The 72,089-nt window shown below is 41.9% G+C and overlaps 1 protein-coding gene and 1 non-coding gene across 3 annotated transcripts; one reads left to right on the forward strand and one right to left on the reverse strand.

Moving 5' to 3' along the window:
• Positions 1 to 14,114: 14,114 nt before the first annotated feature.
• ercc6l2 (excision repair cross-complementation group 6-like 2) lies at positions 14,115 to 30,299 on the forward strand. Of its 2 annotated transcripts, XM_036527859.1 has the most exons (19): positions 14,115 to 14,725; positions 14,901 to 15,316; positions 15,508 to 15,624; positions 16,286 to 16,479; positions 17,293 to 17,454; positions 17,720 to 17,927; positions 18,318 to 18,458; positions 18,917 to 19,033; positions 19,518 to 19,637; positions 20,719 to 20,790; positions 22,182 to 22,327; positions 22,689 to 22,784; positions 23,633 to 23,732; positions 24,054 to 24,206; positions 24,904 to 24,981; positions 25,643 to 26,585; positions 26,830 to 26,984; positions 27,506 to 27,687; positions 29,053 to 30,299. In XM_036527859.1, the coding sequence occupies exons 1-19, from the start codon at positions 14,683 to 14,685 to the stop codon at positions 29,936 to 29,938; spliced, it is 4,329 nt and encodes a 1,442-aa protein (XP_036383752.1). In that variant the 5' UTR covers positions 14,115 to 14,682; the 3' UTR covers positions 29,939 to 30,299. The 2 variants fall into 2 exon arrangements, with proteins under 2 accessions (XP_036383752.1, XP_036383753.1); XM_036527860.1 differs by lacking the exons at positions 26,830 to 26,984; positions 29,053 to 30,299 and having other exon boundaries at positions 27,506 to 27,618.
• Positions 30,300 to 43,808: 13,509 nt separating this feature from the next.
• trnae-uuc lies at positions 43,809 to 43,880 on the reverse strand. The gene has a single exon. It is a non-coding gene; the product is annotated as a tRNA-Glu (tRNA).
• Between the last annotated feature and the right edge of the window lie 28,209 nt (positions 43,881 to 72,089).

Raw genomic sequence — 72,089 nt, forward strand, 5'->3', positions numbered from 1 at the left:
CAGAGCTGTGGTCAGATGTGTGCTCTCGCAACTTTATGATGGACACGCAAAGAATGCGCTCAGTAGGTCAGGGTCAACAAATCCAGGTTTCCAGGACAACAGTGACCACACAGGCTGCCCAACGACCCAGCGCCGCGCACATCTGCTCGCGGGCGTGGCAGTAAAGTTGGGGCCCAACGGCCGTTAAGCGTGCTGGCCGGGGGAGGTGGGGGGGACTGTGTCCAGCAGCGCTCCACCCTCAGGCAGCCCTCCCATGTGTCTGTCCCTCAGCGGGGTCGTACATCACACACCAATTAGGAAGTCGACCAGAGAGGGTTTTATTCTCCCACCTCGTAACGTACGGCATCCACGATCCCGCCGACTTCCTGGCACAGTCGTTCGCCGCGGCCCCATATCGGCCTTAATCAGGGTACGCGCTGATTAGCGGAAACGCACTCTGCTTCCCCCCTTTCCAGCAAGCGTATTCTGGGGGGGCTTTAATGTAGCATAGAGACAGAGGCCTTGAAAGCTCCGCTGTCAGTAATTTCACACTGTATGAGTCGTACGTTTTAACAGTAAGAGGGGTCATTTTGAGCGTGGAGGCTGGGGGAAGCTGGTGACCGTGCTGAAAACAGAGCGGTGTTGTAGTGATCATGCATGAATGTGAGGAGCTGAATGGCCGGATACAACACCATTAAAAGCTCTCAGGTCAAAGGTCGTGCCCCAGAGTTTTCTACTGGTTTTAGTTCATGAATCTACTAAGCACTTTTATAGCTCAGCTGTCCATGCTCATAGAAGCACTAACAATGGCCAGTTTATAACTAAATCTCTATGTCTGTCCGTATCCAATCATATAATAGTACACTGCAGTATGCTGCTTCTATGGATCATTATTTGGCACCACGTAAGCATGATGATTAAATGTTAACTGTTGCTAGACTCTGATTTCAGTTCTGTATAATGTAAGTGTGTTGCCCTTAAGGATAATTGCTTGTGTAGTGGTCAAGTTTTCTGTTTCAGAACTGTTTTCCAGCTTGGAAATAATTATTATTTTCATCATAATTATTAGGGCAGCAGTGTGGAGCAGTGGTAGGGGCACTTGGGTGGCTGTTTACAGAACCACAGTATGGCGTAGTGTTTACAGCACCACCACCACTATGTATGGGGCTTTTCTTTCAAATGTGGCCATATTCCACTAAAATAATAAATAATGGCACATCTTGCGGCATGTGGTTGAGTTGCCTCCCCAAACAGTTGATATTGTCTTTGATGCAATGGATAATTCGGCTTGAACCCCCGCCAGGGCTTATTTGAATAATGAGGTTGGTTATTTCTAACTGTCAAACATGTCATTTTCCTCAGAGCCCGATCAGCATGTGGCCTGGTGGTTAGCGCGCACTCGGCGAGACGTGAACCATGACAAAATAAACACTTTTTACATTCGTATGTGCTCAGCAGAAGCCTATAGTGCATCAGATGTGCTCTACATTATGAACAATTCTCACAGATTTTTACTAGCTGGTCATAGTTAGATTGTTGTCTTTTATGGGAGTATTTAAAGCACAGTAAGTTGTCCAAAGGGTGCTGCTTTGTGCATTGTCTCTCCTGGAATTGAACTTTATTGCCAAGGGAGTTGCGGGTTCAGATCCCAAGCTTGCGATCCTCTTGTCATCCTCTTGAGCGAGGTTACTAAGCGAGGTCCACCTATGTGAATGTGATCACAAAAAACATTTAGCAGCATTTTGTTAACATTACAAATAGAGAAATTAGTGGTTTCACACTTTTTGCTGCAGATTATATGATGCTGAAATAATTTTGCAATCAGTATTTTGTAATGTGGGGTAAAAGGCTGTTTGACTGGCCTCTGCTCTTCTAGTTTGAATTTCTGCCAGTCAGCACCACAGTAATGAAGGTGTTTGTTTTTCCTGTCCTTTGAGGGGTGAAACTAGAAGCAGTGAAATTAACCCAGGGTTGAGTCCGCTGCCAAGCAGGCCAACCATATCATGTGAAAGACTAGAGGCCTTTTTGTGGAGTAGTTTACTAATTACACTGGAGATTGAAAAGAACACCCCCATCTTTTCGGATACTGCTCTTTATTCCTGCACAATATGGGAAAAACATGAATTATTCTCTGAGAACTATGATTATGTCTGCTAATCTGGTGATTAATTTTAAGGGGAGGTTAGTTTTTGGTACTTCTCTGTGTTTTTCAGGCAGACTCCAATAGATTCAAGATGAAGTTCCTCTTTGTTTTGGGCTGACCAGGTTCCGTATCTGGCCTGTTTTAATGTCTGTCATTTTATGGGTGTAAATCACTTTTTGGAAAGGTTTTTCAGATTTCCAGGCCCTCTCGTGTGTTGATTTTAAGTGATTTTGACTTTTTTTTTGCTAAAACATGTAAACGTTTGTTTCCACAGAGGTGTATAACAATTGGCTAAGGCCGTAGGAGCACGTCCGCGGAGGAGCTTGTGCAAACACGGCTCAGGATCGGTGTGTAGCCGCTTCTCCTCACCGGCTCGGCACACAGAGGCGGCTCTATTTAGCATGCATCTCTGCTCAGAGCATTTCGATGGAAACTGCGGACGCCTGACATGTCACGCCCCGAAAACCGACGGGTGCGTGACTGGCCCGTGTGTTTCTCAGAGCGAAAGCTCTGCAAGATCTCTCTGCGGAGCATCAAAGTCAAACTTCTGGAGATCGAACGGTTTTACCGTCTCTGACATATGGCTGAGAGGGCCATGTGTAACAGACGCAAACACTTCGCTTCGTGCACATAGACTCTAAATAAGCCACAAGTGGTAGATATTAAGGCCCGCTATAAAAACTGAAGTGGTCAGGAAGGTGTTTACTTAAAACCTTTGGTTGTTTTGGGGTAAAGTACACAGTGCGGTTTTTCTGAGGTACTGGCACTGGCATTTTTCAGATCTTTGAAGAAGTATGTGAATGCAAATACTGGAATACATATATTTCCCATCAATTTTGAGACAAGTAAAGTCTCCTTCTTACAGCTCCAGATTTCGCTAGTGTTAGACACAGCAGGATCACCAGGACAACATGGTGCCCAGCAGGACTAATGGGGTGGCCATCAGCAAAGGAGGGTGAGCACTGGGCTAATGGAGTGAGTGCTGGGCCAATAGTGTGACCACCAGGGTGACAAGATATGGGGCAGTAGTATGACTACCTCTCCACACGCAAGACACAAGTACACCTTGGCAGCATGTGGGCAGCATGTGGAGTTGTGTTAAAGCATAGAAGCAGAGGGTTCTGAGTTTCAGTCTCGGATGGGACACTGCTGTTGAACCCTTCAGCAAAAGTTAATTAGCAGCGTCACTCACCGGTTGCAGATTACATCCTTCTGCATATTCAAAGCTGTAATCGAAATCAGGTTTTCCACAACAAAGTATTGCTTGTAAAGGCTTATCTGTGAACAAAGTATGTCAAATTACCAGAAGACGTTACCAGAGTCTCTGCTTAGTCATGTTTACAGCAATTAAACATGATTTAGTGCATTTCTAGCAGAGCAGTTGTTATTAAGCCTACATTGTGTCTCAATAGCATATTAATAACACATGGATGAATGGCACTGTATTATAAAGGAATGCATAGGCATTATTTCACCAATAATTGTTGAATTTAGCTTCTGATTAAAAGGATACTCTTTTGAAAAATATTGGTGCAGGCAGGAGCATTTCAGCTAATATTTGTTTTCAGGACACTCTTCTTTTTGGTGTTTATAGGATGTTCTTTTTCATTTTTTAATACTTTTACTAGCAGATGAATTTGACAAGCACTGCTTCACTTTGAGTCTGGGCTGAATCTCAAGTCATAAGGAACACGGTGCACTAAACATTTGATGAGAAATGTTGAAAGATTATTACCATCAGGAGAGCCATCAAATGCAATTTACCAGAAATGATCTATTCTATATCTATTATCTATTATTCATATTTTCCTTTTGTGTTGTGTGTCATATTTTCCTTTCCTTTTCTTAATTTACAGTAACATAAAAGTCTTTTTTGAGTCTTCTGGTGTTATTTTGAATGCTACTACACACACACACACACACACACACACACACACACACACACACACACACACGGTCAAGCCCTGGCTGAAAATGTGTGTGTCAGCGAGAGAGAGACTTGTAAAAGGAATGTTTTCTCAGTTCCTCTCCCAGTGTGGCATATGGAGAGAATAACACTGCTGTTTAGCGGGAAGTTAATATATTTGCAAATAACGTGGTAATCTCCAAGCGAGTGACTGCCAAACATGCGAAAGTTTGCTTGCTTATTAGACATGAAAGAAAGGCTTCACCCACACTCATACACAAGCAAAGGCAAACATTCCCTTTTATTGTGCCTGAATGTGTTTTTTTTTCTTCTCTGGGAAGCTCAGGAAGGGAGCGATCACCCCGGAACATGCCCACCAAGCCTCCAGACCACACACGCAGCCGGATTCTCTTTGCGCTGCTCTTAAACAGGACGCAGTTAGGCTTAGGCCAGGCCCTCCATAGCTTTGTTTAACAGTTCCACCCCTTGTTTGTTTTAACATGCCAAAGCGAACTTTTAGGAGCCTGTTACGAAGTATAATATTTGTACCCATGTCAACCCTCCCGTATACACCTATACACCCCTTCCTTGCCCCAAAGTGCAGATGTTTTACTCTTTCACCCCCCATCCCCATTTTGAGCCCCAACTGTTACCCTCTGTCTGACAGCAGTGGACAGGACTGATATTGCAATATAGATTTACATTCAATGTATTTTTTAAGTTTAAACACCCCCAGCATCTAATGTTGCTAGTATAAAAGGTAGAGTGATGAAAAACATTCAAACAGAATGCAGAGGTTGGTTAAGCCAGTCCTCAGTTAAGGCGAGTCCCTCTAGTGGCCAAACAGGATCTGTAACACAGGGAAGTTTCAGTCAGTTGAGATTGGTGTTGTTATGCTTTTTGAATTTCTGTGTTCTGTTTCCTTTCTGCTTTGCTCTTTGATTCCAGTGTTGTCTGTAACTTGACCTCAGAAACTTGTTCATTGTCTTTCACAAGGTGGCAAATATGATTGCATTAATGTTGATTAATATTGGAAATTATTTCTCCCTCATTGAGTGTATCTGGGGATACAGAATGCATTTTAGTGCTGCATACATTGATTACTTGTGTTTAAAAGTGTGTAATGTGTGTAACCAAATGGCATGTAAAGCTATGAACTGATCAACTATGATCTAGTGTTTAATGTGTTACTCTTAGTGTACTCTGACTCAATTTATTAACTGTAGGTTTATAATAATAATAACCATCATCATCATGTAAATCTTATTTAATTTGCTCAGTATTACTGCTACAATCATACTATCAACTATAATTATAACAGTTACTACAATTAACGTCTGCAACTACTACTTTTACTACAACCACAAATATTATCATTCGCAATAATGACAATAGGAATAGTACAACATATATTCCAAAACCCACCTGGTCATGGTATCAGTCTCACAACCTGACAGACTGAAACATACAAACCATCAGCTGTCTGCATCATTGAAACGTAGAAAAGATTAAGAGGCCGCTGTGTTCTCATAATGCACTATGGAAAGAGACGTCGGCTGCACGGGCTAATTTAGGCTATGCTGATTTTGGGGCAGCTCAGCTCTGGTTCTACTCCGCTAGGATCTTGGTTTATTAGGTCAAAGCCCACTTAAAATGCTCATGGATGTGTTCATTTGTCTGTGGTCTCCCTTATTTTGGTTTTTAGTGCCAGTGTGATTTCCCACAGCATGAAGAAAATGATGGAGTTTCAGAGAGGGACATCGTGGGAAGGTGGTGAACAGACCTTCAGTCAAATAGAGGTCTCAATAAGAGCATGTCCGTGACAGGAATTTCTATACGTGTGGGAAATCAGTACTACTACAAGCCTTCAGCCAATTTTTGCCATGCTTCTTCACACAATATTTTCCAAAGAATGACATACATTCTACATGTGGTGGGATAAGGAGGACAGTGTTGTGGCACGATGAACTCCCATTCACTCAGTACTTCAGAACTGACAGACGGTAAAAAGTGCAATGAAAAGTAATCTTTTCATAGATGTGTCAGACACGCTGACAGGTAGGTGATCCAGAGATTGTGGATGTGTGAGACTGATAAACTCTCTACAATGGGTTGAGCCTTACAGCGAAACTCTGTGTGTGGGATTTTGCCTGACAAAGGGCAGACCACACAGAGAGCTGGTGAGAGAGAGGGAGAGAGAAAGAGAGAAGGTGAAAGGGGAAAGAAAGAGGAAAGAGAGAGATTGAGAAAGGCAAAAAGAAGAAGAGAGAGCTAGAGAGAGGGGGCGCAGACAGAGAGTAAGAGAGAGGGAGAGGGGAATGAGCAATTGGGAGAGAGAAACAATGAAGAGACAGGCAGACAGAGAGTGAGGTGAAGAGGAGAGAGAGGAAAAGAGAGAGAGAGAGAGATAGAAGCAGTCCAAATTGTGGAATACCTGTTCTAGAAAGTGTCCAATCAGAGCCCACAGTGAGGAAGGAACTGCATCACTTCCCGGTGAACTGTGGGGTCACCGAGGACAGCGCAGTCAGACCCGCAGCATAGAGATGAAATACGAGGGCAGCCCACAGGCCCTCTAATTAATGCATGCCACCCCCACTCCAAAGTGCCGGTTTCACATGTCGGGGAAATTGAAAATTATTGTTTATCACCGCGCGATGGAAAGGATCAGAGAAGTCTTCGGTTAATTATACCTCACCCTTCAGAAATTCCGCTTCAAGCGCTAAAACACCATGGGCTGAGAGAAGCAGGTACAGAAGAGGGAGGTGCATTTAATTGTTTGCGTGTTCAGTGTGTATCAGCAGCCTGTTCAAGATCAACTATAAGGCTCATGAAAGAGGGGGGTTTCTTTTTTAAACAGGCAACCGAATCTCTTTTGCCTACTTCAGATAAACTGTCCAATGGAGCACTATGTCCATTCATATAGAGAATGACATTGTGCTGCCGCTGATTGGGTTGAACTGCGTGCAGGAAGAGAGATTTGGGCTTTCTGTCAATGGAGTTATTCAAACACCTCAAGAATATCCAGTATGGTTTCAGCCATCATCAAAGGTATATCAGGCATAGGCCAATATTTCAGCATTATGGTTTCTATGATTGAGTTATGGAACCCATGCTTTGATGGCTCAAGGATCTTCATCAGGAGAATGTATTTGTTGTTAGTTGACATTACCTAAGAAAACCTGAGTAGCTTACATTTTACATGTGAAACATTCATGCAGCTGGATACAGACTGAAGCAATCCAGGCTGGATACCTTGCTCAGGGATGTAACAGTAATGGCTTTCTTGAGATTCGAACCTGCAACATACTGGTTAGGGGTCCCACTCCACCTCACTTCCACCCAACAAGTCACAGAATGCTTTAAAAATCAAATGGCAAAAACTACAACAGATATAGCAGGAATGGAATGGAGAAAGACTGTTATAAAGCCACGATGAGACACCTTGGCATTTAAATACCATTTTAAAGCTGTTGAAAACATGTTAAAGCCACAGCCATACTATGGTTTGGTGCAGAAATGAGTGGACCTGCTGCCTCTTTCATTCCTTTACTGAAACCATCTAAGTCTGCTGAGTTCTGGGAAAGAAAGGTGTAAACTGTGATGTATGTGAAGACATAAGCTATCATACAAACCATGCCAGAAGCTCATTTTCATTTTAGCAAGCTAGCAATTCAGTATCAAAGATTAGCTAGTAGGCATGATAATGATTAACCATTAATAGAAGGTATTTTTACTTATTGCGATGTAGAATTGCAGAATTCTACACACGCACACACATTTTATACACACCTTCAGGTTGAGAGAGACAGAGAAGAGAGAGAAAATGAGAGACAGAAAGAAAGAGGCACTGACTCTGAGACAGAGAAAAAAGAAGTGAGAGAGAGAATGAGAGAGAGTGCAGAACTTTCCAAACCAAGCAGCTTGTATAAACGCAGAGGTCAAAAGCCACAGGCCTGCTCAGCTGTCTGTTTATTTGTTCTTCACTCTTGAATTCCTGTCCCAGAGTCAGGCTTTGCACCTCACTTCTCACCCGGCTCGTACCCGTGCTTTCCCTCCTCAATTTATTCCAGACTTGAGCTCCCAAGTCCCCTTTCAACCACTACGTCAAAGCCTGGACGTTTCTCTGGTGTTCTTTCAGCGTTACTGCAACGCTCTGCGACCCGTTTGCCGCTGAGCAAACAGGAAAGGCAGATATTCCGTTTGCAGTCGAGACTCTGGGGCTGCACACGCATCCTACAGTTTTACGCTTTCGTGAGATTTTCCAGCTTGGGTCTTCTTCGCTAGGCTGTGTATTTTCCCAGCCCTGATTTTGCTGAGTGGATTGCAGCTATGGAGGAGACAGCAGTGTGTGTTAAATGGCCCATTTGCAGACTTGGAATAGGGCAGGTTTACCTTCCTGGTATTCATATGGAGATTACCTTCCTAGTATTTGTGGACTGTCGCAGCACAGTCTCGTCAGCAGAATTCCTCCCCCCTACACAAATTCTCATCAATGATCAGACAAAAATTATACACTACAGAATAAACCAAACCTCAAGTCCTCTCTTTATTTACATTGAAGAGACACAGAGTACGATAAACAGTTACAGTGCTTTCCGAAAGCTAGCCCCCGAGAGAGGGGGGGAAACTCAGCTGTGTGGTTAAACACAGGCGCTTGGTTTTGCTGAGCTGGTGGATTTGGCGGGGGCCTTTGCCGGCACCGCTAGCTGCACAGCTCTTTGTGCTGCTGTCAGAGTGCTGGGGGAGTAGATGTCCAGCGTCCAGATAAATCGCTCTAATGCCAAGCAGCCTGCCCGTCCGAGCAACGCTATGAAATATTTTGGGTGTTCCCCCACTTCTCTGCCATGTACAATAAAGGTCTGTCATGCGCTATGGCCTGTGCATTTTGTTTGTCATCGAATCAGCTGGTTCAACCTTGGGCCAAGAAGGGGCCCATCGAGTCTCTGGTAAATGGAGAACAAAACTGGGAGTTATACTTTATGGTTGACGTGCTTATTGTCAGCCGGGCCCACAAACAAAAGGCCTCTCTATGAGGCCACTGCATAATGAGCGCCAGTGCGGTTGTAAATACGTTGTTTCAATGTTTCCGTCCCACTGCAGTACAAAGGAAGTCCCCTCCAATTCAGGTCAGGGCCTCTGCGGTCTCGCTGTGATTCGGCACGCGGTGTCGTCGGTGTCGTCGGCTGTCCCAGACGGTTTGCCCTGTTCATGCAAGAGAAGCACTTTGCAACGGTGGGGCTTAAGCTTTTCTTTTCATTTTTCATTTTTCTGCCTACCGTTTTTCCTGTTCTCTGATCAGGACGTTGTGAGCGTTTTGTTCAGGAAAGTTCGGAGTGATTTTCAAGTGTGCTCTTGGGGCTTTATAATTGACTGTCTTCAAACAAAAAAGAAAAAAAAAAACTGGACCAAGTTCAAGGCTGCTTGGATGTTATTCAAGTTTTGTACAGCTTAATTAGTACCCTTTTCTGTAGCCCGGAACAGTTATATTAGTAGACACAGAAGTAATAGCAAGATTAGCAGCAGAAACAGCAGTAGCATAAGCAGTATTTTGAAGACAATTAAATCAAATGTCAATAAAGCAATTCATAGTTATATATATATAGTTATATATATATATATAACTATATATATATATATATATATATATATATATATATGTATACTTCATGTCTAAACAGGAAGCTTATTTTAAAGGCAATTTTAAACTTCTAAAAGGCTTGAAGTGGAAGGATATGAGCAGTACTTTGCTTTCTTTCAGGGCTGAGTTTTTTGTCGAACTGAGCTGGTGCCAGCATTTGCTGACCACTGGTGGGAGATGGATTCTTTTTGTTCTCCATATGAAGATTTTCAGCTGCTGCAGAGTTGCAGTGCTAGAGGACAGCTACCCTCAGGCACCCCGACCTCCCGATGCGCCACCATATTGGAGGCAGTATGGGTGACCCACTGCAGGAATTTTTCTGATTTCTGTGGTGAGAGGAAAATTTACGCCTGCTGCCTGTCTGATTGTGTATCAAACATTCTGCCCATATTTTACAATGAAGTATGTATCTTTATGTTTAATATAAAATATAAATTTAATATAAATATGCTGAATATACCATACAGTACCTCACTGTAGACTATACACACACACACACACACACACACACATATGTGTGTATGCTTATTATACAATGAGATCATCTAGGCCATATGTTGATCGACAGAAAAATATTCACAAATAGAAAATAGAAAATGGAAAAATAATTCTGTCTACTGCCAGCTCTTTTCTCCTGTTGCAAAAATGTTTTGTGAGTGTTCCTTGCATGATGGAAAACATATTTCCCACTGAATGGATGGACTGGATGAAATGAATGGATGAGATGAAATGAGAGGATTCAGCATTAATTAGACAGCCAGGGAAGTTTTCTGAATGAAGTGTTACTGGCAAAAACCTGTGAATGAACATAAAAGTATTATAAAATTGCATATGAAAGTGAAATGGTCATTTTTGACATGGTTGTTGTTGTTTTGGCTGACTTGTGCAGTACAGTATCATTTACTCATCATGTAAATTGTTCAGAGTGCGGGCATATTTTGAGGTGTTAATCATAAAGTGTACACACATTGACAAATTATTCATTCCTCATCCACCAACAGCAGTTTTGCTGCTGGGCTGGTTTTCTGAATGTTGAATTTATCCCCTTCTGAAACACCCATAGCTAACTACTACAGTTGTAGTTCAAAAGCTATTGCCAAGTTCCCTCATTGGCCATGGCCCAAATGCCAGCGCATGTTTAACAAACAAAACAACCAATGGCTGCATTGTAATTCACAGTCACATGACATTTGAGTCCTATGGAGGAATATATGGAAACAGCATATACCATACACATGACAGAGTCAAGATCTATGGAGTGTTTTATTTTATCATACTGTATTCACTGTTTTATCTGTTTGGATAGCACTTGCTCCATTAAGTTTTGTGGGTGCGCAAGCATCTACGACACCCATGGAACTGGCGCCTATGACTGTTGGTGTTACAAAAAACCATAGGCACTCACCCTAACCCCCCACCAACCCAACCAATTAAACTGCAGGCTCCGGTATACAGGCCGATGCTGAGAACATCTGTAAAAGTCCCCAGCTCAAACAGCCTGGTGTTTATGAGTCGGGCTCCTGGTTATTCACCAGGCCCGCACAGGAACTCCCAGCCCCCAGAGAGGCAAGGGCAATTTGTAGAGTGAAATGCAATGCAATTTCAATAAACTGTCATGAGGGTTTTTTTTTAGGTATTGTAAGAAAAAAATCTTAATTCTTAAACAGGATAAAGGCCCCTTACTCAAACAGACAAAGGAGATTCTCTCCAATAATAGAAGTTTTGCTGTCTTTATTTTTGGTACAGCAAGACACCTATAAGAATAAGAACATGTACCTTTTAGCTGCTGCCTAGCGCAGCGTGGGAAGTTAAGAAGCTTAAGAAAAACCAAAGAAATACATTTGCTTGCAGCAAAAGCAAATGTAGAAATCGGGGGGTGAAATTTTAAAAGATTTGTTATGCAAATCACAGGAATACTTAGACAAGGGATGATACATAAAATTGTAAACACAGGCGAGAGGAAGAGTGAACAATTTTCAAATGAAAAGCCGTTACCAACCCTGTGGAACACTGACGATTTAAGATTCCGTTTGCCCCCCCCCCCTCAGTGCGCACTGAGCCAGATGAAGCCGTGCGCTCCGCCATGGTACACTGCCATACAAAAATGGGACTTTTTGTTCCCGTTTTCTCAGCGCTGAGGATTTATAGGGCAGCTGCCGCAGACGGGCCCGTAAAGGGGCCCGAACACTGATGTCAAACCGTTTACACCCCGAGCCGGGTCACACACTTGTTCTTCCACTGAACCGCGGTCATTTCCAACCCCTCTTTAAAAAATGCTTCACATGAAGCGGGCGGAACAGGGTAGTGAATAGGCTTTTCTGTGTCACGAACCTTTCAGTTTCTTTTTTTTTTAAACCGAGGCTGTCAGTCAACTGCACATTTGAAAAATTTAGTTGGTTAGGTGCTGTGATTACTCATCAATTGTTCTAATTAATTGATTCAAGCAGCAAGTTAATACCAGTCGCTCTATGCATGGTGTCATATTACCAGATGTTATTAGCTTATGTAGGAATACCATACTTATTGCAGGTACCTGCTCTGTATTATATAAACTCATTTACAGCCATAGATTTATGCTGGGGCAACAGAAGTAAAGCATCTTACTGAAGGATACAACAGCAGTGTCCCTCCTAGGATCTGAACCCGAGACCCAGAGGTCACAGGGGTGTTTTCTGCAATAAAACACATTCTGGAGTGTTCCGGAAAGCATATCGTCAAGTGACATTTTGAGAACAGGTTTCTGTCTAGAAAGTGTAATTTAAGACATCGGAGAACTCACACAAGTTGCTGTAAACACTGTAAAAAAAAAAAAAAACTAAATAGCAATCATTGATCGTTAACAAATGTACTCTCGTATTGTGGGGCTTTAAAGAGTTTGCCTCTGCCTTGCTTCCACATGGCAAACAGAATGCAAATTTTAAAAATTCATGCAGATGCATGCAACATGTCATGACATCACATTCTGTTAAAGGTAAAGCAAATGCACTCATGGACTGTTCTCTGTGTTCCATCACTTTACAGTTACATTCTCTCCAGCTGTGTTATTTATTATCTATAGTAATAAACAAACCCACCTTTTAGTAAGAAGGTTCTTTTCTCTTGTGTCCTTTGAGGATATCCTGGCCTACTATTCCATGACCTTCAGTGTACTCTCCACTGTCTGCTCCTTGTTTAAGGAACAGCATAAAAAATAAAATTTTTCAATTTTTCATCTTATCTTTTCCACTACTTGACACCACAGTCTCCACACTACAGTTGATGTGATAATGATCTTGGTCCTGTCTGGGCTGTTAGTGTATGTCAATATGAACCATGTGGTCAGATTACCATCAATCAGTTCAGCTGGTGTTCTGAACCAACAAGAGCCTCCTCTACAGATAATCACACATGGATCTAGCCAACAACTGGCTTGTTGAACAACAGCAATCTGTGTATTATTGTTAACATTTGCTCCACACCCAGACAGGGTGGTCCACATGAAGCCCTGATTCATTGCTAAAGAAGGCTTGGCTCCTTTGCTTGCAAGTTCACCTGAGGTGTTGCCGACCATTGTTTGACACTGGACTGCAGCAAGTTCATCTGGCTTGCAAATGATGGCTGTCTAGCCAGCTCCTCGACGCTGAACTGCTGTGGCACATATCGTTGCCACCTGGCCTTTCTCATGTGCTGGAAGAACTGACAGTGTGAATGAACGAAGATGAAGCATGATGATGTCTGAATTGTGGTGAAGCATTGTGACTCGTAATCTCCTAGATTGTAACCCACCTTTGAAGGATGCCATTTGGCTTTAAAGTTGCAAGGTTGCAACTGATGTGTGAACACCACTGCTAATGAGGATCAATAGTGTTACAAATATGTAACAATTAATGTCACACAATCAGGAAAATAATATCTAAAGTAATTTTTAAAATAATGGCCATTCAGTCAAACCTTTGCTTGGCTGACCTGGTAAAATATACCACCAAGTTCCCATTGTATTACAGTACATGTTCATGGCTTTTAAAATACCTGAAATTGCCAAATGACAATAAAACAGTGAATTAAGTTAATAATAATAATAATAATAATAATAATAATAATAATAATAATAATAATAATAATAATATTACTACCACATTTGTTACGTGCCTTTACCACGCTGAGTATTAAAACAAAGTGAAGATTCACAAAAATTAGGAGTTAGCTATATGCAGTGAGTTGGACATGAGAGAGATGAAAAAGAGTCGAGAGTGAGCGAATGTTTTGCGATTTACGAAAGGTTTCATTCAGCATAACAAAATAATGAAACAAAGGTTGTGCACGCGTGTGTTGGCCATCGCAACTGCAATTGTTCGGATTTTTGCGTTATAGAAAGTGCCTGTCGCGAATGCACAGATATGACAACATGGATAGATTTACCCATTTCACAATGCAAACAAGCTAATGTGGCTAGCGTTAGCTGACTGGAATAAAATCGCACTTTCTAAAAAGCCGGTTGCCTGCAAATTCCGGATACCTTGTTAGTTTGCTAGTTGATACATTTGGTGGTTAAACTAGCAGGATAAAGTTTGATTATAAGTAGTCTTTGCTGCAGTCAGTCACAGAGAAGTACTAGGGAAGCTATCGTTATTTAACAAGCAAATATGTTTGGCTAGCTAGCTCTTGAAGTGGATAGCTAGCTAAGCTAGGCTATTGGAACCGTAAGCCAATAATGTAACGTCAGATTGCTTTTATTTGGTGTAGCTTTAGGTGTTAGGATATGTTTGGAAACGGCACTGATCCAAAAATATTGAAACTATCTACACTAGCCCACTACAATAACTTGATGGGTTACAGATGGTTTGCGAGGTAGCAGTTTGCAGAGTTGCAATTTGCTTTGGATAACCACCGAAGTAACTTTCAAACGATAGCTGCTAGGTAGTTACACAAACCGTTTTTGCCGGACATAGAATTAACAATCAGCAAATGGCAAAAGTTAGCGGTTAGCTTGCTACCATTGACCGGTGAAGGAAGCACAGCTGTTGACGATGACCCTGGATGGCGACACTGACGGTATCTGGAGTCCGTGGTGACTTGAAAGGTAGTTGTTTTTGACGCAGCGACCTGTTTAGCTTAAATAAATATTTGAGGACACAGAGTGTTCTATGAAACACTATTGTGAATGAAGCAAATATAATAATAGCTAGATAAAGTTATTACAGTTACTTCTCTCAGATTAATGACCAAAGCTGTGGGCTCTTATGTTTTTCTTCCAGAGGGGCAGTGGCAAGTCGGGGACAGATGCCTTGCTCCACACCCAAGGGAGAAGCGGCTCTGTGAGGGCACGGTGCAGCGGTTAGCTGCCACCGGGAAAGGTGATCCCGCGGCAGTGGTGAGGTTTGCCTGCCATGACGACTGTGATGAAGAGCAAGTGGAGGACACTGTGGCGTTCTCAAAACTCCACAAGCCCGTGCCGTCTTTGGACGAGAAACCCCTTTTCCACAACCACCAGAGTCTGGCCGGTGCTTCCGTGCCATACGCGCTCTCTGGCGATGGAGAGAGCATTCCTTACACGATCAACCGGTATCTGCGGGACTATCAGCGAGAGGGTGCAAAGTTCATCTACGACAGTTACGCCCGGGGCAGAGGCTGCATTCTGGGCGATGACATGGGTCTTGGGAAAACCGTACAGGTGAAGTCGGTTGTATTGAGCTTCATCCTGCTGACGGAGACTAGCTGCATGCCTTCTTTTTGTAATGTGCATACACTTGCAGCTCTCTGTAGATCGTCGCAGATAATAGTCCTGTTCAAACCTTTCCAAGCTGAAAAGTTTTGAAAATGTTCTTTTATCGCCTCATTGTTTTTTTTGCAAAACTGCTGTAGGTCATTGCGTTCCTGGCTGCAACACTACATAAAACAGGGACATGGCAGGATGTAGAGAACAATGTGCCACATTTCCTACTGTCTCAGAAGTCCACAGAGAGGCAAAAAAGCAATAAGGTAATGTTATCAACAGAGCCATCACTAGTATGAGCGTTCAAGCACACAGCAGGCTGTTTTTGAAAAACTGAGACTTGGTTAAAATGGTTTGATTAGAATGGTCAAATATGCTTCAGTTAGCTTCTTAAAGGTGGACAGATTGATGTAGGCTTACCACAACCAACCAGACACTTTTCCTGAGTTTCACATTCAAACACTCAGAACTGGAAATACTTTTGTACCTCCACGTAGATTAACACATCACAACCAGATTGAAATGTAGAGTTCAGATTGTCAAAATCAAAATGAAAGAATTGAAATTCATTTTTACTTTTTTGTCTTTCATATCTAGCAAAATATCTCTGCCCTTCTTACTAACACACTAGCTTGATGTCATTTACTGTGGTAATGTCAGTGTGTTGATTTTGCTCACTGGCTGATTTACACATTAAACTCTCCCAAAAGTCATTCTTAACTGACATTCAACACCTATAGTATTCATAAGTGTTTGATATATCGGAAATAATGTGTCTGAAAGTATTAACACCCAGTTTTACAGGAATTTTACAATCAACTGAAAAAATCTTTGAACGTCTTATATCTATCCTTTCAAGTGTCGTGGCAAGTCAAACTTTGGGAAAAGTCTTGGAGACTCTGATATGAGCAGGAGCTGGTTTTTCAGGTGTTCCTCATTGTGGCCCCGCTCTCGGTGCTGTACAACTGGAAGGATGAGCTGGACACCTGGGGCTACTTCCGCAGCATCATCGTGCATGGCACCAGGAAGGAGGAGGAGTTTGCCCGTGTGCGGAGGGGCCGCTGCGAGGTCGCCCTGACCACCTACGAGACCCTGCGGCTCTGCCTGGACCAGTTCAACAGGTGACCCCCTTTCCTCCCCAGGCTGACTCCCATGCCAATGGAGAGCGTTATCGTCTTTTCAGTGTACTGAAAGAGAGGCTTGTGCCTTTGATCACCAGCTACAATCCTGGCAACTCTCACCAACTGTTTACACATACCAACACTGATCAAATAAGGCATATTTCTGATCATGAGTTGGTTTGACTCTTTTGGCTCATTTTAGCCCTAAAGGCTGCTCTTAGTTCAGGGCATCTACACTTGGAGCACCTGTGCAAATTGGTTCTTTGAGTCACCTATGTTAATTTGTGTGCATGCTCTTCAGGCACCCTTGCACAGAATGGCTTGCATAGCTTATGTGTTACATATTATCCATTCACACCAGGTATTTCCATTTGAGATTATTTTATATTCCAATATCATGTTGATTCCCAGATAAAATATTCATATAGGCCAGTGCTGCTTTTCTGCCCAAGAACCATGTGAAACTCCCAATTCTTTCTGTGAAAGTAATGACTCACCTGAAAGAAGTCCTTCTCTTTCACTCCTGGCCTGGGTAATAAGTAAATGTTAATGAGTTGTCATTTTGTTTATGACTCTCAGGCTGTCTGTCATGAATATGAATTTGGAATTTTGGAGTGTATTTGGAGTGTATTTCATTAAAGCAATTCAGGCAGAAGCAAGAACCTGCTCTATAGGTACACAGACACCAGTTCCCTTAGCACCACGTCCTATTCACTCTGTTTGTTTGTAACTGCAGATGTGATAATACTTGTAATTACAGGTGTGCATGTTGGGGATTTTGGTTTGATTGACTCTGGGAATTTGTACTGGCAGCATTGACTGGTCTGCAGTCATCGTGGATGAGGCGCACAAGATCAAAAACCCCAACTCGCAGATCACCCAGGCCATGAAGGGGATGAGATGCAAGGTTCGAGTGGGCCTGACAGGAACCATCCTGCAAAATAACCTTGAGGAGCTTTGGTGTGTCATGGACTGGTAGGTCATTGCAACTGATTTTTCACCAAAACGTCAGGAAGGCCACCCTACCTTTGGTCTTTGCTGTGAAAATTTTTTATTTCTCAACTTCACTTTCTTCCTAGCCATGAGAGTGTTTTGTAGTTGATCAGCTGGAATTCTTTTTGGGTCCTTCCAGAACCCTTCCAGAAAGCTGAGGAGTTCTGCTTGACAGTTTAGAGCTGTCCATGCCAGTTATTTTTTATCTTTGTAACCCCTCTTTTCAATGTCGGTTTTTTTTCCCCAGGGCCATACCCGGCTGTTTGGGCACTTCGGGTCATTTTAAGAATCAATTCGCTGACCCAATTGAACTTGGGCACAAACACAGCGGAACCAAGAGGAACCTGGCCACAGGCAGGCAGGCAGTGAAGGTGCTGGCCAGGAGGCTCTCTCGCTGGTTCCTGAGGAGGACCAAGGCTCTCATCAGCAGCCAGCTGCCCAAGAAAGATGACAGGGTGAGCACGGCAGGCATACGTCTGCCATTGGCCCCCGTAGATACCACACATTGATTTATTTTCTTACCCCTCCAAACACAGAGAGTTAATGAAAGGAGTTATTGGCTAGCTTACGTTTTGTTATGTGTGCTAGCTTGATGTTAGATTGCTTGCTAGCTAGATTCTTGACTGTATCAACCTATAGCTAAGTTTAATACTGTTTCTGTCTTCTATATCTCTGTGGTTAGCCACCCCACACTACTAACATGATCTGTGCAGATGCAGCTGTGCTACAGGCCAGGCAGTGTGAATATTAAGCAGCTCAGGAACTTTTGGTTGTTACACATGACCAATCCCAAGGCTGCTTAGTTACAGCACCATACAGATGATAGCCCCTCCCCCCTTCTCCAGGTGGTGTACTGCTCAATGACACCGTTCCAAGAGACGGTGTATCGCACCGTGCTGGACAGCGAGGACGTCAATCTGATCCTCCGCAGCGGACAACGGTGCAGCTGTTCCAGCGGACGACCCAGGAGGAAGTGCTGCTTCAAGGTTTTAAAACCTTTACAACCCCAGATCAGTCAATGTACCTTAGAACCTCAGAAGAGTCAGCATAGCTAATGACCCCAAATCAGTCAATATACCAATCAGACTTTATTACAATTTACTTAGAGAGGAATGTCCAAACATTACCAGAGTTCAGCAAATGCTTGAAACACTTTAGTGTGCATGAGAAGCAGGACAGACATGTTAAGTGTCAGGTAGGGCATTTATTCCCAAGTTTGTTGAATGCACAAAAAGTTGAAGTCTTCAAGCAGGTGTTGTCTTGAACAGCATTTATTTTACTGGTCCTCTAGAGTTGCTTGATCTGTTATGCTATGTTGTTTGGAAGAGCGCTTGCGTGCAGATAAAGTTTTGTCGACAGACTTTAACATTCTATTTTTATTTTACCTCACAGTCAGGTAAGAGATTAAAATAACACTGTGTCCTGTCCTCTGTTGTTGGGGTAGAATAATTCGAAAGGGGTGCCCGTGAGATGCCTGTATTTCAGCTATCTGACTATTCTGAGGAAGGTGTCCAACCATGTGGCCCTGCTTCAGCCCCAAGGGAGCACCAGCAAAAAGCAGGTCAGTGTGGCTGGGAGGGTGGGGTCTATGTAGGGCTGGGCGATATAGCCTTTGCGATACATCGAAGAGCTATTTTTACAGCTATTCCCGCCATGTGGCGTTAGGTTACTTCCCGTATTTTTTTCCCTTTAGTCCCTTTAGGGAGCTCCCTAAATGGGGTTCATCATTTCTCATCATTTCTCTCTTCCTTCTCTTACTGATAATTGACCTGTAACACAGCCATTACAAATCCAGTTTTAATCAGAGGTGGAAGTGAAGTCTAGATAACCTTTAACCTTTGAAGCTAATTTTTAAAGTTGAAATGGTTGTTAATTGATAGACGGATTTGTTTATCCTGTCTAAATATACTTATCATCAAATGAGGCATGTCAAATATGTTTGTTTGCATCTGCACGCGCACACCAAGCATAGATATTAATTTCTTACAATTTCATATAATTTTCTTATTCATGTATTTCATTTTTGACCCTCCCTTACTTCGCAGGAGGAATACGTGAACGACATCTGTGAAAAAGTTTTCCAGAAGTTTCCAGACTTCATGCAGAGGTGCAAGCAGGCCTCCTTTGAAGCAATGTCTGACCCCATTTACAGTGGTAAAATGAAGGTACTGATATTTGGCTTTGAAACGGACTTACTCAAAGCCCAAGGCCAAATCCACGGTGGTGATGATGCGTGAACAGCAGGATAAATCATGCCGTTGTCGTGGCAGCTGTGTGTGTTTTTTCTGATGGCAGCCATTCTCACAATCCGCCCCTCTCAGATTCCGACTCCTTCAAAAATGAGTGTCATTTTCGCCACCTTTTCACTCATTTCAGGGCCTGATTCATGCACAGTTTTTCCCTTTCTTGTCTTGGTTTAGATTTTAAGCTTGTTTTAAAACAGGAAGTTACATTTTTTAAATAATTAATTATTAAAATAATATTTTTTAAAAAATTTAATTAATTATTTCTTAAAATAATTGTGAAATAAGCCTTTTCTTCTGTGTTAATCGGGTGCGCACAGTTAGCAGGAGTGTCGGTGGTGCTGCCACGGTGGCGTGCGCAGTTCTCTCCCACGGATCAGTGCAGTTTAACCCAGCGCTGCGTCTCCAGATGTGGACACACTTCCCTGGGAAATAACAAGCGTGGTGCTTTACGGCCCACCCAGGGTCATCTGCCGCCCCCGGTGGCGGGGGGAGGGGGGATCTTGAGGGTGCCGTTATTGGCAGATGCGGCGTTTCGTGAGATCGCTCAGGAAGGGCCCCGTGCATACCCGTTTACCAGCAGCGCGCATCGTCCAGAGGGATTTTTCGGATGAGAGGTGCTCCAGTATCAATAACCACCCTGAGCGCTCGCCCCCACCCCCTCTTACTGTATGCGTATGCACGCATATACACAGAGGGCCCAGGAGACGGTCTTTCCAAAGAGCTGTAAAGTTACTGTCATTGAACACATACGTACAGCAGACCCTTACAATTGGTCAGTGTGAAATCTCAACTGTGTTGAGGGCCTGTGTTTCAGGTTCTCTTTCTCTTTGTCTAAAATACTCTCTCTCTCTTTTTTACCTCTCTTGTTCTGTCCTGTACTCTTCTCATCTCCTCTCTTTCTTTATTCCTCTCTCCATCTCTATCTCCAAATCTCTTTCCTCTATCTCGCTCTCCCTTTCTCTCTTCTCTCTCTTTCTCTCTCTCTCTCTCCTACTCTCAGGTTCTTCAGAGGCTCCTGAAGCATTTCCTGCAGCGCAAGGATAAGGTTCTGCTCTTCTCTTTGTCCACCAAGGTGAGTGTGCTGTGTGTTCCATTGTCTACTGTTGCTGACATAGACTTTTGACCTTTGACCCCTTACATTGACTTGGTGTGGAGGGGTGTGTGGTGCGCCATGCATGTTCAGTGCCTCTGTTTACTTAGATAGCTCTGTGGGCTGTTGCACATCAAACAGATGGAAAAGGAATTACCTACAAGTTTTTCCTTTTTTTTCTTCTCAATGTTTTTTTTTTTTTTGTGGAAGTTGTACATCAACAAACATGATGCATTCTTGTGTTCTCAGTGTTATGTATTGACTTAAACACAATGGCCAAAGAACAGCAGTACATGTCTCTCTTGTGTTCATTTACAGTGAATACCTGCCCTATTTAAAGACACACTGAATTTTTTTCATTATTATTTAAGTAGAGAGTTTATTACTAACCCAATGATTTTACAGGAAAATCAGCTGAAGCTTGAATTTTACAAAGCAAAATAAAATCTGAGCCGTGGCTTTTCGTTATAAAGTTTATGTAATATTGCGGTAGTATTTTCCGCCTGCATCACACCAGCTCTTCAGTGAAGCGATGCTTCTCCTACCGCTTGGCCACAGCTCCCAGGCCCCTTGTTTGATAAGTCAACAGTCTGCAGCTAAAACCACATCCAGGTGTGTGTGCTCGTACCTGCTGCGGCCATGCTGCGGAGCGCCTCCAGCTGCGTAAACAGCTCGCGGGGCGTGTAAGGCGGAAAGATTGCCTCCCTGAGTGAGCTCTGCTGCTGGGTAAATAAAGCCGGCGATGATGTCATGTCGCTGCGGCTCGGATGCAGCGCGGCTCACCGAAACCTGTTTACCACACACGCACCCGTACCAGAATTCAGCAGCGAAAGTTGCTCATTGTTACTTTGAAAGGCACTCGAGAGACGAGTCCAGTCGACTGGACTGGATTATGAACTAATGTCATAATCTGGGCTTTGTGCCGTATCGGGTCTGTGAACCAGTGGTACACAGGCAGAGTAATTCCTGGTAAAAACATGGTAACACAGTCACACAGACCGTAAGAGCTGGCAGAGGCAATCTGATAATGTCAGACATTACTGCAGGAGAGTGTTCAGTGGTTTATCCTGAGCTGGTGTGCAAGTGGTTTAATATGAGCGGGCAAGGGGTGCCATTTCAGTAACTGTTGTAGAGGGGGTCAACGGGTCATAGGTTGGAGAGATTGAGTGTAAGAGGGGGTAGTTGGGATTAATGTGACAGATTAGCATACGAGACAATGCAGCGGGTTAACGTGAGCTGGTGTGTAGCAGGCTGGAAGAGTCCTAATGTGAGTTGGTGTGAAAGGTTGTGGTCAGGGAGGGTTTGGTATCTTAATGAGAGCAGAAAGATTAAAGGTGAGAGTCTGACATGGGTTATCATGTTTTCTCCCTCAGCTTCTGGACGTCCTGGAGAGCTACTGCATGGCGGAGGGGGTGGAGTACCGGAGGCTGGATGGGAACACTAAATCCAGAGACCGAGTGAAGATCGTCAAAGAGTTCAACAGCTCGCAGGACATCAACGTCTGCCTAGTCTCCACAGTGTAAGAACGCAAAGCAGATGATTAAAAAATCAGCAGTACACTCAAAACAAGACCATGTTTAGTAGCAGGAGCAATCAGCATGATGTGTGTGAACAAAAATGCTGTCCTCAGCTAGTATTCAAAGGAAACAAGACAAGCATAAAGAGGTGATGTGATGCCAACTTACTGTTCAATTATGACATCACTTAATCCCTCAGTTAAGGCGGTTTAACAGTGCCTATCTAAGACGTACATGTCCCTCTACTCAGTATTAGAGCCCACTGTATGAGATAAACATAACATAAAAAGATGTTGTTTCTGAAGCATGAACTGCCACAGTAGCATTAGCAATTGGCTTGTTCTTTCCCTCTTTTTGCTGCAGGGCCGGTGGGCTCGGTCTGAATTTTGTTGGGGCAAATGTTGTGGTGCTCTTCGACCCAACATGGAACCCGGCCAATGACCTGCAGGCCATCGACAGGTGAGTACTGAGTGAAGACCCCGCCCTCCTCACACTCTGGATTTTGGGAGCCGCCCGGTCGCGGCCCTCATCTCAACCTTGCTGGACCGTGATTGGGTCTTTGCTCAGGGTATGAAGGTCTGCTTGGTTTTGGTCAATATATAGAAAATCTGGTGTTTTTCATGGGACGCTGAAGTCCAGGGGTCTGTGCGGTGATCTCTCCCTGCTCTCTCCTGTTGTGAGGACATACTTAGCTTTTATTGCTGTCTAACCTCTTGTGTATACTCTGTTATTGTAGCATTAAATAGCCCCTCCATATGTTTGTTTCCTCTCTGCATTTACAGTATATTAACCCTCTGCTGCTGTCTTTCTAAGCTTGCAGTGGACCTAGATATACTTCCCTCTGTATCCACCTTCTGTGTTCACTGTCCAGCATTCACAGGTCTTCCTGTTAAATTAGCTGAGTCTGTAAAACTCTTTGTAGTAGGATCGCTGTGAAGTGGTAATTGTGCTCACTGTGTAGGTACACTGTAGCAGCGTCTGTCCTCTGTACTATTGTTTGTACCCATGTAGGTCTGTATATTTTTTTCTCAGATGTATTTTAGAGTATATACACCGAAACATTGCTCAATAGTAGACTCTGAGGAAGACGTCATGTGATGCTCAAACACTCTATTTGAAATGCAAAATTATCTCTACACATGTGCTGCTTTTTAGAGAGGGAATAGTCAGTGCTGATGTGCGTTAAGATTATAATCCACTGGTCTTTTTTTAAAGTGCTCCCAGACCTCTTGTGATTGGCCAGTCGGTTCAGGGAGTGATTGGTTGGTAAGTCGGTGATCTGATCTTTCGTCCATCTCTGTGTGCAGGGCGTACCGCATTGGTCAGTGCAGAGATGTAACGGTCTTGAGATTGATCTCTCTGGGCAGCGTCGAGGAGGTGATTTACCTGCGACAGGTCTACAAACAGGTATGTGTTGAGTTTTAGGATTATGTTATGCTTCTCTGTTGAGTGTTGCTTAGGTATCATGTGTATGGACGTTTTCTCACATTCACAGTAGTACTCTGAACCCTTCAGTTATGATCCAGGAAGTCATTCTGATGAAACCCCTACCTGTATGCTGACATCAGACTTTCCTTTTGGTTTCTCACCTGTGAGGGAGAGAGGATGACTGAGGGGGAGGATTGGGATATGGTTCACTATCCAGCTCTGCTTTCAGTGTTACTCCCTTTGTCTTAAAGGATGAAAGACTCTTGTGTTGTTTTTGTATTCTTATGTTTTGCTCTAAAGCAACTGCAGAGCTCAGTGGTTGGGAATGAGCACGCCAGACGGTACTTTGAGGCCGTGCAGGGAACAGACAACCACAAGGGGGAGCTGTTTGGCATCCGCAACCTCTTCCGGCTGCAAACCGAAGGCACCTGTCTCACCAGGCAAATCCTGGAGGTAAAGACCCAACAAAGCCCAATATCCAAATAAAAAAACAAAATCATCAGGCTCAGACAGTACTGAAATGCTGCTCTGTTCTCACCATCTGCAAGTGATATTTGGCAGTTCACTTAATGTTTTAAGTGCTGGAACAGAACCTTAGACAACAGAAATTTGATATTGTATTACGAATATGACACATCGAATTGGCCCTCGATCAGAGTGCTCACCAGAAAACATTCACTATATAAGAACAACACTTTTTTTTTAAGGCCCTTAAAGATAAAATGTGTTTGTAGCACAGGCAGACGCCTTTCTCTCACTAGCAAGCAGCCACAGAGTAGAGGCCCTATTTGTCTGGTAGTTTGCGGTTGCCGTACCAGGACATGGACAGTGGTTACTGCTCCAGTAAAAGGGCTTAGCGTAGCGGTGCTGGCCCACCCATTTGCCTGGACCTTTTCCCAGTAACATCCCGTCCACTTCATCTGTCCCCATCTGTTCTACACACAAACATCTTCACTCAGGCGTGCCAGGCTCGCAGTTTCTCACGTTATCCCAAATTTAGGTTAAACTACATTTTTAGTGGAAGAAAGTCGGGTGAAGCACCTCGCTTGCCCACCTTGGAGTCAGACCCGCTGCCTGCTTTCCTCAGCGCTGCCCATGTGACCCTTTGTTTCTGTGTGTGCGTGTTTGTGTGTGTGTGTGTGTGTTGCAGAGGGAGGGCCGCGTCGAGGCGGGGGTGCTCACGGCCAGCACGTGCGCACACGCGGGGGATGACAAGACTCGGGAGGGCGTGAGTAACTCCGCTTTCTCAGGGACCCGTGACGGGACGGCCCCTCTTTCCCATCATCCCCCTCTCTTTTTCCCATCCCCAAGCCCTTCCCATCATCCTCTCTGTCTCTCACAGGCCTCCATTCCCATGTGAAAGGCAGAATCCCTTGCAGGCTCCACACTCCCCCCCACCCCCACCCCCCCACTTTCTCGCATGACATAAGCTTCCAACACATGGCCGTAATTAGCCCCCCGCGCTCCGCTCTGACCGCAAGGAAGCATTGCTACGTTTATGTGCTTAGCAGACGCCCTTATTAAGGCGGCCTCGCTGGGTATATACTGCACATTACCCATTTATACAGCAGGGTACTTACTGAAGCAATTCAGGTTAAGTACCTTGCTTAAGGCTACAACGGCAGTGTTTCCTATCTGTAAATATCTGGTCAGAAGTCCATTTCTCTGACTGCTATTTTATACCCAATACCCCAAAACACACCTCGTTATGATAGTATTGGTGGCTATAGACTGTTTTGTTGATGTGCAGAAAGCGGCTAAAGTCACTCACCTGTGATTGAATGCGTTTCTGCGCTGCTCATTAGCGGCTGGATGTTGCAGTGTGTAAGGGGAGCCTTTCATTAAAAGGGTTTGCGGTTTCACTCACTGTTGCTTTTTTTGGGTTCCAGACACCTGAAGAGCGTTCGGGAAGAGAGCCCACCGGGTCGGGCGTCCTGGACTTCAGCAGCACCAGCGAGGATGATGATGGAGAGGAGTGGGGGGGCGGGAGGAAGAAAAAGCGCGTGTTGGAGGGGCAGGACGAGCTGAGGCCCGGTGGCGCCCCCCCAGGCGGGCGCAGTCTGCTACATCACGGGTTCTCCAGACTCCTCCAGGCGGGCAGGGCAGACCCGGCAGGGGGCAGTGGCAGCGAGGGGGGGTCCGGGGGGGAGAGCTGCTGGGACTCGGATGATGGGAAGGGGGAGAGCACCACCGCCCACAGACCACCCCCCACGGACCCTGAAGCTACAGCAGGCAGGGGGCCTCCTGCCCCCTGTCAGAAGCAAGGCTGGACCATTTCGAGCAACTCTGAGGGGGAGGTGACTGGGCGAGACCAAGCCAAGCGTGACATTTCCAGGGAGATGCCACGCTCCTTATCTGAGGAGAGCGATGACATCGATGGTGGCCATCAGGTAGGGCATGGGAAATGGAGAGCGAGGAGGAAGAGGAGAGATCACAGGGGCGTGGCCGCACAAAGAGCAGAGTACGACACCGACGAGTCAGGTGACATCGAGGTTCAGAAACCTGTCCGTCCAAAACACGTAACGTACGCACCAGAATCCACCAACGGGACGAAGGGAGCGAGTGGACGCACCCAGGGCTCAGGCAGAAATGGCAGGAAATCACCCAACATTGAGAGCTTCACGTCCTCGGAAGATGACCTTCCTGCCAAAAAACTGAAAGCCAGCAGGGACCGCAGCACAGGGTCAGTGTACCCAGTGCCTGCTGGGGACAGTGGTGACACTACGCCGGTCAAGTTCACATCTGTAAAGAAGAGGAGCCTCAAACAACCATCTAATGAAAAGGGCCCACCTGTGGAAGACGTGACTGTTGGAACCATTGACAGATTATTAGGTACGTTTTTAATTTTTTGTGGAGAAAAGGGCTAGAGTAAGCACCATGTAAGAAAAGAGAGATAGGAACCTGTGCAAGTGGGATTTAGCTAAGTAAATTCCGTTGCCGCTCACAGCAAATCTCTGCGTCTTGCTGGTAACCCAGAGCTCCAGCAGTCCTGGTGAAGACTGCCAGGACAGTTGGTAAAGAATGACATAGCAATGTTTAAGGTGTATACTGAGGAGAATCTGCTGTTGTTTCTTAGATGGAGTGCAGGAGGTGGCGTACATGCACTCGAACCAGCGTGTTGTGGGTTCGAGCAAGGCGGAAGACCGAATCAGTCGTGCCGCCCTGCATGATGTGTTTGAACGCAGGAAGTACTCACAGCTCCCAGCCAATCAGATCTTGGACAGTACAGAGGTAACATACTACCAACCAGTCAGCTGCTGGGCAGTATGAGTTAAACTGTCATCAGCCAAGCAGCTGCTGAATAGCATAAAGGCAAAACTGCCACTGGCCAATCGGCTGCTTGATTGTGTAGAGGTCAAGCTTAAAAACAGCTGAAGAATACATATAAAAATTGTCACTGTCATATCTCAGACGACACCTTTGATACTAGACCAGTAGTCTAGTATTAACAAGCTGTGTTGTGCATCAAATTGTGTTACGTTAGGGGAGTGGTTTTTATAGTTCAGCAGCTTGGTGGTGGTGGTGTTATGTGGCATGCTCAAGACAATGTACACCCTGGCTGGGGAGGAGATGAGGAAGAAAAGGCTTTTTTTATCAAAATGTCTTTTGTATGGATCATGATGTAATGCAGAAGAAACACTTCTTGGTTACAAAGAGGATGTGTGTCCACATGTATGCCTTTGTGTGCCTAATGTGTGTGTGTGTGTGTGTGTGTGTGTGTGTGTGTGTGTGTGTGTGTGTGCGCATTGCAGCTTTTAACTGGACACGCTCCGCAGTTCCCTCGCCCTTCTGAGCAGAAGATGAAAAGGGGGTCTACTGAAGGGGTCGGCTACGGCCCACGTTTGGAACACCCAGTCACCCACACCCTTCGTGCAACCCGCCACTCCCGCAACGCAACTGTGATCATGGGGGAGACGCCCAGCGCCATCCGCAGGTGAGCTGCAGAGCAGGGCGTGGCACCTCACCTGAGCGCATTCACAGTGAGCCTGCATGATGACAGCTCTGCTCTGGTTCTTAGGTCCTCTGCTTCCAGCAAAAGCCACGGGCTTAACAGGAATAATGTACCTCAGGGGCGGTCTAGAAATAGTTCTAAGTTTCCTAAGTGCACACAAGTAAATTGGACAGCTTTCAGACTGGATAACCCTCGTCATATGTTCACTTTCTGGGTAATGGTAGGAAGACCCTAACTCTACAGCTCCAGACAGAGTTATGGAAATACACCCTCCACTGACATTCAACGCTGTGTCAAGCAGATTTTCTTTGCATTTTTACGCAGGGCTATAAACAGCACTTTGAGTAATAAAAACAGATAGCAGCTGCTGAACCTGTCCTGTAATTACAGTGGTGGAAAATAAAATGGAAACAGCCCCGTTTGGAAATTCCCAGTAGAGCAAGATGCCACCTCCAGGGTACAGCGCCCCCGCCTGGCCCCATGGGGGAAGGACCACCCCAGAGCAACGACTCCACCCCCCCACCCCCCCTTAATTACAGCCAAAAATGCCCATCTCTGCACAGGCCTCGCAAGCGCCGACCGCAGAGCTGCTAAAGAGCTCTGGGACGTGACTCCACGTCCCAGAACGCCAGCGACGGGGATCTCCAACCACACAACCCTCTCCCTTTCCCCAGAGCTCCATTACACCGTGCCTGCGGCGTTACTGAGGGGAAAAAAGGAATAACAGAACATTTATTTATGTAACTTTCCCTCCTGTTAAGTCAAGTTTACTGTTGGATGATTTAAATTTGGGCACAAGGCATTTTTATTGCCAGTGCTTATTTTTTTTTCTCCTCTTACAAAAACCACTAATGGTAGCAACACCTTATGCATTAAGTAAGAACACGAACGTCTTTGAAGTTGCCTTTTTTGTTGTTTGAATAGCATTACTTACATTTTATTTCATACTGACTAATGATTTTATCTGAGGTTAGGCTTTAGTTCAAGTTTAAAAAGCACAGAGGATCATTCACTGAACACTTCTATTGACCTACACCTTTCTCTGACTTGTGCACTTAATCCACACGTATATATGTATCCATGCATACATAGCGTATATGTGATAACGTCAAATGTGGTATTACGCTTTTTTAAAAATGAGGATTAGGAATGGATTTATCAAGATGTAACCAGCAGTAGGGGGCTGATTGGTATATCCTAACACACACTTTCTTTCACGGAAGAGAACCCTCAGTACCTTGTAATAAATTCGATTGCTAGTCACTATGGCAGGGGCAGAGCCTCAAAATGTTGTTTCCTATCTACCTGAGCTTTAACCCCTCTCATTCATGGGTCCCTGTCCTGCAGGAAGCAGCTGGAGGACATGGCATCCTTCTTCAAGGCCACGTCGGTTAGAGACTTCGCTGAGGACATACTCAGGATGACGTCAGCGTCACGCCTGGCCCAGCTGCGAGAGTTCTACCGCAGCCAGAACGCGGAGCTCAGGGAGATTCTGCACAAGATGCTTCCAGAACCAGCGGCACCACAACCTGGCTCAGCAAACCCACGCGGGCAAAAGCCTGCTTCTAAAAGGTGCCCCCCAATGACCAGGTCTGACCAGAGTCCTGGTCCCTCAGAGCCTACTGAAGTGAAGGGCTGGACAGGGAGAAAGAGGCTGGGCTTTACATCTCACCGTCCCCGGAGCCCCAAAGACTGGGCAGAGCTGGATGACATCATAGGCCCTGAGCCTGATGTTGCTCCTGGACCCTCTGCCAAATCAGACTGGAGAGAATGCACAGCCCCACCAGAGTCCACCACTGACAGAGGCGCTCCACAGGGATTGGCTGCCGGTGGAGAGACACGGATGGAGGGGGATTCCACAAAATCCACACCCTTCAGCAGAGTCCTCAGTGAGGAGGGACGCACCCCTAAATCAGACCTCCTTACCGACCTTATAGGGGATACATCCATCCTGGACGACCTCTTCAAACCCAGGACCAGGTGCGTGGATGCCAGGGGCCCGCCCCCAGCATCTGCCTCAGTGCACATTGAGAGGGCTAGGAGAAGCAGCAGCAAAGACTTCTGGGATATTCTCAATGAGGGGGACGAGGAGAGCATCAACAAGCTGACAGATTTGTCTCGGGTTGAGATGATGTGCAGGAGCTCAGGGGTAGAGGAGAAGGCCAAAAACCACAATGCAAGAAACAGCAGTCAGCTCTGGAAACGGAATGAAAAATTCCTATGGAAGAAATAGGTGACGATGCAGGAGTGAGGCCTGGCAGACCCGAGAAAGCGTGGAGCCCTCAAGTGCTGCTGTGATTGGCTGTAGGGCACAAAGTCTGCTGAATGGTACAAATAAGTCCAGACAATTCAGTAACTGACAGCCCATGGTACTGTAGATCCACTGTGTGGTGAACAAAGCGTCATTCTCTCATAACACAAAATATAAGCCAGCCCCCACCAAATTCAGTAATATGTTCCTCCCAATATGTTCTCATGCATTATGGAGCAGTGTGCTACTATTTTATACAGCCAGAAACAGAATGTGATCATTTGTTGTTGTAGGGATATTTTCAGTAGCATGTATATTTATGATAATTATTTCCACTGAAACCGATGAGCCAAAACACTCAAATGTTTACATTAGTTTATTATTGCTATATATTGCAGCTGAATGTTTTTAAAAGGTTTTTGTAAATATTCTATTTTATTCATCTTGAATTTATTGCATTTTTATTATGTTCTGGATAGTGAACCATCTATTAAGTTTTTATTAGTTTATTTCCTGAGGTAATTAACTTGAATGATTAGCTTCCTAGAGGTTTGATTTCTCAGTTGGCTAATGGATGTTATGGAATGTTAACATTAATGATAGGCAAATCCGTGTTAACTTGCTTTTAACAGACTCCTAAAACAGAGCTAGCGTGCTGGACTTTTTTTGCGATTCTGTTTGTTTAAAGGCATAATCAGGAGCTCCGCAGAACAGAACGGCATTTTGGGAGCCATCGTGTTTCCAGTGTGTATTCTGGCTTTGGCCCGGGGAAGTCGTTGATTTTTTTTAAGCGGTTATTTTTGCTTTCTGCTGGTTTATTGGAAAATGACTTTGGATAAATGTTGCGCGGTCCTCTCCTGTGTGGTGGCTGTGTATGGATTGGCATGTTTTCCTGTTCTTCCTCAAGTCCATGTTTTAAGAAGTGATGCGAAGCTAAGGTTTCATGGACCCCAATGTGGGTGGAGTTAATGTGCACTATCCAGAGAATGAACTGTTTGAACCAATCGTAGAGGTTGAGAACAGAGGCTTTTGATCAGTTCAGAAAGGTCAGTGATTGACAGCATGTCTTAGCCCCGCTCATTATGGAAGCATGAAGCCTCACCCTCTCATGTTTACAGGGTTATTGCTGGTCAAGTTCAATTAAAATATCACATTTGTGCCATCATGTCTTTCGAAATTAATTTAAAAATGTTATGTTTTATATAAATATTATATTTCATTAATTGTGATCATAGTAGCTAATGTCCCCTGATAGGGGATTGATCTGACAGACAGGTCAAGAGTGTACAGTGCAAAAGCAGTGAAGGTCATGTCAATGTTAGGATTGTTTTGTCTTCTGTTTCTTTACAACACATTATTCAGCCATTGTATCATAGCAATAGCACTGAAATTGGCTGTTGAACACACTTGTGTGAATTGCAGACTGTCTGTTCCTGTCCTCACAGCTGGCGAATGTAAAATACTGCTCCATCTGTTGAGTGTAAATAAACGTTACCTTTTCAAGGTGAATATGATCTGGCTGGGGTGAATGTCTCACCTGGTGCAGTTAAAAGAAACCTGTCTATGGGCGGTAAGTAATCAGAACCTCGGGATTTGTGAGACGGCTGTCAACACCGTGAGATCCTCCTTCAGATTCACAATTGTTTTCACCAAAGGCCACAGCTGCTGTCATAGGCACGTCTGTATTTTTCAGTAAGATTTCATATCCATTACCTCAGTTTTTCATCTGAGTTTTCATCACAACTCAGTAGCCATAGTGACAGTAAAGTAATAACTGCCCGTGTATAATTACAGACCAAAATGAAATAGTTATGCTGTATAATAAATAAAGATGACGCAGGTTTCTTATGTTTCATTTTCTCAGCCTTCCTGGAATAGTTTAGCTTTGAATATTAAGTGTTTTTTCGCCTGTAACTTTGAGCACCTGCCATCACTGTTGACACTGTGCACTGTGCTACAGTATAACAAAACGCCTGTAAGCCCTTCCACACTGATCTATGTTAAAGGGCATGTTTTCTGACTGCTAGCTCTCTTCAGATACATGCCCAGAATTATTTTGAATGAGCTGCTCCACCACATGTCTGAAAATGGGCACATACTGTTTCAGTGACCCCATTTCCATGAACTGCGGTAAGAATCTCTGTTCTACCATCGGAAGACCGAGGTCTCAGTCCCAATATACATTATACCAAAGATAACCCTCATGTTTACGCAGTGGCTCTCTGCTGGGCACTAATAAGAGACGGATTGGTGTCATGACCCTGTGGTAGACAGCATTTCTGTCCAGGGGGTAGTCTTGCATCCAGTACTGCCTGATGCCAAAGAAATGTGGATGTGATCTTACGAACCGTCTTGGTTTGGACACAGTTGCGAAATATTTCCAGTAGAGGCAGGCACGAAGAACATCAACCACAGCAATACAGATCTGAAGAAAAAAAAAAACGAAATAGTGTTTTGTAAATGTTCTGTACTATGACATATTTTGTAATCTTTGGTGCATGTTACGACTTTGAATCATGAAATACATTTTGCAACGGATCATGGCGCTTTTAGCGTTGATGTCATCAGTCCTTTACACAAAACCAAAAGAGCGCTCTTAACCGACTTATTTAAATGAACTACCAGAACGCTCACTAAGCAGCGATGAAAAAATTACCCGTCTTCCTCCGCTTTGTCCTCACTGCCCCTGTTTAGTCTGAGACCACGAGAGTGGATCACAATGCCGTCGTGCGGCGATGATATCGGATAGATTCTGGGGCGTGAGCATCTGATACGTATAATCGCTGTCTAATCTGCTTCTTTTACAGTGCAAACACACCACGCAGAGCTTTTCAGTGTGTTTATACACGCGCATGAACACACACCCATGCAGCCATCGGTTTGGTCTTAGCGATACCCCACAGACCGAGCGCTGTGTGTGGTCTGGGCCACCGCTCGCGCTCCGACCGACAGCCTTCACTGTCACGCAGCGTCCCCCTAGTAAACAGACAGAGAATTTTGCTTGGTTCCGTTAGCCTTCCCCTCCTACCCCCCTCGCTGGTCAATGCTTCATGTCCAGATTTTACATATTAATTTTTTTTCCTTCATTTCATTTTACTTTTTATGTTTTCGTATTAGTCTAGCGGACATCTTTATTCAGGGCGACTCCCCAGTGCACACACATTAAATATAGGTTCCGTAGTGTCCACTGCCCACTCCACGTTACCTTCTTTGAATTAAGTATCTGAACCTTTCTTCTTATTTTCCTTGAAACAGAGAGAATAAATAAAATAATAATTTAAGCTGAAAACAAAGGTATCAATGAGGAGTCCGACGACCGTCACTGAGCGAGTGGACAGCAGGAAACAGTGGAAACAGTTATTGTCAGTCAGTGATGCACTTGTGGGTTAATATAGCAACACAAACAGGGCTCAGACTGGACTGTGCCGTCAGTAAAATCAGCATTTGCATTTGGCCAGAAGAAGGAAAAACATGTCTGAATTTCACACGTGACATCCTCTCCGTAACTGGTTAAATCAAACCTTTGAGAAGAGTATCAGAGGAAAAAGTTTCCTGGAGAAGCCACTGTTCGTGTGAATGTGTTATAGTCGATTTAAAAATTAACCAACGTGCTGTTGCTTATACAAATCCAAAGCCATCTGCCGCCAGACTCGGTCGGTCACATTTGGGTGTTTATGTAAAATATCACATTTCTCACGTTTTCTTACTGAAACAAATGTTGTGTCTTGTCACGGTGTTATTTTAGAACGACTTCATGTGGCAGCAATGCAACTAATGAGGGGCTGTAATAAAAGTATGAAAATATTTGCTATAATTCTGTCAATTATTAACACGTGCAATTGACAGCACATGACCTAATTGTGTTAGTGAAATCCGAACCTCGCTGGAGTTTGGCCGAGTATCCGATATCAGGCCGTAGGTGGTCTCGACGCACTCCCTCCAGAAGCCTATGCAGCACAAATGTGAAGGACCTGGGTATTCCTGTCTCTGAAGGCAGAAACGAAGCCCCATATCTTCTCAGAGAGTTTTCATCGCCGGGATACGCAGGGGAGTCAAGGTCGTTTTCATCAATGAGTCAAACGCGGGTCTGAGGCGCGAGTGCTGTAACCTGATAGAGGCTGCGGTTTTTAAACTGCGCTTTCGGGTCCTCACCACAGTCCAGACCACAGCGTTATTAGAGAAATAGCAATGAAAGCTTAAACACTTAGGGGCGACCTGAACGGAGCAACATGATCTCGCCAGTCAAACCTACTCTTAACACATCTGTACAGTGACTGTCGCGCGCATCAGCAGGTTCTAAAGAGGGACTGCAGGCGGTGACGCTGGTACCTATCTCTGTTGCTCATTTGCGGAGCATCATACTTCCCTCTCTGCCTCTGCAGATTTGTTCACTCTTCCCTGTTCAGCTATTGGTACAATTAGGGTAAAATTCAAAATGTGATGGAATGTATATAAACATTTTTTTTTCTAGAGAATGCGTGTGTGTATGTGCAAGTGTGTGGGTGTATGCACATGTGTGGATGAGAAAGGAGGGTGTGCGTGTGTGTCTGTGTGTATGTGTGTTTGTGCGTGCGTGCAAGTGTGAAAGAGAGGGTGTGTGTATGTACATGTGTTAGGGGATGAGGGAGAGGGAGGGCATGTGTGTGTGAGTGGGTGTCTCTGAGACATGCAGCTGTGTTTGACTTCACTCAGCTGTTGCTCTGAGGTAACCAGAGACCGTTAAAAGAGGAAGACTGTTTAGATTTGCTTTTGTTTAGCTGAAATGAGAAAGTGGTGATAGCTATCAATAAACAGGGAGTTCAGTGCATGTTTCAACAGGACACCTGACAGCTCTGCTGACACACACACACACACACACACACACACATTGCTGCCTGGGAGTTCTGCAGAGGTTTAATGGGCCAGCATGTTTCCTTTAACAGAGGGCCACACATCTTCCCCACCTGTTAAAATCCTGTTAGAAAAGATGGGTGTGTGTTTGTGTGTGTGTGTGTCTGTTGGAGGTGAGGGGGGGGGGGGGGGGGGGGGGTCACCACCTGTTGGGTGAAACCACCCTTCTGGGTTGACCCACCTCCGCACCACAGATCTCTGTACTACAGCTTCTCATGGGCTGTGTGCAGGGAGGCCATTTTGGTTCCAAACTAGTTTGACATGCGAGGTTTTGGCAGTGTTATTGCTGGGGCTAACCATCAACCATGAGCTTCTGAAGCTCAGAAGAGTTTCCAACAGCAACTGTTTGTGCTTCATAGACTGTGTTGCTTTTCAGTACAAACCTATTCCTGTTGTTACGCTTCAGTATGATAAAGCATTTGCCATCATGTGGCAAAATGTTGCCTGTCCTGGCTCTATGTTGCTAACAGAAACAAGCTTTTTAAGATTGTGTGGGCTGTATTGAAAATAATCAACCCCCCAATGGTAAAACATTTCTAAGCTTCAAAGTGTGTGGCAGCAATTTAAAACACCAGGCTGTGCATGGCTTCTCTTGACCCCCTTAATGTCTGATAAAAGGTGAATACTCTCAGTTCATCTCACAGGAAGGAACACATCCAGAAGGAGCATGCTTGGGCAGGCATATCTACTGTTACTCACTAAACAACAGATGAAAGATCCCTCTCACTGGATTTGTTGTGCTGTTTTCATTGACCAGGCCTTTTTTCGTCTAAGCCAAGGCATGTCCATTCTGATTGCACAATAGATTGCTACACTTAATGTTTGCTGGGGTTTTTTTTTTGGAAATCTTGACTTTTAAATGGTGACTATAATCCTGCCGGAAATTTGCTCTCTATTGTTCGGTCTTAGTCCGTTTTGTCAGGTAGATTTAGTAAAGGAATATTAACACTACCCTCCTATTTTTTCAGGGCTACAAGAGGTGAAGATGGAAAAAAAAACATAAGGGTATTTTCCTTTCTAATATTGACATTTGTATTGCTACAGAGTTGGTCAGAGTCTGATTAAAACCTCTACTTTGGTTACCTGTCACAATAACCAGAGAGTCTGTCGGACGTGGGAGACAACTGTTTGGCTTTGCAGAGCTTAGCTTATTTATAGAAGTCAGTGGGTGATGGCTTGTTTGGTTTGATTAGTAAAAGCCTGCAGATTGCTGTTGACCTCCAGTGACCTTTTTTCAGGTGCCCATTTCTTTGGAGTGGCCTTGGGGAAACAGACCTAGTCAGGCTGGTTTCACAAAAAAACACCCTGGCACAAGAAATTAGAGCTTTTTCTGAACCAGGCATGACAGGCCACGAGAAACAGACCAAGCTTGCTAAAGTCCACGCAATCTTTTCCCAATGCAGTTATTTATTTAATAAGTATTTTAATTAATTTTACTAATGCTGACAGTTCCAAGTCAACAGTTTTCTATTTGGATACTTGTGTTCACTTTTAAGTGCTGATTACCCAGAATGCCTGGGACGACTCCACAACCAACATCTAGTGAAATTACTGTAAACACAGCCACATATGTGTTTAGTTGAGAGAAAATATTCAGAGAAATGAATTGAAGTCAAGGACTTGAGTTAAATGTGCGTTGATGTTTTTTTCTTCTTTTTTTCGGTGTAATCGGCTCTGGCAGGACTTCCACATTGCACTGGTTGCTGAAACCATGTTTGTGTCCGTTTCTATAACAGCCACAGCCTGCAGCAGAGCAGACCATCCTCAAGAAATTGTATCATTAGAAGCACGTTGTAGCAGTGATGAGGATCTGAGGTAGCATCACAACCTAAGTGCTGGTTAAGCCACAGTCACTCTGAGCAACCTCGACACTGAACGCCACGGAGATTCTCAACTCCAGACCCGGATGGGCACGCCAGCTCTCTTTAAAAAATGCTAATCTGTCAGGGCTGAGAGGGAGAGGTAGGCTGAAGTGATTCAGCCGAGGTTTTCTGCTCAATCGCGGGCAACAGTTCAGGTCAGGGCAGTGCCTGCCCAGGTCTAGTTGAATGCCTGAGAACAAGCAGAGTGATTAGCTGAATCAGGTGGTTACGTAAGTGCCTAGCTGCTGGCAGCCACCGCGGCGCTCCAGGACCCCGATTATGTAGCGCTGGACCTGACAGTATTTCTGACCGTGATAGCGCATAAATGAAGCCTCGCAGCATGCAGAAAGTGACAAGATCATAGGCTCACAGGAATGGCCTGGGTTTGGTGGGTGGATGGGGGAGTTCCAGGTGACTCATCTGAAGCGCTCACTTTATATTCCGGAATATTTCTGCAGTCGTTACGGTAACACTCCGAGGAGGTACTTAGGAAGAAAAAAAAAACCCACAATTATTCTTCGTCTCCTTTGGACATTACAAACCCTTTGTTTGCTGTTCTTTTTTCCGTTACCGGGGAAACTTGTTTGCTTTCACAGGACTCTGCATTTCCTCCTAATTTTTTGCCCCCAATCAAACAGCACATGAGTAATTCTCCTCTCCACTCCTCTCCCCTGCACCCAAACCAAAGCTTTGGAGCCAGTCTCTGCACTGAATCTGAATCAATCTGCCTATGGTAACAACAGAAGTTGCAAAAAATGGGTTTGAAAGCATTTTTTTAGGTGATACTTGAAAAATTGCAGGTTATCAGATGCACCCAATCCTGCCGTAGAGAGGATCATTAGGTGGCCAAATGTAAAGAAGATGCTTGGGAATTTGAGCAGGACTCAGGGGTTAACACCCCTAGTCTTTCAATAAATGCCACTGGAGTCTGTAATGAGTATGGCGAGTCAAGGCCTTGCTTTAAAGTCTAATCTGAAAAAAATGGCAAGCTCTAAAGCAAAGTGCCCCTATCACTGTATGGGGGCATCAGAATTACTTGGTAGGATTGCCCCCCCTACTGGCTCATCACTCTTTCTGACTGCAACCTGGTTCCCCAAAGGGTCTCCTAAGCGCTAACCCATCCCAGAACAAGTGTTTTCTGGGATTGGTTAGTGTTTAGCTAGGAGACCTTTTGGGAAAACCAGGCCTAGAACAAGTTAGCTTCAGATACAAAGCTGGAGAAGGCTACGGGGTGGTTTGGCTAAATCATAAGTTACCCTCAAGAAGTAGGCTGTTTCTGGAGGTGTTTGCCTTCAGGAGTTTTATCATGTGGCCAGTCTGCCAGCACATTATTTTTACACTGTACAATGAAGATGGAGGGGCAGATCTACACATGTGCTCTTTTCTGCCTGATGCTGTAAAGTCACATCTCGCTTCACTGCAAAGTCACATTTTCTCATGGACCTCCTCGACGACAAGCTTTTGTGTGTGCGTGGGCGGTCGTTTCTGATAACACAGACAGGATGGAAAGTTTTCAGGCCCCGTGTAAATATTTGAAGCAATGAGAAATAAACACATGTGGAAGAGCAGTGCATTCAGGACTCTCTGTTTCGCTGCCAAAACGTGGCTGTCTCTCTGGCCATTGTTTAGTGAATGTGGTACTTGGTAAGCAGGCGGACTGCACAGCTGCTGACTGCTGTTTATGTTTACACCGCCTCCGCATTTCAGTGGAGCTGTACAAGCAAAGCTGGTCCATCTGGGTTGGCCTTCACTTGGGTGACCAGTGGAATGTTTTGCCCTGGATGGAAGGTTCTGGAATAAGGGAATAAGTCACAGAGTTCCGAGTGCTGCAGTTGTACCTTTGCAATCTTTGGGGGAAAAAAAGTTAAACTTCAAAAATTGAACTTGACGAAAATGTAGGTCCAAGCTTTTAAAAAAACTCTGAGATGAATGAAACTAATGTAAAAGTTGGAGGCTTTCTCTTTACTGATTTATTTAGGGTTGTGGAGAGAATATTCTGTGGTATAAGGGGAGTTATTAAAGAAATTTGACTTATTAAAAAAACTGTCAACTTTTGCAATTTGCATCATGCAGTATTAATAAGAAGCATACATAGCATCATGTAAATGTTTAACATTAAAGGAGATCCCTAAAAGGAGGAATGATTTCCTCTGTCTCCTCAGTGGCTCTTCATGTTTTCAAAATCTTAATTCAAACTGACTACACTGAAAGCACTTTAGAAATGGTAACAGATACTGGCACCCAGAAACAGAAAAGGTAAAACAGTGCCATCTATTGGATCATATGGGTAAATGCACAATCTGCCAAGAGGAGGTGATGCCTCTCGAACCTGAGGGCACCCCAGGCTGTCAAGCATTTTAAATGAGCCTAATGCATTTTCTGCATTCTGTTAAGCCCCATTGTTCTTGCAAGAAGTAAGCAAGAAAACAAGTGATTGTTGTAAATGCATTTTATTTGCACTCTATCAAAATACCTGAGCTCACAGATACAGGAATCAAATGAATAAATAAACAGACAATAGAATTCAAGGCAAAATTTACTAGAAGAGAGACGCTCATCACATGTTAAATTACAGCGTAAGTCCACATTTCTGTGCCAAGCTTCCTCAAACATAGCCGCCAGATAAATGACAAGGATCCACATAGTGTAATGCTGTAATTCCACGGTGAGGTACCTAGTGTGCTTACTGTTGTGGGTCTCCGTGGAGACTCATCACCTGCGGGAGGGCCTCTGACTCTGGGTGGGCACGTTCATTTTGGGCGTGTACTCAGCGAGGTAGCTGGTGGTGTGCATGAAGGGCCCGGTGGGCTTGGTGATCTGGTCGCGTGGCCGGATGGGCACGCGCTTCTCGATCTCCCACGCCCGGAAGTCCCAGTTGTAAGAGGTGATGAAGTGCATCTCGCCCTTGGGCTGGCTGTACCCGGCGATCTGCTTCTGCTGGCGCTCGGGAGGCTCTGGCCGGGACGGTAACTCGCTCTTGCTCTGCGGGGAGTCCCCAAAGAATCTCAGGGCGCTCTCCCCGCTGGCCTTGGGCCGGACCCACTCCGCCTGCGGGATCCTGTAAGTGTGAGCATAGCTGGAGTCCCCGCTGAAGGGGACGCTGTTGAGCTTGTAGGGGACCCTCTGCTGGCCAGATGGCTGGCGCTGCTGCACCGCGGGTGGGGTGTACCCCATCTCATAGGCAGACGCCCCCTTGACAGGCTGGCTCTCGGGCACCTTGTAGTAGGTCGATGGCACGCCTGTGAAGCTCTTCAGGCCGAAGTCATCCTGGTAGGAGGTGGTGGCATCAAACTTGGAGCCGCCCACCCTCAGGTTGTCACGTGGTCTGATTGGCTCTCGCTTGGACAGCTCCCACCTGCGGTAGGCCTCTTCATTGGCAGAAGAGAAACTGCAGTTTAACTCACAGTCCCACAGCATCCTAATCATAAACCCCAGTAAGGCTAAAATTAAAGCGCATGTGGTAAAGTCTCGACAGTAAGCCCCAGGGAGAACCATCCCATGTACCCTGAGCAGACATAGATAAGGACACAATAAGCCATGTGCTTCATCACACTGAATCAATCTTCTCACCTGACAAAACCTTGATTTTTGTCAAATTCATTGGTGCGTCGGTTCTTACAGGTAGCTATCGTTTGTAATTCTCAAATTATCCACATGTGACTGATTACTTTCTTTGACGGAGTAATACTGCCCTATAATTCTATACCTCTTCCATTGTCTTTAGACAGATGGCACAAGTATCTGTCTTTTGATTACAAGTATTCACAGGGGAAAAAAAGAGAGTTGTGCTTCACTCTAGCATTGCCTGAAGGTAAGTAGTTAAGGTTTCTATAGTCCCAAGTCTTTCATTTGCTTCCCCAGTGTTGTAAATGGCTATAATATTTTTATTTGTGTCAGTAGCTTCTAAAAAAGTCAAACCAAACCTACTGTGAACCTGCTTTATATACAATGGTATGATTTTGAGCATTATTAAGAAACTATTGTGCATGGAGGCAGAAAAATGTATCATTTTACAAATGAATGCCATGAGCTCTTATACAGACAGGCATATGCAGCCACTGACACACGCCATCTGGTGGAGACAGTTCATCAGTGCAGCAGCAATGGGACACTTACCTGTGTATGCTGTCATATAGCTCGTCCTTTCTGTGGGTGGAGATCCTCTCCCTGTCTTCCTCAACAGCTCTACGGTTTTGTAAGGTCTCTGTGCCACATTGGGTGAAACATAGCCAGGCCTGCAATACAGGACATTTATATATAGTCTTCAAAGTTTTGATTTTCCTCTCAGTTCTGAGGGGGAGGTGGGTGGGTGAGGGTGGAGGTGGGTGGGTGGGGTGGGAGGTAAAAAGTAGAGCCAGAAGGGGGCACTCTTCCCTCTGGACCATGAGGGTAGGGACCAAACAGTGATGGACCAACCAGAAAAAAAAACTTAAAATGCAATTAATGTGAATAAAGGTACACCAAATAAGCTTTAGTTTCACAGAGAGAGGAGACACATTTTAATGACCTACTGTAAATCTATAGATATCAATCTATTTGAAGAAGGTGAATGAGCTCTTTAAGTTCAGACAGAATACAGTGACAGCTTTAAGGCTTTTGTCCATCACATCTCGGTAGTCTTTTGTAAAGCATTTCCTATGATGGCACCTATGATACTAGAATAAGAAAGCTGCGATGGAGATTTTCAAAGACCTGGCACTCATGTTACAATTGACAATGAGTTCAGCAATTGTGTTCTGACATGAAGATACTGCAAATATATAACATATTGTGTAGGTGTCAGAAACCTCTAATTCTAAGGTGTCATATGCTCATTTAACATATCAAACAAATTATTTCACATAAAATGGAGGCTTCTGGACCGCATCACATGGATTTGATTCACAATGACAGACTACACAGTGGGAATAGAATAGAATGTTCAGCCCTCCATTGTTTGTCAAAATGGCCTGAATGGAATGTTGAGGATTCTACATGGAATAGTCAGGATTCCACATTTATTTCCTAATGGATCTTTCATATTGGTGTGGTGTGTTATAATGGCAACAGTGTAGGAATAATTAGACATATCCCCAATATTCCATTCAGGCCATTGTTACAAACACTGGAGAACTGAACATTCTATCACATCTAAAATATAGATACGTAGGCACGTATGTCACCCACTACATTAGGGTTTGGCAGGTACCTCAAACATGGAAACACAGGCATAAATGTTTTCAAGCACCACATTTTGGTACTGGTAGTAGAACAGGAAAAGCACTATTCAGGTAGTACACACAGTGCACTAATATTCACACGGACTACACTGAAAGTACTTTAGAAATGGTAACAGATGTGACGTGATACTAGCGCCCAGAAACAGAAAAGGTCAAACAGTGCCATCTCTTGCCTCATCTGGGTAAGTGCACAATCTGCTAAAAAGAGGCAATGTCTCGAAACTGAGGGAACCCCCGGCTGTTATGCATTTTAAATGATAATAGCTCTTGCAAGATGAGTATTAACGAGATCAGCCATAGGGAGTTAAATATATGCAAAATAACAGGTACACCTGGTGTAATTTTCAACAATTCAACACTAAAACTATACATATCCACAACAAACATCTGTGTCACTCCCCTACTCTTCCCATTCAAAAAATAATATGTGATATATTTCTGCCATTGCAAATGATACATTTTAAATATATTTTTGGAACAGCATATTTTTAAAATTATATATTACAATATATTTCATTTTCATAAGGGTTTCTACAAATAAATACAAAATACCTGCCATTTCCACACTTCTGTTCAACTCTATGTTGTAAATTAAGTGTACAAATATAGTTTAAGCATACGAATTAGCATTAGTAATCATGTACAATACTATACCTAACGCTATGTGTATTTGTCATTATACAGCAATATGTATGTGTATGTTTTACGCAAACCCGGCCTACTTAACTACAGCTATCCATAGACTCCTCTACCTTCCACTTTTCCCACTCATACTACCAATCCAGTCATTACTATTTCCCTTCTACGACTGCTCCTCTTAATACCCCGAAAAAAATCAGCACAGTAGTTCTCATGAAACTTTATCTTTCGAGTTGGTTTATTTGACAACTAAGCTGGCGACTGACTACAGTCCCTGTCAGAGACCGCTCTCGTTAACCCTCGGTAGTTTTAGTAAGAAATTCACTCACGTATAAACCGGGCAGAAGCTCTGGATCGCCATGCTTTAATCGTTTATTCCATTCACTGTGTCGCAAAAACCAGCCGAAACCTCTAAACTAGACTATAAAAAGGTAAACAGAAAAATGTGTATATCTCGAACATGTCCGTTGTCATTTGCTGGTGAGAAGTTAAATTTATCTTACCTTGTGAGGTAGGCCAATGGTGCCAGTGACAACACAGGAGTACAACGAAAAGCCATTTATGACGTTTATTCATGAGTCGAACCTTAGCTGTCAATATTCTATACAGCCGTTCAACGTCGTTCACGTTATATGGTGCAAGAGTGGACCAGACTGCAACATTAAACTCTATTTTGTGATTATCCTTTTTCAGTTGTGTCTTTTATCTGTTATGTTTCCATACAATCGATTTAGTACTTTTTCCTCAAATAAACGAGGGGAAAATAAAAACTATGAATAACGTAAATTATACTATTCTGTCTTTAAAACTGTGCAAACATTTCATTTCAAACATTAAGTGTGTAGCTTTGCCACACCTACAATTAAATGCAGAAAGAACTCATTTAACGTGAAATCTGTATCTGTAGCCTACAGAGAGATTGTAGACAATCCTAACAGTATCTTGGGAAAGACAATTTACGACTTACAGTTGGAGGTTTTTAATAGTTTTATTTTTCGTTTTTAAGGATCGTGGGTTCCACTTGTGAAACGTTACAATACCAGCAAACTAGCTTATCGCAAGGACGCATTAATTCTGTTCTTTTAGCATCATTATCAAATTTCTCAGCCAGTTAGTTTTTGTTTTCTTAAATAAACTGGCTATTTACTGTGAAATCCCGCATTCTACAACCCGCATGAGTATACGAGCGACAACTCAGCAAACCGGGTCACGGGGAGCTGTCCCAGTCGTCATAAAACTCTCTTCCCATACCGGGAGTCGAACCCGGGCCGCCTGGGTGAAAACCAGGAATCCTAACCGCTAGACCATATGGGACGTGCTGCCCTTTTCTGGAACTATTGCCAAAATATTTTAAATGATCTGACAATTATACAAAGTGACAATTGGTGCATAGACCTAAATGTCCTTACAATCCGTTGTTATGAGAAATTCCAAATCCGTTCTTCATTCTTGATCAATTTACATTTCTGCGATGGACTGCATAATACTACACTTCAGGCAGGGGTTTTCTCAAACTGAGGTACGATCTGCTGACGGACAAGAATAAATGGCACGTTCGGCTATTAATAATCAAAAATACAAAATTTATTGAAACAACATAAAGCATTCCAATAACAAACATGTTTGTCTCGTTTTTCACTCCAGGTTTGGAACTAGCCGTTGTACTGTAACATTCTTAGTGAATGTTCAGCCTTCACAATACAGCTTATTTACAAAATTTAGCCCCTGTGGGGCAACAGACATTTGTTTCATTAAAGCAAACATTTGTTGGTGTGTTCCACTGCTGTGGACATTCATGCCATGGTGGCGGTGTGAAGTGGATGTGTGGTGAGCCCAGTGACTGCCCATGTTTTAATCAGTTAAAGGGTCATGGACCGTGGCTCTCTAATTATTCCCCATTGTATATGCTGTGTTTATGGTGTATTCCTTTTGGACGTGTTACAACTGGAACCCTGGAGTGAAGGGTTTATGCATAGTATGTAGTGGGTGTATTAGATCTGAGGGGGTGGCAGCTCATTCGTTATAGGCCCGCTGGAGAGGCCACAGTCTTCCACCAGAAGCTTCTGTGCTTGTCACAGGAGACTGAGATGCACAGGGGAGATCCGCTGCCTGACCATCGTCGGATCATAGGTTTCCACTGGGTTTCCTGGACAGCACAGTGTACAGGCCAGGGGAAACAGATGCAGCATCCAGATCCATCGCTGGAGGTCCGCTTTTTCTGGCTTGCTTGCAAGGCACACATCGTCAGCGTGGGGGATGTTGAAGAGATCCGGACGAAAATTGCCCGCGGGTACTGTAGGTGTTCTGGCTTCCTTACCAGGTAGTAATGTTGTTTCAATTTAAATTACATTATTCTGTCCACCGTGTCCACTGGGGAGGAAACACAGAAAGTAACTTTAACAGCATTATCACCACAACCAGCACACTGTATGAGCTCATTCACACACGAAAGTGCAAAGGCCCAGAGAGAGGAGGATAGAAAGACAGGATGAGGGGATACAGAGAGCAGGAAAATGAGGAGGGAAGAGAAAAGAGGAGGATTTGGAGGAGACAGAGAACAGAGAAAAAAGAGGAAGAGACTCATAGAAAGATGAAATCAGGCAAATTAAGAATGTGCAGAAGCTTGCCCTTTTCCTCCACTATTAGTCTATAATTGAACATTGTGCGAAGTCACTGTTTTGTAAAGAAATTCAAATGATTTCATTTGAATAAATTTCTTTCTGCATTGTGTGACTGAATATATGCATGTATTGCAATTGAAAAACACAGATTTTTTAATCCAGAGGTTACATACTTGCGTTGTTTGAAAATCCAAACTCCAACAGCAGCAACAATCAACACTGCCACCCCTGGGGAAGGATAAGAAATCAATGAATGAACACATTTGTATTGTGAAACATTTTTACATGACATGTGAAATGTATGTATGATTAGTAAGGAAACTAAGTAGGCTGACATTCAGGAGCTGGATTGGTTTGAATCCTGAGTAAAAAGAACTTTAGTTTCCCACTGGCCAGAAATTTCTAAACAAACATGTCCTTCTGTCCTTATAGTGGACACAATTATCTAAATATCAAGAACTAACATAAGTGGAGGAGGGAAAAGTACCATTATTATAAGAACGGGCCAGTCATTATCTCCTCTCAGGTAATAAAAATATATGTAGACACAGCAGCAGTAGCAGTAACAGTGATATTGTAGTAGAACCTTGGAGATCTGAAAAATTAAGTCTGATTAACACCAAAAAATGTACCAAATTTATACACATTTATATTTATTTGAATAAAAGTCATTTTCCATGAATAATAAATAATTTACTATTTACAGTCTCATTACCCATAATGTACCCATAATGTAGTCTAACTAACATCACTAGATCCAGTCAAATTAGGCTAAATTTCTCCTAAACAGTCTTCAAACCTTTGTAGCCAACCACTGCTAGCTTTAAAATGTCCCATTCTGCCTGAGTACACTGTCACATACTAAGACTTTTCTGTGACAACTGGGCCAACTTTGTTACTTAGCTGAAAGAACCACAATAGCATTGCTTTGTCAAAGTTCTCATCCCCAGCTTTTCGACCAACACATCTACTCCTCAGTGCTTGCCTGTCCCTAGCCTTGATCACGAACTGCTTGATTTTATGCTGGATCTTTCTGATATCAGAAGCAGTGGATTCTGTGTTACACTCGTTTGCTAAGGTGCTATGTCCTGTCTGTCCTGTGTAGTTTTGTTATTATTTCAATCTTAGCTGTCAGCTGTACATTTTCCATGTTCATTGCATATTTCCAGTTTCATACCCATTCTGTTGACTGAGGCATTAGTAACTCTGAGGTTCAGATCTTTGACGTTCTACTGTAATAACAGCAGCAGTAAAGATGATGTGAACAGCAGCATCAGAATCAGAAGTAGTAGTGTCTGGTTATCAGTATCAGAAGCAGCAGTACGTGTTTCATGAGTAACACATGTAGCTGTAGTGAATTAACCTGCAACAATGGCAAACACCCATCCAGTGTTTTTCATGTTTGAACCTAAAGGAGATGGAAACAGCAGCAGCAGTAGGAGCAGTTGTAACAGTGGCAGTAATAACATTAGCAGAGGTAGCAGTGAGCAGGGAGCACACCATAGTAATGACAGCAGCAGCAGCAGTCACAGCAGCGTTAACAGTAGCAGTAGCAGCAGCGGTAATGATTTTTGTTTCATGTGCAACAGAATTAACCATAATGAACTTGATTTTACCTCCAATAATCAGTCCAATGATGATACCTATTGAACCTGAAGATGGAAATATGAAATTGATCAGTTCAGTGAGTTGTAAATATGATCAGCATAAGCAGCCATTTTTGGCTTCTCTCTACTGAGTAAGTAGAGAACGGACGACGGAAGCTCACCTGGGGGTGGTGGTGTTGTGGTGGGTGCAGTAGTTGATGCTTTTCCTATACAAACAGGGAAATGTAGATGTCTGAGTTTCTATTGGCCATTTCAAGTAAAGGCCAATTATTACAACATTGTCCTTTTCAGTAGCAGTGTGGTGTGGTTCTTTGTGAAATAAGACTTGTATCCAAAAGGTTTCAAGTTGAAATACCACACAAGGCACTTCTGTGGTTACCTTTACGCTTGATAGAGATCATATGAGACCCTGCGGCATGAGGAACTGATTCTGCAGCACACAAAGATCACTCACTCTGATGTTGATCAGGGGGCAGGTGCTGGGGCAGGTTCAGCATTGAGCAGTCAGTGGCTGGAGGAAGTTTTATTTGTGTTATTAAAATTGTGTACAAACACATATTTTAAGAAATTGCTTGGATAAGACCAGAAAAAATGCAGCAATGAAGAGCACTGCTACACAGATGTGACCATTGCAATACTCACCAACTTCAGTACAGAGGTGCTTCTTTCCTTCAAAGTCAAATTTCCTAGCGTATTCAGTGGGAAAGACAATGCTTGCATTATGCTGGCAAGGCATGTTGGGCTTCAGGGAGGCTGTGTAGCATTCTGGGAGGGTTTTCTGAGTGCTATTTCTCTCCCACACTGGTTCCTTGAAGTTCAACATATAAATCCTCTTCAGATCATCTGGGGACTTCTCACACACTGCACACTTCAGTGCACCCCAGTTGTTCACTGATTCTGTCACACAGAAACAACAGAGAACACTGCATTGTAGACTGGAAATAACATCAGCAGAGAGAATGGAGGCCCTGTAAATGAAACCAAGGCCATCTGCAGTAGAGAGAATCATGGGAACTGTGGTAGGGAAAGACATCAACATCTTGGAGTACATTGGGTAGAGCACTGTAAACGGGACAAGAGACACCTTCAGCATGTGTACTGCAGAACACATAGAGGTTAACTACAGCCAATTAGAACTGTGGGTTTTTCTGTGCTCAGAGAGTCAGTGATAGTATACAGGTGGCATGAGCACCTACAGTAGGAAGCACTATAGGGTGGCACAGAGGGATATCAATGGCAGAGGATTAACAGGAGGTATAAACTGTTAATCAGGGAGAATTGGTTCTGGTAGCACAAATTCTAAAAATCCTAAAAAAAAAAATCCTAAGTGGGGCATGTGTTTACACAGAGATATTCAACATCTGCTGCTTACCTGGGCACTCAGCAAGAAGCACCAATGAGAGTATGAGTATGAAGGGGAAGACACTGGTCTCTGCAACATAAAATGTATTTGGCATTAAATGTAAAGATTAACCTTTACATTTGATTGATTTTACAGCACTGTTTGCATACACACAAATAAAAATACAGCATTAATTCTGTGCACTTTCTCTCCAGAGTTCAAGCATTTGCACCTTTTGTGCTCCTTGCAAAAGATTGGATAACAATAATGATGCTCTACACTTTTAAAACAGCACATCCAAGGAATATAATGGCACTACAGTGTAAGCTACTTGTACTCTACAAAAATGAAAGGAGTATCCAACTGTTTAAATGAACAAATGTTGATGCTTCATCAGTATGAGCAGTCGGTTTGGCGTGCTCAAAAATATTTAAGAATTCTTTTATTTTTTGATTGCAGGTACTAGTTTGCCCTGTGATCGCATTGTACATATTTTCACATCATCTTTATTAGTTACTAACTTAACACGCTCACAATGAAGATTCATGATATTTATTTTTACGGAAATAAACAAAAATATTGAGTAATTATGACCCTATTTTCAAATTTTTCCTTAGCTGCAGTTAGATTTTCAGATTACACAACTAGGCCTGAATCCTTTGCAAACAAACCAAATTGGTTATCAGATGAGCTGTTGGATGGTTTCAATAGGCATGTCAAAACATCGCTCTGGACATTGTCACTTTGGTTAAAGCTATAGAATATTGTGGAATAACCTGTGAGTTAAAATGTAACTAGAAAAGTAGAATGAAAATGAAGAACTACAAAGTCACACGTACATTATGAGATCCTTAAAGAGACTATTCATAGCTACAATAACACCATTAGATTGGCAAGTCAACGAGTTTTTATCAAATTATGAGAATAACAATACAATTTGTGGGTTCTCTTTTCAAGTATTAAAAGCAGCTCATTCTCGGTTTACTGATTGCCTGTCTTCTGCTATATATGAAGCATTTTTGAACTACTTTAAAGAAATGTTGAGATCATTATGACAAAAATAGCATGCAGAGACAGTGATAACAGCATGACTGATGTCCAGTGCAGAGTGAAACTGAGCACTCTTCATCATTTAGTTAGTTTTTACTTTTACAGCTTTCATGATTGTTTCAACACCAGCACATAAATATCATTAAACGAAGTCCATAAATGTACAGTTTTTAATAAACTGTCAACTTTTTTTGTCTAATAGTTAAGGACATTTTTTGGGTTCTTTGGGGGATTTGAATCACACTTGATTGACCTTTCTGAATAAAAAAGATTGTAAACTTATTTCAGGTTGGAGTTGTGCTAGCTGAAGGTTGAGAATTAGAGAATTTGATAAGGTGCAATAGAAAAAAGAATACCAAGAAAATATGGTATAGTGTTAGAACTATTTTCATATAAACACACTGTGATGCTTTTAGAGAACCAACACACATTTGAAATACTGGTTTTGTGCTCAGTCATTGAAATGGGGAAATGGTGCTTGAAAAAGTGCTTGAAAGGCCTTGAATTTCATGTCTGTATGATCCCTGTGTATATTACTGAGAGAGGAATGTTTGTTACTCAAGGTGATTGTGTGCCCTGCAGCTCCAGTTCTTCAATTACAGCTCACAACACACTTGTTTATAATAGCATTTCAATCACCTGCTTCTGTTTGATTTACGTAAATTTACTTATTGTTATTTTTACCTTGCCTTTACTAACATTTTATGGACATTATATTGGTGCATTGGTTACATTTATTTCTTAATTATTGATACTCCTCTGTTTTTTTTTTTTCAGTAAATCTTATTATTAAACTTATAAATCTTATTCTAATCTTATACACTTTTGTCTTATTTTGTTTCTTTTTGTTATGCCTGTACAGTGTTGTGCTACTATGTTGTATGAAAGCTGCTATTAAAATAAATAAATACTATTGAATTAAATGACTTTTCGTTTCTTGAAGAAAAGCAAAATGTGTGCGCGCGTGTTAGAGAGATGGGAGATGAAGTGGATTTTGTTGCGGAGGAGCAGGAAATGATTGGTGCAACCTAAGGCAAGTATTTACATATTGCTGCTACGCCAACTATACGCAAATGAACAGACAACCTAACAAACTCGAATAGGTCAACTTCATATAACCGTCAGACTCTCTTATTGAACTACCCATCACCTTTCACCACAACCTACTGCCAACAACAGACAAATAGTAAATGGGCATCTTAAATGCTGAACCATTTTCACTGGAAAAGACAATCCATTTTATCCAAAATAAATTTATATTATGTGCTAAAACAAAAGAAAACATGATACAACACAACCAAATCATACGTCAACTTTCACATAGGCTAAACATAGGCTAATACAACGCAATGAATTCATAAATCACATTTATCAAATACAGTCTTACTATGAAATAAATACAATCCACACACAGCAAATACAGATTAGTATTTCAATGCATCAGCGCACCCGTAAGTTCTCCTTGTATTCAGACAGTGTCCTGGTGCAAGGTTTTCAGTACATTGGCGCAAAAACAGTAAAGTGTTTGCGTCGTTACGCCCAGATTCCGGGGACTGATTTCAGCGTGGTCCTGATTTTATGTGATGCTGCACTTTAAAATTAGTTAAAAAAAAAAAAAACTGAACTGAAAGCTTAGGCTATTACCGCACATTCTCGACAAAAAGAGGCCTTATTAAGATATTAATAAAGATCTTATTCAAAGACCTTATTGCTCTTTCCTGATTTTATGTGATGTTGTTGCACTTGAAAGTGTTGTAAAGTTCCAATAAATGTAAAAATTGCAACACCACAACAGCCAGAAGTGATTTTTTAATCACAGGAAATAAACAAATGGAATGTGATATTGAGAAGAATGCATTTGAATAAGAAGAAAGTGTTTGAATATGTCGCCAACTTCAGCCTCGTCATTTCTCAGGCTGGTGCGCTACAACGTTGTGGTAGAGCCTTGGCACTTCCTCAATGGCTCATATGTCCCCGAAATAATAATAATAATAAAAAGTTCCTTGGCATTAAATTCGAAGGAACAACAGTGAAAAGCACGAAAGGTGCGTTATTCGAGACGTAATAATGAATTATATGAATAAAAAAGCAAATCAGTAATTAATCCAAAATGTAAGAATCACACCCGACAGAAAAGACGCCAGAGCTTCTTGAATCAATATATCTTAATTTTTCTTTTAATTATTTAAAAATGGTTAGCGACACCTCTGCATGCTCGTATTTAAACCTTAAGCACTTATTGTTTTGCGAACCTGACGAAGCGCAGGACCAAACGCTTTATGCGTGGTTGTTAAGCCCTTTTCGATTAAGTTTTTAAATTTTCGATTGATTACTTACCGCTGTCTTATATAAGTTCAGAGCAAAGATTTTTCTTTTTTAAATAAATGTTTACTTTAGTTTTTCTTTTTTATGTTTTTACTTTCACTTTCTTTTACGTTCATTTTAGGTTGCATTAAATACCGAAATATATTTCTGTAACTACCGTTTATACATAGATAATTAAGTATATAGATAGATGCTTTTAAGATGTAGTGATTACTTCGATATGTTACTTTACCCATTTTCTCTTCAGTGGATTTCTCTACCGGAGAAGGGAAGTTCCTTTCACGTAGTGAATATTACGAGAACTAGTTTGACTGCGCAAATTATTGTGAGATGTCACGTTAATCTTTCGTTTTTGTGGGAGCGGCTTGATTCTGTGTGTTTGAGTGTTCGTGTGTGTGTGTCGGGTGGGGGGATCCTGATTTTATGTGACGCTGCACTTAAAAAAAAATAGACTGAAGGCTGACTACCGCACACTCTCGATAGAAAAGAGGCAAGATCTTATCGACAGACCTTATTGCTCTTTCCTGATTTTACGTGATGTTGTTACATAAGGTAAGGTTAAATATATCGAATACAATCACTGGGACAATAAAGTACCGCTATACTACCTAGGCAAAAACGTGCTACAAATACAAGGTAAGAGATAGGGCTACAAGTACAAGCCAAGAACCTTAGATTTGAAAGGTCAAAATTACAAGATCAGAATGGCAAGGGTGTCAGTCCAGGTAGAGTCTGAAGAGGTGTGTCTTCAGCCTATGTCTGAAGGGTTGGAGTGAAGGAGTTGTTCTCAGGAGGGTGGGGAGTTCATTCCACCACTGGGGGACGATGATGGAAAACAGTAGCTGGGCCAAGGCCTACCTCACAGACTGGGATTGTCTGACTTTTAACGTTTTTTTCATTTGTTATGCATTAATGCTCTTCATTTTAAAATGTGTACATTATTTTTCTTGTGATCTGTTGTGGGTTGTGATATACTTTTGATTATATCCTACTTATATCTTTTTTTAAATTGCACTTTGGTGTTTGTAGGTGTATATTTTTGTATGTATAGTATTTGTATTACCAGGCCAGTTATGTTGATCAGTTCTTATGACACACTCTCCAGCTCAAATGGGCTTTTGCCTTTGTTCTACTGCCTATGTTACCTGTGGTACATCGATCCCATCTCCATTCTGGATGTTTCATGCACCCGACATGCTTTTCTGGTCAAAGGTCTTGCATGCATGCCTCATATCCTGCAGTTATGTGCCTAACTAGTAATCATTTTACTCCTTACTGAGAAGCCAATAACTGCACTCTTAGTCTTTGCCTTTATGACTGTAATCTTAACCAAGACTGAAAAGCTAATTTTACCAGCCAAATCAAATTTATGACAGATGGTCTTATGCTGAGAAGAAAAAACAGATTCTTAACTGTCCAGTCTTAATTCCCGTATTCCATTTACTAACACTATTTATTTTACCCGCTATTAAAATACTGCAAAATTTACTCATGATGACCCTTTTTTCCACACAATAAAATACTAATACGCAAGTACATATTAACACACATTTTTGGACATTTTTATTGGCGTAATGGTCATTTAACAGCAAGAGCAAAGCTTAATGTTTCTTATCTATGTTCCCAATACCCCAAAGCTGCTTAATAGATTAACTGGAGTTTCCTTTACACAGATCCTTATATGAACCTGGGCCTATGCACTTGCTACTTATTTATGCAATGTCAGCATTACAGTGCCTAAGGATATATGATCAGGAGAATGTCCCACTAACATACTTGATACATATATTATACATGTATCAAATGTCACTATCCAAACCTCACATTTTGGATCAAAAGCATCTTAAATTCATATATCTGATGTACACTCTGTATCAGATTTCAATGTGTCAAGCTCACTGTAGCGAAGGGCGAGAACAGCCACTCCACCCAGCCTTGAACCCCGGTCTACGGGACACCAAACTGCAGCTTTGAACGCGACGCCAAAGAGCCAGGCTCGTTGGTATGGTAGTCAGAGCTCAACCATACTGACAACACTCTGTCAGACTCACATAATATATCAAAACATCTTAAATTCACATCAAAGTCATAGAAAACATTACTACGTGTTTGTGACGTGAGATGTCAGACAAATTTTGTGATCATTGATCGCTGTTTTGGACCATTAAGCACGTTAAGCCTTTTAAGAGCTTTAGAATGTCCCTAAAGTGGCGCTGAAAGTTGCATCTTTTACTGACTGAAACGCTGGTACCGCAGATGAGGCACACACACTTGTCCTTCACATTCGTGGGGGGGGGGGACTCGCATTCCCATTCCTCATGGAAATAGCATGTTTTTTTTTTTGGCTTGGCCACTTTCCTTGTTCATCATAAATCTGGCTATTTTATAAGCTAAACTGGCTTGCTAACACCACCGAACTCCTTGCTTTAGCTCAGTAGCTACCTGAGTAGCCTAACTTATTTGATTGACAGCTGATATCATTTTGTGTTGGAGGAGGGTGGGACATCTGTGCATTTGATTGGATTGAAATGGGAAGAGGTTTCCAGGGTGCATTTCTTTGTTGTCAGATTTTTTTGTACATAATCTTTGAACATTTTGGCGAGCTACTCAGAAACAGGCAGCGAGCTACCGGTAGCTCGCAAGCGACGTGTTGGAGACCCCTGACCTAGGCTTTTATGTTTTTAAGATGGGCCTTTAAGCTGTACCTCTTCCCTAGGGTTAACTGAATAGCTCCTAGTGTTGGCATGGAAAAGAGCAAGGGTCTCAGTACAGATCCTTGTGGTACACCACAGCTAACAAATATCGCTGGACCCTAATGGACAGGTAAATCCCAGAACCGTGGGGGCTATTTTGTGCTGGATTCCCATTCCATAGGTGCTATTCTCAAGACATCACGGCAGTAACTTGCAGATGAGTCTGTTTTGAGCCTGGGCAACAAGTTCCAGCACTTTGGCCTGAGCTGCTTGGTTTCTCCTTGTCTTGCCTGTGTAGGTGTGCCGTTTTTGGATGTTGTCTGTTTTCCACTGGATTTTTGGCTACTGACTCGGATTGTTTTTTTTACTCCGATTTTGCTTGTGATTTTTGGATTTGTTATTAAAGATTAGCCTTTTCGTGCTCCCCGCATTGTCTTCGTCTGCGTCCTTTCCTCGCAAACCCTGACAATAGGGCTTAGCCTGTATTCAAGGCAAGCGCCTTTCTACCTGATCCAATCAGGAGCCCTGTAACTGTCTGAAATCTGACCCAAAATCCCCCCATTCAGCTCATCACACATCCTCTTTCTTCCAAAGATTCTCAAATCTTGTGGAAGAGAGGTTAACTCTGACCCTGGGGTCAGACAGGTGGATTCCCGTTCATTCCAGGCTCCCTGTTGAGAGGTTCCATTTCAATATGAACCTCCCCATTCTGTCCACCCTCAGCGGCTCTGGGGATGAAACATAGAAAGTAGCTTTAACAGCATTGTGAAGGAGTAGCCCTTCACCTCACCCCCAACAGGTTAAATGTTCAATGTTTATTGTTTAATTGTTAAAATTGAGGATCCTCACTGTCTAATTTCCATCTTGTAAAATAAGTGCTTTATTCAATCAATTACAACTGAAACAGGTTACATGTTTGTCTTTAATGATTGTTTAATTGTTTTGTTAATTGTTATGTCTTTGCCTTTGAGACCCAGTTAATTGGCCACACCTGCTTAGACTGATTAAATCCAGATGTGTGGCCAGAGGGAGTTCAGATTGCTGCAAGCCATTTTGCTGTCCTGGAGGTTGTAGACTGGTTCTCCCGTGTTTGTGAGTGTTTTTTTTTTTTTTAAACAGATTATTGTTTTTTTTGTAAAGTTTTACTCCTTCCGCTAATTTATGTGCAGAGCATCGGCCAGCTCTGTTACAAGCATCATCAATACCAGCACCATTACCATGGCTTACTGTATAAGCCTGTTCACACAGGAAAACACAAAAAAGCCTCATCGTGATTTGAAAATAAATTTAAATCTGCATCATTTGAGTCTTTGAGTACACTGCACTGTACCCATGTTAAAAAAATCCGCCAAAAAAGAAGGTCAAGGGTATGGATAAGGTTTCTCTTCTTGCAATCAGACTCCCCTCATACCATCACATATGATCCACACACACGTTACCTGTTAGGCTGCCTAGTCTGGTCAGACGGACTCTTGACCCTGTTAATAAGAAGTTAATAATTATAACTCTTCCATTTTCTGCTCAGTGGATGTAACACAATTAATTGAAAATAATTAAAAATGTGACAAATGAGAGTGTATTGCACTGAACTAACACATGGAAAAAATCAAATGTGTGGAGGTGATTTCTCTTTTCCTGTGTCAAAACCATCACATAACAGCTGTTTCTGTGAGTGTGTACTGAATGTGACCAACTAAAGAGTTGGGAAAAGCACATTTTTGAAGATGACATACCTGTATTTTAGAAAAATAAATCCACCAATGCAAATCAGCACAGCCAGAACTGGGGAGGGATAATGATCCATTAGTGAAAAAATGTGACTCTGATACTTCAGAGACTGAACTAAATGAATTAATGTATAGTACTTAAGGAAGATATTGGGTGACAATACCAGAGTTGTGCATCAGAATTAACCACAATGAACTTGATTTTACCTCCAATAATCGATCCAATGATGATACCTATTGAACCTGAAGATGTAAATATGAAATTGATCAGTTCAGTGAGTTGTAAATATGATCAGCATAAGCAGCCATTTTTGGCTTCTCTTTACTGAGTAAGTAGAGAACGGATGACAGAAGCTCACCTGGGGGTGGTGGTGTTGTGGTGGGTGCAGTAGTTGATGCATTTCCTATACAAACAGGGAAAAGTAGATGTCTGAGTTTCTATTGGCCATTTCAGGTAAAGGCCAATTATTACAACATTGTCCTTTTCAGCAGCAGTGTGGTGTGGTTCTTTGTGAAATAAGACTTGTATCCAAAAGCTCAGCTCACCTGAGGTTGGTGGTGTTGTGGTGGGTGCAGTAGTTTCTGTATTTTCTGTGCAAACAGAAAGAAATGTAAATTTTTGAGTTTCCATTAGCCCTTCCATTACTTCACATTCTAGCAAAGAACAATTATTACAACATTGTCCTTTTCAGCAGCAGTGTGGTGTGGTTCTTTGTGAAATAAGACTTGTATCCAAAAGGTTGCAAGTTGAAATACCACACAATGCACTTCTGTGGTTACCTTTACGCTTGATAGAGATCATATGAGACCCTGCAGCATGAGGAACTGATTCTACAGCACACACAAATCACTCACTCTGATATTGATCAGGGGGCGGGTCCTGGGGCAGGTTCAGCTTCGAGCAATCAGTGGCTGGAGGAAGTTTTGTTTGTGTTATTAAAACTGTATATAAACACATATTTTAAGACTTTACTTGGATAAGGCCAGACAGAATGCAGCAATGAAGAGCACTGCTACACAGATGTGACCATTGCAATACTCACGTTCAACTGCAGCACAGAGGTGTCCGTTTCCTTCAAAGTCAAATTTCTTCTTGGCCTGGTTGGTGGGCAAGACAATGCTTCCATTATACTGGCAAGGCACACCAGGCTTCAGGGAGGCAGTGGAACAATTTCCGATAGTTATCTGAGTGTCATTTGTCGGCCACAATTGGACATAGTCATCCATGTTTTTGTACCAGATTTTCTTCAGATCATCTGGGGACTTCTCACACACTGCACACTTCAGTGCACTCTGGTTGTTCACTGATTCTGTCACACAGAAACAACAGAGAACACTGCATTGTAGACTGGAAATAACATCAGCAGAGAGAATGGAGGCCCTGTAAATGAAACCAAGGCCATCTGCAGTAGAGAGAATCATGGTAACTGTAGCAGGGAAAGGCATCAACATCTTGGGAGTACATTGGGAAGAGCACTGTAAATGCGACAGACACCTTCAGCATGTGTACTGCAGAACACATAGAGGTGTGAGGCAGTATGGAGCACTGTATCATGGCATGGAGGGAATATCAATGGCAGAGGGTCAAAAGACAGTAAAAACTGTCAATCAGAGAGAAATGATTCTGATAAGAACAGAAACTCCACACAAAGTAATAACAATCCTAAGCAGGACACCTCCTTTTACACAGAGGTGCTCATCATCTGCTGCTCACCTGGGCTGGGACTCAACTGGACTGGCTCTGGATCACCTCTGGCAGCAGCAACCAATAAGAATATGCGGAAGAAGAGACTGGCCTCTGCAAAATAAGTCATAGTTGACATCGTTAAGATGCACAGTCCCCTTTCATTGTTTTTCTGCACTGTTTGCATGCACAAAAATACAAGATAATCTGCTTCTGAAGCACGAAACCTTTGCTCTTGCACTCCAAAATGCAAGCATTAGATGTGAAGCACTTCCACAACATAATGTGTATTCAAAGACCATTTTCAGATTTTTTTAAAATTTGGAATGTTGAATGCTTTCACCCCTGTCACAATGGCACCATAAATTCTATCCTAAGTATTCATATATTATTATTGATCCTGTTTAAATTCCGATTTAATTGTTCCTGTATGTTTGCTATTGTACGGAGAGGTACCAGTAATGACTGTAGCATTGAAAAAAACTCACATTAAGAGAGTTTTTTAGACTGCATATCGGCGTTCGTTCCTCATGACGAAAAATATACCATATCTTTCCATCCATACACTCCGTTAAGAAAGAAGCTTATTCAGATTCCAACACGAACTTCAGCCCGTATCGCGCATGTGAATCGAGCTCGTTACCAATAGCGATACTTTTCCCACCCTGAAATAACTCCTTCCAAACGTTTCAATGCCCGCCGCTGCAGCTCTGGAGCACAGAAGTAGGCTAATAGCTGGCCTTGTGAGCATAACAACAGTAACGATGAGTTCATCTTTTGCTACCCTGGGGCCGGAGGTCTGCTTCGTGCCACTTCTTTGGATTTTCACATAGGCTACAGTTCACACTACACACAATCACGTTCGGGCAACTGTTCCATTTACAGACAGTAGGCCTAATATTGTTTTATTTCGCATCAGGGGAAGCAAGTCGTAACTTAGGCTATAACTTCAGTGTACTATCGAACGATGAGATATGCATCTGCGCAGCTACAGGTGGCATCCCTTTTAGGATAGCGTAATTAATGTGAAACACGCTGACCGTGAAGGGCGGGGGGAATTACAAACCCGGCTTTAACTCGGCTGAGACGTTTGTTACTGTTTTTTTTTATGCAGCTTGGTTTTAATGTTTTAAAAATTGCTCTTATTTTGGGGACAGCAGTGATTTTTGCGGGGCTTACGATTTCGCTCGCTTGCAAACGCTGTTTGTCCGCCAGGGTGCCGGTAAACAGTATTTGTTGGGGAGCTCGTAGCGCTAGATCGTTTTGAGTTTCACAAGAACTCAGTAGCATTTTTGGAGCTACATGTTCACCGCCGCTTCGTTAAAGTCGGCTTGCACTGTCGTCGTTTGCCATCGTTTTTGATAAAATTAACAAACGCCTAAGACATCCCTACTGTAGCTCCGGTGGCTGTTGGAGCTTGCATGTGCCAAGTCGTAACAACGAGCTTTAAAATGTATTATCTGCATCTAACCCCGGTGTTAAGATGAGGCAGACTCACAGAAGGGGTGCAACGCGTAAACTTAAAGAACTAGAAAGCAAGCTCTCGAACCTTTGCTTAATAACACTCCTTTGAAAGGCTCGGTACTTCCGTTTCGACCTGTCCGAGTGACGCAGTCAGCAAATGACTTATTTGACGATAAATCTTCAGAAACAAAGTTAGAACATTTGTCATAGTATCGTCTTAAAAACTGTAAGAATCTTGCTAGTTGAGTTAGTGGTTTGTAAATGAACGAATGTATAAAAGAGCATTGAGAACTTAACGTTAAAAGCTAATGTTAGCTAGCTAGATTGCTAACACATTTATAATGGCTCGATCATTTAGTATAAACAATTTTATCATTCTATCTTTTTTGGGGCTTTCAGTGATGAACATCTGGCGTGAAGTCGTGGAATCTGTCTAGCAGACCTGGAGAACTGGCTACTGGCTACTGGATAAAGTAACAAGCATCTAGCGAGCTCTATCTACATTTTGTATTATGTGTGTAATTATTCGCTTATTCTACATACCTGGTTTGGATATGAAGTTCACCATATCAACAATAGCTTGACTGTCGATTTGGGAAGTGGTGGTAGTTTTTCTTTTTTTTTTTCTTTTGAAGGTTTCGCCCTTCTTAGCCGAGTCGCGTTTAGTTGTTAAAACAACAGGTAAAATGGATAGTCCGTTGTGTTCGTCTCCCCCTATCTTGAATTCTAATAAAATCCCTCGGATTTTAAATCACAGCTTTATGTAGGCTATCAGAAGTCGTATGTATCAAAACCGCGACAGTAGCACTATGACTGCTTGTGGTCCATAGATCTGTCGTCGCTGGTAAACGTGATCACTTGTGCGTGTGTGGATCTCTACCGAGTTTGTAATTGGCGGCGTTGTTCAGGGCTTCGAGAGCGTAGCTGTTCAGAGCCACCATTGGTGACGCCTCGTAAGAGCCGCACGCAAGCTGCGTCAGGAGAGTGTTACTAACTCCTCCCTTACGTAAGTCTCAAGAGTGGCTTGCAGCTGTAGTTCTGGCTTCATGTGACACAAAGCAACATATAATTTATTGTAATGAACATACTGAAAAGGGGATTTTAAAAACCCAAACAATTCTATTTAATTCAGGATCACTTCATCGTTCTAACAAATGAGATAAGATGAACACTTCTAATAGCAAAGTTTGCCTTCTTTTCTCATCTCAAAATCGTTAAGGTTAAAATTGTAACCTTCCGCCATTAGTGGAGTGTATGGGGTAAAACCTTATAAGTTAAAAGACGGACCTTGAAGTCAGTTCTAAGTCTGACAGGTAACCAATGTAAAGAGGGCTTATTTGATCACATTTCGTAATAGTTAGAACCTTAGCAGGTATAGTTAGGTTAGTTTAGATTATTTGTTTATTTAGCAGAGACCAGTCACAACAAATTAATTGCACCACATTTAGCTACACAGCTAATTTGCAGTCCCAGGGCAGGAAGCACATTAAAACATAAAAAACAGAACAGAAGCAATATATAACATAGCAACTTCATGTAGCACATTCACAAACAAAACAAAGAATGAGAATAAAGACAACAGCTTTATACATATAATGCACAAAAGTAGACATAATAAAGGCAAATGTTAGTGAATTCATGATTTGGGTGGTCTTAAGTCAAAATTTTAGTTGTGACTTTTTAAAAATAGTGAAACATGGATTCTCCAATGTTAGTGGGAATTGAATTCCATTTTCCTACTGCCTTGACCATTAATGCTATTTTTCCAAAAGCTCTTCCTGAATTGTATTGGGCAACCACAAGCCATTGTCTACCTAGCATTGTCCCTGGAAAGAGACAGGTGGTGCTAGATCATAAACAACTTAAGTTTTTCTACTAGATTACTCTGCCCAATTAATATTCAGAACACCAACCAGGTTTAATTCTTTGATTGTTTTAAATACTTTAAGCATGTTTCCTGTGTGCTCATAAAACATGTTATTTAATGATGGTTGTCTACATACACCAAGAGTGAAAGACATTTGAGGGGATAAATGCAATACATTCATTGTCCAAAGTATTGTTGAGTTGGATTTATTTACATTTTATAGTCTGTCACATGCATGAGCAGCCATCCTCCCCTTTTCTGTTTCAATCTTTGTTGATTATATCCCATTACTAAATAAGCAGTCTTAGATGTGATGTCCATCAGGCGTGATTTGGAAAGGCAAAAAAAATCCAGGTTTGAGTCAATTAAATTTTTTTTGAGCTATTCAGTTTTGAAAGCCATGTATCTGATGAATAGAAATCCCCCCAGTAATCCTTTAGGTGTAGTGTGATTATCCTACAAAACTCTAGCATGGTTCATTTTTTGAAACACTGTCTGCCATGTCACAGACAGTTCGAGAGGCGCCACTTTGCGGAGACCCTGGAGCTGCCCACTTTAGAGGGACATCTAGCCAAGCATACACAACTACTCCCACTGCCTAACTGACAGCACTGATGATTTTGTCAGTATTACGCAGGTAGTACAGTAGAAGATGTCAGCAAGTCATACCCCCCGCCCCCCAGTACTCCCCAGCCAAGAATAAGTTTCATCTTCGCCTCAAGCAAGAAAGAAGTGGATGTGCATATGAGGTCATCAGAGCCATGTAGAATCAAGATATGAACAACCATCAAGACACCTGTGCTTTTGAGGACTTTGGAGTATGTCAGTGTTAATTTTGGCAGCTTTTAAAAATTTACTTTTAATCTTAGTCTTTTGACTAAAATACATATTAGTCTTAGTCACATATTCATCCTTTCTCCCTTAGTTTTAGTTGATGAAAATTCCACACATTTTAGTCTATCTCGTGACATCGTAGTCACATTTTATTCTTATTTTTGTTTTTTTCATTACGTCATTATAAACCTGAACCTTTCATTGAACACAAAGATACACTTAGCCAGTGTTCCCATGATATATTTTTAATTGCTATGCTAACCAAAAAGCAAACATCACAATTATAAGACTCTATCCAAAGGGTCAGGGACTCCCAGCTGTGTATTTTAAGTATTATGCCACCACCAGCAATCCTATTTAAGCTAATAAAGGTCTTGCTTATTCTTTGACAGGTTAAATCAGGTGCGCTAGTGTCACATCCACCTTCTACTGACAGGGAGGAAGATACAGTGAAATAAATTGAACATTAGACACGGTGAAGCTATCTTCAAAGCTAGTAGCATAATGAATGAAGGAGCTGCACGTTTTATTGCATGCTGCAGTCACAACTGTAAGATTTTTCTGAGTAATTTTATAGGCTATGTACACACTGAACTAACTGAACACGATCTACTGAAAGAACTGATGAGGTTCACTGAACAAGACTGAACAAAGTGGAAGAACTGAACTAATTACTAGCGATACGGTGAACTGCAGCAGACCCAAACAATTACAAACTGAAAGGATTATGGGATGTATGTTAGCAGTGATTAAATCCAGATTTGTTATCACAGTAGAGATTCAGAGAGGTGGGTAAACCCTGGAAATTGGGGAGAAGTCACTTTAGCACTTCTCCCGGTAGATGGGGATGTTAAGATGTTTAATCTGCGTTTGATGTGCCCACATCTGTCCACCTTCAGCAGCTCTGAGGGGGAAACACAGAGAGTAACTGTGATATCTATCATCACGACTGCCATCATCATGGTTTACTATAACCCTATTCGCATAACACAAAGCCATACAAAAAATGTCATTAATTGAAAATAAATCTGTGTTTGTTTCATGTGATTGTATTTAAGAATGTACTGCACTTGACCCACACGTGATAAAAATTCTGCTGGAAAAAAAATCAAGGGTGTGGAAAATGATCCTCTTCTTTTCTGTACTACCAGACTCCCCTGACACCATCACATATGAGGATCATATACAACAGGTATTTCTATGAGCGTGTACTGAATGTGAGCAAAACATGGGGAAATAAATTTCTGACTGAGGGTGACATACCTGCATTTTAGATAAATCACAGCTCCAACAACAACAGAAAGTACAACTGGGGAGGAATAACAATACATTAATGAGCAAATGTAACTCGAAACCTCAGTGACTGAACACTGAAAAATCATGTACAGCTAGTGATCACTCTGAGCAGGGTGACAGGGTGGCGCAGAGGTTAATCCTTGATTTGTATGATTTCCAAAAGCAGACATTTCCTTTTGTTCTTATAATGAACCTAATTGTCTAAATATCAATAACAATGTAGGTGGAGCAGAAAAAAGTGCCATTGTTGTAAGCTGAAGTCACAGTTGTTACCTCCTCCCGGATAACAGAAATTGAGAGGAGGTAACACAGCAGCAGTAGCAGTAATAGTGATATTCTACAGAAAGTCAGAGATCTCTGAAATGTTACTATGTCTAAATTACATGAAAAATTCACCAAATTTATACATATTTATATTTATTATTAAAATTCATTTAATGTCACTAATTTACTGTTTACAGTCTCATACAGGTAAATTACAACAGTGAGTTCACAGAGAGTAGGCTACTTGTAAGCTACATTAAAACAGAACATCCAATCCAAGGTTTTAACAGCCTAAAATATTTGAAATGCAAACTTTGGCAGATAATTAAAAATATGAAAAAAAGGCAATGAAAACCCATAAAAATACTAATTCATCTGCCTGTGTGTGTCCACGTACAGAACAGTAATGGGCTCAGAATGAAAACTTAGCTACTGAACACATAAAGAGTGGCCTCTCATCAGATCATCGCCCACAATGTACTCTAACATAAGTAGATCCATTCAAATTAGGCTAAACCTATCTTAAACAGTGATTGTCTATAAACCTTTGTAGCCAGCTGCTGCTAATTTTAAAATGTTCCATTCTCTTCTGGGTAAACTGTTATATACAAAAGTTTTAAAGCCTTTTCCAGGACAAGTGAGCCACCTTTAGCGCTTAGCTGGGGGAACCAGAATAGTATTGTTTTGTCAAAGTTCTCATCCCCATCTTTTCAAACAGTGCACTTGCTCCTCAACGCTCCGCTGTTTTTAGCCTTGATCAAGAAAGCTTGATTTTACGCTGGACATTTCTGATGTCAGAAACTGGTTTCCCTGTGTTACATGTGTTTGCTAAGGTGCTAAGTCCCATCCATCCTATCTAGGTTTGTTATTATTGTTATTGACAGTGTTGCTCCTTTCTGTCTAGCTGTCAATTTTCCGCATTTATTGTATATTTCCAGTTTCATACCCATTCCATAGACTGAGGCGCTGGTAACTCTGAGGTTCGGATCTTTGACGTTCTATTGGAATAGCAGCAGCAGTAGCAGCAGTAGTAAAGATGATATGAGCAGCAGTATCAGAATCAGAAGTAGTAGTGTCTGGTTATCAGTATCAGAAGCAGCAGTACGTGTTTCATGAGTAACACATGTAGCTGTAGTGAATTAACCTGCAACAATGGCAAACACCCATCCAGTGTTTATCATGTTTGAACCTAAAGGAGATGGAAACAGCAGCAGCAGTAGGAGCAGTTGTAACAGTAGCAGTAATAACATTAGCAGAGGTAGCAGTGAGGAGGGAGCACACCATAGTAATGACAGCAGCAGCAGTAGTCGCAGCAGCAGTAATGATTTTTGTTGTGCTTCAGAATTAATCATAATGAACTTGATTCTACCTGTAATCGATCCAATGATGGAACCTATTAAAACTGAACACAGAAATATGAAATGGACCAGTTCAGTGAGAAGTATAAATATGATCAGCATAAGCAGCCATTTTTGGCTTCTCTTTACTGAGTAAGCAGAGAACGGATGACAGAAGCTCACCTGAGGTTGGTGGTGTTGTGGTGGGTTTAATAGTTTCTGTATTTTCTGTGCAAACAGAAGGAAATGTAAATTTTTGAGTTTCCATTAGCCCTTCCATTACTTCACATTCTAGCAAAGGCCAATTATTACAGCATTGTCCTTTTCAGCAGCAGTGTGGTGTGGTTCTTTGTGAAATAAGACTTGTATCCAAAAGGCTGCAAGTTGAAATACCACACAAGGCACTTCTGTGGTTACTTTTGCACATGATAGAGATCATATGAGTGTGGCAGAAGAACTGATTCTGAAACGCACAGATCACTTACTGTGATGGTGATTACGGGGCAGGTGCTGGGGCAGGTTCAGCTTCAAGCAATCAGTGGCTGGAGGAAGTTTTGTTTGTGTTATTCAAACTGTATATAAACACATATTTTAAGACTTTGCTTGGATAAGGCCAGACAGAATGCAGTAATGAAGAGCACTGCTACACAAATGTGACCATTGCAATACTCACGTTCAACTGAAAGACAGCGGGCCCTCTTTTCTACAAAGTCAAATTTCTTCTTGGCGTGTCTGGTGGGCAAGACAATGCTTCCATTATGCTGGCAAGGCACACCGGCGTTCAGGGAGGCAGTGTAGCACTCTGGGAGGGTGTTCTGAGAGCTTTTTCTCTCCCACAATGGTTTGTGTCTGCCCTTCATAAAAATTTTCTTCAGATGATCTGGGTACTTGTCACACACTGCACACTTCAGTGCACTCTAGTTGTTCACTGATCCTGTCACACAGAAACAACAGAGAACACTGCATTGTAGACTGGAAATAACATCAGCAGAGAGAATGGAGGCCATGTAAATGAAAGCACTATAGGGTGGCACAGAGGGATATCAATGGCAGAGGATTAACAGGAGGTATAAACTGTTAATCAGGGAGAAATGGTTCTGGTGACACAAATTCTAAAAATCCTAAAAAAATAATCCTAAGTGGGGCATGTGTTTACACAGAGATGTTCAACATCTGCTGCTCACCTTGGCTGTCCACAGGAAGCACCAATGAGAGTATGAGTATGAAGGGGAAGACACTGGTCTCTGCAACATAAAATGTATTTGGCATTAAATGTAAAGATTAACCTTTACATTTGACTGATTTTACAGCACTGTTTGCATACACACAAATAAAAATACAGCACTAATTCTGTGCACTTTTGCTCCAGAGTTCAAGCATTTGTACCTTGCGTGCTCCTTGCAAAAGATTGGATAACAATAATGATACTCTACACTTTCAATACAGCACATCCAAGGAATATAATGGCACTACAGTGTAAGCTACTTGTACTCTACAAAAATGAAAGGAGTTTCCAACTGTTTAAATGAACAAATGTTTATGCTTCATCAGTATGAGCAGTCGGTTTGGTGCGCTCAAAAATATTTAAGCATTCTTTTACTTTTTGACTGCGGGTACTTGTTTGCCCTGTGATCGCATTGTACATATTTTCACATCATCTTTATTAGTTACTAACTTAACCCGCTCACAATGAAGATTCATGATATTTATTTTTACGGAAATAAACCAAAATATTGAGTAATTATGATCCTATTTTCAAATTTTTCCTTAGCTGCAGTTAAATTTTCAGATTACACGACTAGGCCTGAATCCTTTGCAAACAAACCAAATTGTTTATCAGATGAGCTGTTGGATGGTTTCAATAGGCATGTCAAAACACCGCTCTGGACATTGTCACTTTGGTTAAAGCTATAGAATATTGTGGAATAACCTGTGAGTTAAAATGTAACTAGAAAAGTAGAATGAAAATGAAGAACTACAAAGTCACACGTACATTATGAGATCTTTAAAGAGACTAGCTACAATAACACCATTAACAAGTTTTTATCAAATTATGAGAATAACAAAACAATTTGTGGGTTCTCTTTTCAAGTACTAAAAGCAGCTCATTCTTTTCGGTTTACTGATTGCCACTCTTCTGCTAAATATGAAGCATTTTTGAACTACGTTAAAGAAATTCTGAGATCATTATGACAAAAATAGCATGCAGAGACAGCATGACTGCTATCCAGGGCAGAGTGAAACTGAGCACTCTTCATCATTTACTTTTACAGCTTTCATGATTGTTTCAACACCAGCACATAAATATCATTAAATGAAGTCCATACATGTACAGTTTTTAACCAACTGTCAACTTTTTTTGTGTAATAGTTAAGGACGTTTTTTGGGTTCTTTGGGGGATTTGAATCACACTTGATTGACCTTTCTGAATAAAAAAGATTGTAAACTTATTTCAGGTTGGAGTTGTGCTAGCTGAAGGTTGAGAATTAGAGAATTGCATATGCAATAGAAAAAAGAATACCAAGAATATATATATAGTGTTAGAACTATTTTCATATAAACACACTGTGCTGCTTTTAGAGAACCAACACACATTTGAAATACTGGTTTTGCGCTCAGTCATTGAAAATGGGGAAATCGTACTTGAAAGACCTTGAATTTCATGTCTGTATGATCCCTGTGTATATTACTGAGAGAGGAATGTTTGTTACTCAAAGTGATTGTGTGCCCTGCAGCTCCAGTTCTTCACAGCTCACAACACACTTGTTTATAATAGCATTTCAATCACCTGCTTCTGTTTGATTTACGTATACTTACTTATTGTTATTTTTACCTTGCCTTTACTAACATTTTATGGACATTATATTGGTGCATTGGTTACATTTATTTCTTAATTATTGATACTCCTCTGTTTTTTTTTCAGTAAATCTTATTGTTAAACTTATGAATCTTATTCTAATCTTATACACACTCTTTTGTCTTATTTTGTTTCTTTTTGTTATGCCTGTACAGTGTTGTGCTACTATGTTGTATGAAAGCTGCTATTAAAATAAATAAATACTATTGAATTAAATGACTTTTCGTTTCTTGAAGAAAAGCAAAATGTGTGCGCGCGTGTTAGAGAGATGGGAGATGAAGTGGATTTTGTTGCGGAGGAGCAGGAAATGATTGGTGCAACCTAAGGCAAGTATTTACATATTGCTGCTACGCCAACTATACGCAAATGAACAGACAACCTAACAAACTCGAATAGGTCAACTTCATATAACCGTCAGACTCTCTTATTGAACTACCCATCACCTTTCACCACAACCTACTGCCAACAACAGACAAATAGTAAATGGGCATCTTAAATGCTGAACCATTTTCACTGGAAAAGACAATCCATTTTATCCAAAATAAATTTATATTATGTGCTAAAACAAAAGAAAACATGATACAACACAACCAAATCATACGTCAACTTTCACATAGGCTAAACATAGGCTAATACAACGCAATGAATTCATAAATCACATTTATCAAATACAGTCTTACTATGAAATAAATACAATCCACACACAGCAAATACAGATTAGTATTTCGATGCATCATTGCACCCGTAAGTTCTCCTTGTATTCAGACAGTGTCCTGGTGCAAGGTTTTCAGTACATTGGCGCAAAAACAGTAAAGTGTTTGCGTCGTTACGCCCAGATTCCGGGGACTGATTTCAGCGTGGTCCTGATTTTATGTGATGCTGCACTTTAAAATTAGTTAAAAAAAAAAAAAACTGAACTGAAAGCTTAGGCTATTACCGCACATTCTCGACAAAAAAGAGGCAAGACCTTATTCAAAGACCTTATTGCTCTTTACTGATTTTATGTGATGTTGTTGCACTTGTACGTGTTGTAAAGTTACAATAAATATAAAAATTGCAACACCACAACAGCCAGAAGTGATTTTTAATCACAGGAAATAAACAAATGGAACGGGATATTGAGAAGAATGTGTTTGAATAAGAAGAAAGTGTTTGAATATGTCGCCAACTTCAGCCTCGTCATTTCTCAGGCTGGTGCGCTAAAAGTTTTTAAATTTTCGATTGATTACCTACCGCTGTCTTATATAAGTTCAGGGCAAAGATTTTTCTTTTTTAAATAAATGTTTACTTTAGTTTTTCTTTTTTATGTTTTTACTTTTACTTTCTTTTACGTTCATTTTAGGTTGCATTAAATACCGAAATATATTTCTGTAACTACCGTTTACACATAGATATCTAAGTATATAGATAGATACTTTTAAGATGTAGTGATTACTTTGATATGTTACTTTACCCATTTTCTCTTCAGTGGATTTCTCTACCGGAGCAGGGAAGTCCCATTCCCAGAACTAGTTTGACTGCGCAGATTATTGTTAGATGTCACGTTTATCTTTCGTTTTTGTGGGAGCGGCTTGATTCTGTGTGTTTAAGTGTTCGTGTGTGTGTGTGTGTCGGGTGGGGGATCCTGACTTTATGTGATGCTGCACTTTAAAATTAATTTTTAAAAAAAAAAACTGAAGGCTGACTACCGCACACTCTCGACAAAAAAGAGGCAAGACCTTATTCAAAGACCTTATTGCTCTTTCCTGATTTTATGTGATGTTGTTGCACTTGTAAGTGTTGTAAAGTTACAATAAATATAAAAATTGCAACACCACAACAGCCAGAAGTGATTTTTAATCACAGGAAATAAACAAATGTAACGTGATATTGAGAAGAATGTGTTTGAATAAGAAGAAAGTATTTGAATATGTCGCCAACTTCAGTCTCGTCATTTCTCAGGCTGGTGCGCTAAAACGTTGTGGTAGAGCCTTGGCACTTCCTCAATGGCTCATATGTCCCCGAAATGATAATAATAATAATAATAATAATAAAAAGTTCCTTGGCATTAAATTCGAAGGAACAACAGTGAAAAGCACGAAAGGTGCGTTATTCGAGACGTAATAATGAATTAAATTAATAAAAAAGCAAATCAATAATTAATCAAAAATGTAAGAATCCAATAGGATTGAAGGCTGACTACGGCGTACACCTGACAGAAAAGACGCCAGAGCTTCTTGAATCAATATATCTTAATTTTTCTTTTAATTATTTGAAAATGGTTAGCTACACCTCTGCCTGCTCGTATTTAAACCTTTAGCACTTATTATTTTGCGAAACTGACGAAGCGCAGGACCAAACGCTTTATGCGTGGTTGTTAGGCGCTTTTCGATTAAGTTTCTAAATTTTGGATTGATTACTTACCGCTGTCTTATATAAGTTCAGAGCAAAGATTTGTCTTTTTTTAAATAAATGTTTACTCTAATTTTAGTAAGTTTTTACTTTCACTTTCTTTTACGTTCATTTTAGGTTGCATTAAAATACCGAAATATATTTCTGTAACTATCGTTTATACATAGATATCTAAGTATATAGATAGATACTTTTAAGATGTAGTGATTACTTTGATGTGTTACTTTACCCATTTTCTCTTCAGTGGATTTCTCTACCGGAGAAGGGAAGTTCCTTTCACGTAGTAATTATTACGAGAACTAGTTTGACTGCGCAAATTATTGTTAGGCGTCACGTTAATCTTTCGTTTTTGTGGGAGCGGCTTAATTCTGTGTGTTTGAGTGTTCGTGTGTGTGTGTGTGTGTGTGTGTCGGGTGGGGGATCCTGATTTTATGTGATGCTGCATTTTAAAATTATTAAAAAAAAAAAAAAAAACAAAAACTGAAGGCTGACTACCGCACACTCTCGATAGAAAAGAGGCAAGACCTTATTGAAAGACCTTATTGCTCTTTCCTGATTTTACGTGATGTTGTTACATAATGTAAGGTTAAATATATCGAATACAATCACTGGGACAATAAAGTACCGCTATACTACCTAGGCAAAAACGTGCTACAAATACAAAGTAAGAGATAGAGCTACAAGTACAAGCTAAGAATCTTAGATTTACAAGGTCAGAATGGCAAGGGTGTCAGTCCAGGTAGAGTCTGAAGAGGTGTGTATTCCGCCTATGTCTGAAGGGTTGGAGTGAAGGAGTTGTTCTCAGGAGGGTGGGGAGTTCATTCCACCACTAGGGGGCGATGATGGAAAACAGTAGTTGGGCAAAGGCCTACCCCACAGACGTGTTCAACTGGGATTGTCTGACTTTTAACTTTTTTTTCATTTGTTATGCATTCATGCCCTTCATTTTAAAATGTGCACATTATTTTTCTTGTGATCTGTTGTGGGTTGTAATATACTTTTGATTATATCCTACTTATATCTTTTTTAAAATTGCATTTTGGTGTTTGTAGGTGTATATTTTTGTATGTATAACTGCACTCTTAGTCTTTGCCTTTATGACTGTAATCCTAACCAAGACTGAAAAGCTAATTTTACCAGCCAAATCAAATTTATGACAGATGATTTTATGCTGAGAAGAAAAAACAGATTCTTAACTGCCCAGTCTTAATTCCCGTATTCCATTTACTAACACTATTTTACTCGCTATTAAAATACTGCAAAATTTACTCATGATGACCCTTTTTTCCACACAATAAAATACTAATACACAAGTACATATTAACACACATTTTTGGACATTTTTATTGGCGTAATGGTCATTTAACAGCAAGAGCAAAGCTTAATGTTTCTTATCTATGTTCCCAATACCCCAAAGCTGCTTAATAGATTAACTGGAGTTTCCTTTACACAGATCCTTATATGAACCTGGGCATATACACTTGCTACTTATTTATGCAATGTCAGCATTACAGCGCCTAAGGATATATGATCAGGAGAATGTCCCACTAAGTATCTCCTGTTCCTAAAAGCAAAAGATCATTACACACATTATTACGACAACCAAGTAGGTCAGCCTATCCTGCATCCTCCATCTTCTACAGACTGATATTGCAGAGGCCATGGGCAGTAGGGTCCAGCAATATATATATTTTTTAAATACAGACATTTGACAATAAAATACCTCAATGAGTGAATAAAACTTTAAAAGCATCAGCTAATTGTCTTATCACAGTAATTTACACTTTCTTTTATTACACTATTGGTTGAAAAGAACATCAAACGATTTGAGTGCATGCCTGCTTCCTGAGTAAGTACTACAGAGCCAGCCAGCAGACTGTGGGGACTTGGAATAGTACATAGCTAAAAGATATCTGAATGATTCTTTGTGCAGATCGGAAAAGAGCTAATTTTTTGATTAGGGGATATGCAGTTCACTGAGATGATATTGTTGAGACCATTTAAAACCTTACAAGTTAAAAGAAGGACTTTGTAGTAAATTCTAAATTTGACAGGTAACCAAAAGCTAGTACAGTTATTGTAAGATTTATAGCGGCTGCATTCTGGACTAACTGGACTTTTCAATGATGAGTTGGTGCAGCCAGAGAGTAAAGCATTACAGTAT

The sequence above is a fragment of the Megalops cyprinoides genome, chromosome 4 (assembly GCF_013368585.1).
Source record: "Megalops cyprinoides isolate fMegCyp1 chromosome 4, fMegCyp1.pri, whole genome shotgun sequence".
In the NCBI taxonomy this organism is placed as follows: Eukaryota; Metazoa; Chordata; class Actinopteri; order Elopiformes; family Megalopidae; genus Megalops; species Megalops cyprinoides.

Excerpts from the sequence above, each read along its gene's own strand:
- ercc6l2 (XM_036527859.1), top strand. The coding sequence starts at position 14,683 with ATGGCGACACTGACGGTATCTGGAGTCCGTGGTGACTTGAAAG. Across the intron at positions 19,034-19,517 it reads GGAGCACCAGCAAAAAGCAG|GAGGAATACGTGAACGACAT; the intron begins GTCAGTGTGGCT and ends CTTACTTCGCAG. Across the intron at positions 19,638-20,718 it reads TTTACAGTGGTAAAATGAAG|GTTCTTCAGAGGCTCCTGAA; the intron begins GTACTGATATTT and ends TCCTACTCTCAG.